Source organism: Cajanus cajan, chromosome 3 (assembly GCF_000230855.2).
Source record: "Cajanus cajan strain Asha chromosome 3, NIPB_CcT2T_4, whole genome shotgun sequence".
In the NCBI taxonomy this organism is placed as follows: Eukaryota; Viridiplantae; Streptophyta; class Magnoliopsida; order Fabales; family Fabaceae; genus Cajanus; species Cajanus cajan.
Window position 1 is genome coordinate 81,237,475 of NC_138519.1, and position 72,089 is coordinate 81,309,563.

Below are 72,089 nucleotides of genomic sequence, written 5' to 3' on the forward strand. Positions count from 1 at the left end.
ATCATGAGTCCCAAAAAGAAAAAGAAAATTAAGGAGGGGCCCTATCGTGGCTTGCCCTTCTCTCTACTCCTGCTTTGGCAGAGGGTTCTTGCTCACGTCGGGCGATGTCGAATCGAAAGTGACCCACCCAGCATCAATAAGGCTTTGGACCTTGTGTTTGAGAGCTAGGCAGTTCTCTGTTGAATGCCCTGGTGCCCCCGAATGGTATAAACATTTGTCTTGTGGCTTGTACCAATCGGGGTAAGGTGGGTCGATCTTCCTTGGTGGAACATAAGCTAGAAGTTTGGCTTCTACTAGCTTCGGCAGGAGATCGCTATAAGTGGTCGGAAGTTTATCAAACTTCTTCACAGGAGTGAATTGCGATCTACCCGACTTCGAAGTGGAAGTAGCCGAGGGTATGGTTATAGCATTGACTCCTCCCTCTTTCTTCTTCCCGAAGGCCTTCTTAGCTTCATATGATTGGGAAGGCTTAGCCAGCTTCCCACTTTTAAGTCCTTGTTCCACTCTCTCCCCAATGGTGATGATGTCCGAGAAGAGTGTCGTTGTGTTCCCTATCATTTTATCGTAATAGGGACCAGTCAACGAGTTGATGAATAAGGACACCGTCTCCTTATCCGACAGCGGGGGCTCTATCTGTGCCGCCAACTCCCTCCATCGTTGGGCGTACGCCTTGAAAGATTCATCATTTTTCTTACTCAAGGCTTGAAGATCTGACCTATCGGGTGTTAGGTCGATGTTGTATTTATAGCGCTTGAGAAAGGCGTCGGCCAACTGCCTCCATGTATGTATTAGATTTCCATCTAGCTGCATATACCAATTGAGCACAGTATCGGCTAAGCTCTCTTGGAAGCAATGGATCAAGAGCTTTTCATTTGTGGCATATGCAGCCATTTTGCGACAGTACATGGTGAGATGACTCTTAGGGCAAGTCGATCCCACGTACTTTGGGAAATCCGACACTTTAAATTTAGGAGGGAATTGGATGTCCCTCACTAAACACATGTCGGCGGCATCTTTAATATCGAAGTCATGCCCCTCCATAGCCCTTAGCCGATCCTCTAGGGCGTGGAATTGTTCCTTTGAAACCTCGGGCTCTTTAATCATGATCCCCGCCCCAAGGGGTACAGCTCGTGGAGGTTCTTCCTCGTGCTCCTCCTCCTCATGATGATGGGACTCATGGTCACTGTGGTGAGACCCATGTACATTATGATGACGCATGAGCTCCATCATTTGCGCCATTTGTTCTTTGAGCTGCGAGAGCTCGGCTGTAAGCTTCTTATTTTGGTCCTCCAGCGCTTCCATCTTCTTGATTTTCTGCGCGCGTGTGAGGACAGAGAGATGACCAGCCACTTTCTAAAATGAATGTTTAATTAGTTTATTTATGGGATGAATACGCTCTTGACATGAGCTTGATAACCCTCCATTTTTAAGGCGCTGCCTTTTTAAAACGGAGTGTTACCACCCTTCTTGACTTATGATCCCTCCCCAACGGAGAATCTCGATAATTATGGGTCTCTTTTACTCATGTCAAGAGGTATTGGTGAACCTAAAATGCATGGTTTATGAGGATGCATGATGTCTTATTGGTAATGATGTACATGCTCCTCACTTTTATTATATTTTCACACATGGTCTTTCCTCTCATGTCATGGTATTTTCATGCATGGGGATTATTCTTTAGACCTTATCACGAGGTTTATTATTAATGCACAAACAATATCACATAAACCTATACACAAACAATTCACTCATCCATGAACAGTCACGAGCGAATCACGAGGTAGGGGTATCCTGCAGAAAAGTGCATATTCAAGGTGGATCTAACTGTTCTCACCGGTCTGAGGCCCCCAAGGTGCCCCCATTATAGGGACCCAATTCCTCTCGTCGTAAGTCGATGGAAAGCTCCAACGCACTGTCGGACTTGAGTTCATGGTTATCACCTTGAGTGATGCTTTCCGACAACGGTCTACGGGCACCTATAGACCCATTCGACAACCGGCCGTACTAACATCCACTCCCTATGGCTTACCACTCATGCCCCCGGGTATAGAGGGAACTGTTGTGTGCAAAGGTTCGTGTGCAGTTTGTATTTCAAACAATTGCGAGAATTTTAAAAATACAACAGTTATTAAAGCCAAATAGATAAAGCATGTTATCATACAAGTAAGGGGTAATAAAGTAATTTTAAACTATTATTTTGAAAAGAATCCATCACTAAATGGGATTGACTCTCGAGGCTTCCCCAATGGAGTCGCCATCTGTCGCCACCCGCCGAAACGGACCTTGGCAATCGCGACGATGGTTGGACTCTTTTTAAAGTTTTGAAAAGTGGTGGATTGATAGAACGACTTATTCTCAAACTGAGACCTTGTCGAGCTACCAATTTTATTAAATGATTCACCAATCCATATTAATCCCAAGCGGGACCCTCTATGGATTAGTGGTTTTCGCAAAAATTAGGGTTCTTGGAGTCGCCACCAATATTTTACTCAAAACATTGGAAAAAGATTTAAGGCAATTGATTTTATAAATCAACTTTGGCCATTACAACCAGAGTTGGGTAAGGGAGTCGGTTACGTGTGGGGAAGGTGTTAGCACCCCCACAGCGCCCCATTAGGGTTCCCTATGACGGATTATTTATTAAATAATAGCGCAAAATTACTAAATTACCCCTATTTATTATAAGCGATTGTAAATTAAATATCTACATGATGATAAATTTAAATATGCAACAATCAGAAAGCGGTAAAAGAAGGGATTTTTAGAAAAGAAACCTCTTGAAGCGTGCTTTTTATATATCAATGAAGTCTAGGAGGCTTTTTGGCACTCCCTCCCTCTACAAGCTCGCTCGCTCCTTCCTAAAAATAATTTTTGACTATGGAAATCCAAAAGATTTCCCTTCGACTAAGTTCGAATCTCCAAGCTAAATGCTCGGAATTCCAGAACTTCGTCGGATCGACTCCTAGAGAGATTTCTAGGGCAGAACACTGCTCAAAAACCCCAGAATACTCAAGGAGGGAGTCAAAACTGTGTGGAAAAGTGTGGAATGACGTCCAAATGACGTCCTATTTATAGGGATGAGGCGCAGTACGGCCCCTGGGTTCAATACGGCCCGTATTGAGTTTTTGTACTTCAATACGGCCGTATTGAATTCAGTACGGCCGTATTGAAATACAGAAACTTCAATACGGCCGTATTGGTTTCAGTACGGCCGTATTGTAGTACAAAATGTGCAGTACGGCCGTACTGAACTCCAAGGAGGCAGTATTGAGCTCCAAACCTCCCACTTTCTTATTTTTGGCTACTCTAAGACCTCTAAACCTACAGATAGTCATCCTATGGTCTTCTGGGAGTCCTTCTGGCTGACTTTCCTTTGATCTTTGAGAGTCTTCGAGTCTTATTTCCGACCCGGACAATTTTAGGGGTCTACATGCACCTATATTTTTTACCCTGACTATAAACTCAGGTTACCATTTTCATAACTCCTTCATACTGTATTAAATATTTACAACTTCATTTTTTTGTTTTATTTTAGTTAATTTTGTTATTTTTTTTAGTGAAGTACTCATAAAAATGAATTACACAAAGGTTACAAGACAACAATTACAATGTTTAAGTCCTGGAAATAAAATCAAACGTCAGGTATACGTCACAATTATGTATTTCATAATGTTTATTCATGTACAACAATACTCATTACCCTTTCTGCTCTCTAACCTCATTAGGTTGTTACTTGGATGTCAATGAAGATCACTGATATGCAAGACAAGATTACTGACCAAACCATTTGGTCTCTGCCTCCAGAATTTGCGGTAACCTTACATTATTTTTATTTTTCTAACATTTCTTTTTTTTTTTTCAACTCCACAACCCACTACACTTTACTTTTGTTTTGTGACTAATAATTTTCCCATTTTGTAAATATTGTCATATAACTTTTACAGTAAAATACTGTAATTTTACTTTTAATTTTTTTAAAATGTACAATTATAAAGTTCAAATAACATCTATTATCAACATTTTGATGATTAGTTATTCTTCTTTACTACACCTAATAACATGTATCAAAATTGTCATATTTGCAGAGAGCTATCATTGAAGGAGAAACAATTGAAGACCTATTGGAAACATATGCCAAACACTGGATGAAACCATATAAAAAATTAAAATATGTATACTCCATTCCATATTTCTTTCACATCAAATATTAAACTATTTATTTAACTACATTTGTTTTACACATTTAATACAATATATTCCTTCTGACAGATATATGTGCCAATTGAGGAATATAGCGGACACTGGTATTTAATGGTTCTTAGCTTAGAAGACAATGTAATATACCATTTGGATTCTTATCTGAAGGAGGAAAGATTTGGTAGTAGACGTGACAACATGATGCGAATTGTATGTCACAATTAACTCCAAATAAATCAACCATGCTAACTTCACTATCAATTTCATACATACTTTTTTTCTCTTTCAGTCCAATGTCATAATACAAATGATGGAATCAAGTTTTTATCCTTAACATTTTGTTAAAGAATTAGTACATGGAGAAAGCTGGGATATTTTGCAAGGAAGGGCAGTTCCAAATTGTGGCCATAGGTAACCAATACTAATTTTCTTTACATTTCTTTTTCATAATCATTTTTACATTCATAATTTCTCTTTTCCAATGCATAACAGTAACAACTCTATTATTTGGGTTTTGCAATGGATGGATATGGAACATGCATTCCAACCAAACTTAATCAAAGTGGTGAGCAAATAATGCAATACAATTCAAATTACATTTTATTTTACTTATGCATATTAATTTATGTCAAACAATGTCACATTTTCAGAGTCTTGATGAAGAAACTGTTCGAATGAAAATTGTGTTAGATTTGGTATCCGGTGATCATAATGAATGTAAACGCACCATCCACATCAGAGCTGCAGAATTCTGTCAAAATATTGGACTTTCATAAATTCAATGCAGACAAACAACTTCACAAATCAACCTACACCTTTACCATCTGTGCTGGGCATTTTTTGATGCTTATTCTGGATGCAAAAATTACTATCATTTGGCCCAATTAATTTTTGCTTCTTTTTTTTGAGTATATATTTTGTAAGACATCCAGTATAATTGTACCTTTCTTCCCAAGTTTCCAACACTCACCCAAACAATCACATATCATATTTTGTCATTTATTAAATGCAATGAATCCAATATAATTGTACTTTTAATGTAGTATTTAAACTTGTTTTTTAATTATATTCTACATCCAAAAACACGAATCCATTTTTTATCACATGCTTTTTATTATTTTAATGCTTCAGAGTAAAATAACTATTCATTACTGACATTATTAAATCACTTTTTCTACCATTAACAACTTCCAATCAATACTTAATGACCAATTTCATCTGCTACGAACATGCACGAATCCATACCCCATTAACAACTATGAAAATTTAACAAACCAATATCGTAAATATCTTAATTTACAACGACATAATGCAACTTCAAACCGCTTCCCACATTGTAACTTAAACCACACTTTACGACACAACTCACCATAACTATAACCTATCTATCATATTTCACATAACCAACCCAAAAAATATATACTTGCCACACCAAATTCATACTAACCAATCTCTTCAATTTCACGTTTCAACAAATTAACATGCAATATCACCTGACAAATACCTTCATTTCATCAAACTGCTATATAACATTTATAATTTCTAATCAACCATTGTTTAACCAGACGAATATAATCAACCTCACTTTTAAACACCACTCTCCTTCAACCATCAAATACTTTTCCCACAACTCTTGTAATTATTAATAACACACCTAAAAATAACGTATTCTGCTGCACAACTAATTCATCACAGACTTCCAAACCTATCACAAAATTTGTATTTTGCTAACAAACCCAACATTGTACAAAATTCACAACATTAAGGGTTACAGAAACACCTAACCATGACGACCAGCTGCTCATAAAGTCACACAACTTATTCGACGTTCTTTAACCTGCACCTTTATCTCTGCATTCTCTGCTTCAACTAACGAAATTTTGCGTTTAACAATCTATGGGAGGACAAACAACATTACAAACGTATACACACAAAATGATGGATCAACTTCATAAACTTCGTAAAACAATAAGGTACCTAAACTTCCTCAAATGTCCCACAAACATCATCTCTGTAAAATACAACCTCAGACTGCATTCACTCAATCTGACTTCGCCTTAATTGTATACCACGCTGCACTGTGTTACCATTCATCTGAAACTAAATTTCATATAATCAAATATAACAAACATCAAATTTGTCAATAACATTTTTAGATAAACGGACGAAATGGAGTAACCAACAATACCATTACCCTAAACCCAATTTTCAACAAAACCTAACTCTAAACCTACATTCAACAACCTCTAAAGCACCACATATGTTAAACTTAAAATTACAAAAAAAATAGGTAAAAAAACCAAACATAAATGGAAACAAACAACAAAACCAAAAATTCATCCATCAACGATGTTCACCCGGCGACAATCTTCTTCTTCTTCTGCTCAATGCCCTCAACAAACGCATCAACAATCACCTCTTCCAACTCCAAAATCCACAAACCCTTTACCTCATATCTCAGCCTCACGGAAACTAAAATACCCACCAATAATGCTTAATGTCAAAACAATTTGAAAAAATGTCAAACCAATTTCAAAAAATGTGAAACGAATTTGAAAAAGGCTTTGTTGTTTAAAACAAATTTCTTTACCTGTACAAAATTTTGTTTACGGATTTTCAGACGCCTTGCAGACTGCGACAAACAAAACAGGACGCCCGTCCGTCGTCGCCTGTGCGCCGCCAGACTTCACCAACGCTTCCCAACACCGAACAAAGACAATGACAACACCCCCACCTGCTACCACCTCACTTACCTCATAAACGGAACCCTACACGATACGGAAAAATAACAAACTTCCAAGGACTATTCTGCAATTCAAAAATCTTACTCATTAAATTTGAATCACAACCGTTATTTTTTTTAATGTTATATCTACGGTCAATAATCATTCACTATTCATTGAGCACCCATGGACCACTTGTGAAAGTAGTCTTTCAGAGAATTTACCCACTTTCCAATGCAGGAATAAAAGCAACTTTGCCATCAGTACGGAAAGAGAAACACTTGTCATTTTCTATTTATTACTCTAAACTCTAAACTCTAAACTATCTTTTACCATAACATGTTTAAAACTTTAAATACAAAGAGGATCCTCCTGCTAGGCCCAGGCCCCATACTCATCTAAATATTTACTTCATGTTACACTTGAATAAACCTATTATATTATCCATTATTTATTATATTATAAATATAAAATCAACTTTTACTGTGTAAATCAGTATTAGGTGATATCATCATATCATATTTGTTATTTTTTTCTCAATTTTTCATTTTTTTTTCACTCCACGCGTAACACCCTAAATTTTATAAATATAATAATATATTTTTTAATTAATAAAATGTGTTTTATAAATAATATGGTAACTTTTAAAATAATTAAATGTGTTTTTATTTAATTAAGAAGGGGTTTATAAAATTATATAATATTAGGTAAGTTATTTAGAGAGATATGTGTTTTAATTATATTTATTTTAATTAAAATAAGATAAAGATCGATTTTAAAAATGGATTAGAGTTATAAATTCTAAATTCTTTTACACTTCTTTTATCTCTTTTTTCTCTCAAATGTGGAAGTTCTTGAGGAGAACATAGAAGTTCTCAGAGATTCTCATTCTTTGTTTAACATCTATTGAGGTGATGAGGGAGTAATCTTGTTTTGAAATGTGGGATATCTATTGAGTAGTAGAATTGATTCTCAATCTCGATGTATTATTTTTCAATCTTTGTGAAAGAAATCCTTATTCGATATGTACAATGAGAATTGGTACTTCATATAATTCGTGCGTGCTTTATAATTAATCTTTATGTTATGTATAACATGAATTGTGTAACGATCCGTCATGATCTTATACTTAATAGAATCAACGACTAGTAGTGAAAAATATACACACTTACCTAAAGTTAACACATGTGATTCCTAAATAAGCGAGTGACAATATATACATATATGTGCACAATTGAAATATACAAGCATATATATATATGAGGAGGGTTCAAACGACACCGGTGTAACTTTTACTAAGTGTTACACCGCTCAATAACTTTATATTAAATGTAAATTTTGAAAATTCAATCGTTAGATTGAAAGTTCATATCTCTTAGATCATATATGTCAAATTTTGTTAAAATTGAACAACAACTTGAAGGTAATCAAAGTGTTCATATTTTAGTATATTTTGAAATGTATATATTACGTCAATTTTGTTTTATAAGAATGAAGTATCAAATCATCTTAGATTAATATAAAATTTGATATATATGATCTAAGAAATATGAAGTTTCAATCTAACGGTTGGATTTTCAAAATTCACATTTAATATAAAGTTATTGAGCGGTGTAACACTTAGTAAAAGTTACACCGGTGTCGTTTGAACCCTCCTCTATATATATATATATATATATATATATATATATATATATATATATATATATATAAGTAGGTTCAAACGACATTGGTATAACTTTTACTAAGTATTACACCGTTCAATAATTTTATATTAAATGTGAATTTTGTAAATTCAATCGTTGAATTATAACTTCATATCACTTTATATGTTTATATCAAATTTCGCTAAAATTGAACAATAATTTAAAGGTAATCAAAGTATTCATATTTTATTATATTTTGAAATGTATATATTACATCAATTTTGTTTTATAAGAATGAAATATCAAATCATCTTTGATTAATATAATATTTTGTATATATATCTAAGAGTAAAGAACTTTCAATCTAATGGTTGGGTTTATAAAATTTACATTTAATATAAAAGTTATTGAGCGGCATAATACTTAGTAAAAATTACAGTAGTGTCATTTTAACCCTCCTATATATATATATACACACACACACACACACACACACACACACATATATATATATATATATATATATATATGTGTGTGTGTGTGTGTGTGTGTGTGTGTGTGTGTGTGTGTATGTGTCTCTGTATGTATGTATATTTTGTCACACCTCAACAATTCAACAATATCATCATTTATATATATCATCCCAAATCAATATACACAAAACAAATATCGCTTACCAACACACAACATGCAATAGACTCATCTAATTTATCCATGTTCACTATATCATCAATTTAAACCAAAAAATTACAAAGCATATCACGCTTAGCATTATCCACCTTGTACTTAGTGCCATCAAGATAGGGAACACTATCTCGCCCACGCCCACTACCATTCAACACGCACCCGGTGTGGATAAGGTAGGGAACCCTTGACCCCTCACGCTTGGCATGGCAAAACTCATGTTTGACCTTTCTTCCAGGCAAATACGATTCTTTCTTTTCATACTCGACGTCACTCCATTGACATTAAATGTCAATTCAGGCAGAGATAGTTCTTTCATCTCACTTCTAATGCCATTCAAACCACATCTAACATGATCAAGTCAAAGGTTTTTCTCTCTTCTCATGCCCGACGCCACAAAGCATACACCCAATGCAAGTAAGACAAAGGCCCACGCCCAACGCTATGATGAGTTCTACACCTAGTAGATCCTCGAATTGGCTCAAACCACCTAAAATCTATAAAATACCAAGCATGCAATGCAATATCTCATTCATATATATCACCAATAACTCATATCCAACAAGATATTCAACATGCAATCAAAGATCAACCAAAGTCATCTAGATTCACCTCTATAAGCTCAAACACCCAAAACTCAACAAACAACAATATACACCTTAGATTTGTCTATATAGCCATGAATTCCACGAATTTTAGGCATAACAAGTCGACAAAACAACATGGATTACAATTCTAGCTTCCCTTACCTCAAGATTGGGGTGAACCGAGGAAGAAAAAGAGAAGAGCAAGCACCAAGCAACCCAAAGCACTCCACCATGGTCCTCACAACACGACCGTAGGTTCTCCAACATCGTGAATCCAAAAACAACTAATCAGCTACACTTTGAGAAGGCTAAAAGAAGAAGAAGTCTTAGAGAATTCATAGTTCCTCTCTCTAACCTATCTCTCTTAGAATCTTTAGAGTGAGTTAATGAAGCTCAATTATCAAAAGAAACCTTATATATCTTTCTCTCGAAGTCAAACTAGACATGTGTTAAGAGAAATTCTCTAAACACCTAAAAACTCTTCAAAAGTTCCTTAACTCCGATAGTCTCCAAACAACATACCTCAAAACACCACAACATATAATTACCAATAAGAACACAATAATTAACAAAAAGTACAATGTTACAAATTGTGTTTGGATTAGATTAAGTGTGAATCTTTGACACAACCTAGTTCCCATAAGAAACCCTTGATTTATAGAACAGGTTGAAGATTGATGTTAATTGATGATCTTTGTGAAATCAATGTTGGATTTAAATAATTGATGGTATAATAGAGCAAATTTAGGCATTAATTGTGATTTCTACTGGTTGAATTGGAGTTTTTGAATTTTGGTGTGAGTTGTGATTATTATATGAAATTTTTGTATGATTATATCTTAGTGTTTTAGTAATTTCTCTCTATGTAATTAACAAAATAGTGTTTCCTTTGTTGGGTTGGAAAGTAAACATTTGGGTCATAGTTTAGATTTAAGAATCATAAAAAATGTTAAGAAATGATCAAGTTATGTGAGTTAAAAAATGAGTCTCACATTTTATGCGTGAAATGTAACTTGCGTATGTTGTAAGCATTGCAATGAGAGTTAAATAGTCAAATTATGTTTTGCGATCTTTATAAAATTTGTAGCCTTTGTTGTTAACTTTCCGATGGTGGTGGAATCACCTTAAAAGAAAGTTTAGAACTCAATATATGACAAAGTTATTAGATTTAGACTTAGACCTTGCAGTTTTGTATTTTTTTTTAAATAATGGATGTTAAAACTAACCCTTGATGTAAACATAAAAATTGTAGATAATGATATAGTCTTTAAAATAAAATTGATATTAACTTGGTATCGTAAGCATAGCTCTAGATATCACAATTACACCCTCATAATTTCATAAAAAAATTAAGGTAAGAAGAGATAATTTCTGAGTTATAATGGTGAGTATTAGAAATCATGAGCAAACTAAGAAAGACTTAGTTTTATGACTTGTTGTGTGAAAGTTTAAAGAGTAATTATAATGTGTATGTGAGAAGTGTAAAGGGTTAAAGCTATATGTTCATTACATTAAGTGCATGAGTTGTGAATGTTTATGAATCGAGTGATATGTTATTGTTATTACCTATAAATATGTTGTGTTATTAACATTCTTAATATAATTTTTGTACGTTGTATGACTTGTGAGTGCGAATGAATGTGCTTCATATGCGAGTGAGTTACTATTTAAACTATTATGATTATCATTATGAAATTGATATTTTTTTTTGTTGAGAATGAAATTGATATTATATCTCTTAGTATGTGTTTTTGTGTATGGTTACTCAACCTTATCTCACAACGACAACAAAAGTGAGACATATCTCACTCCATTGTTTTGTTTTGGTTGTTTTTGTTATGTGTTTTGTAGGTGAAAGTCATGATAATGTCAGTGATGAGGCATGATACCTTGGCTATGGTTGGGATACGCGATGATATAGGATGTGAGGAATTTGGAATTTATGATTTATGTTTTGTTTCTTTTTGAAATTTTGTTATAACTCATTTATGTTGACTAGGAACCTTTTGTTAGTTCTTTTGGAGTTTTGTATAGTCTTCGATGTTCCTTGGGTTTTTTTGTTATTTTTTAAGAGGAGGGTTCAAACGATACTGATGTAACTTTTACTAAGTGTTACACCACTCAATAACTTTATATTAAATGTAAATTTTGAAAATCCAACCGTTAGATTGAAAGTTCATATCTCTTAGATCATATATATCAAATTTTATATTAATCTAAGATGATTTGATACTTCATTCTCATAAAACAAAATTGACGTAATATATACATTTCAAAATATACTAAAATATGAACACTTTGATTGCTTTTAAGTTGTTGTTCAATTTTAACAAAATTTGATATATATGATCTAAGTGATATGAACTTTCAATCTAACGGTTGAATTTTCAAAATTCACATTTAATATAAAGTTATTGAGCGGTGTAACACTAAGTAAAAGTTACACCGATGTCATTTGAACCCTCCTCATTTTTTAATGTTATCTTTTCTAAAAGTTTAACTTAAAACTTAATTTAGTGTTACAAAACAAATGTGAGTCATCTACTTAAGGAGATATTTTGTGAACTCTTTCCATTTTACAATTAAAGATTTTATTCAAACTTTCTATTGTTTACTATAAATACAAGGATGTAAGATAAAGGATATCACAACAAATGAAGAAAAGCTGATTTTTTAGGCCAAATTATACTTTTGTTTCCCTTATAATATTAAATCTGTAATTTTTGACTTGTTTATTTTTAATTTTGCAATTTTAGTCTTCTAATTTTATAAATTTTGCAATTTTGCTCTTCTCGTCTAATGTTCGTCTATTGATCATCAAAATTATAACATGATCCAACATTAAGTACATGACACAATTATTGATATTTAATGATATTAAGATTAAATTACACTTTTAATTATCATTTTTAGCTTATTTTATTACATTTATGAGATAAAAATGATAATCAAATTAAAATTAATTCTAAATATTATTAAATTTTGTTTATTATCATGTTATTTACTTAATATTATATCATATCTAATGTTAAAATTTTAACTATCAATTGATATGCATATTTAAAAAGAAGATTAATTTACAGATTTTATAAATATGAGAGACTAAAATTATAAAATTAAAAGTAAAAAAATCAAAATTACGGATTTCATATTATAGGATAATAAAAATTACAATATAATTTTTTTAAAAGTAAAAAATCATGTTTGCAAGCAATCTATTCATAGGAAAGAAAATTACTAACAATGAAAATTTTAAAATAATTTGAATTAAGTTTTTATATATTTTAACCAATATTCGGATTCTTTAAAACTAATTTTTTACTGAGCAAGATCTGCAGGTGGCGTGAATTTGCTTGTAGAAAATACACTTTAACCAGTCCATTTAAGTGATATGGAAAAATAGCATTTAAATAGAAATAAATAAATAAATGATTTAATATTATTATTAACATAAAATAAAATAAACAATGGCATTTAATATTGTTATTCAAATAATTTTATTTGATAACGTTATTAAAATAAAATAAACACTGTTATTTCATAATGTTATTAAAATAAATTTATTATATGATATTGTTTAAATAAAATAATATAATGTTATTTACTAACATTATTAAAATGAATTTATTTTTTCTTTATTTTAATTATATATTTATTAATTTAATCAGTTAAGAATTAATTTAAATTAAATAACATTTTTCATTTCACAATTAAACATTTAGACATTAATAAATATCAAATTAATAATAAAATCAAAATATCGCATTTTTAAAAATAAAAAGACCATAATCATTGATTAGTCAAAACAAAATAACTAAAAATATAACTTAATAAAAAATGTTATGATAATAATATTCATTATAAATTTAGTTGTAAGTTTTTGGAGTTACCGTATTATAAAAGAGAAACATTGCATGTAAGTGATGTACTCATACAATTCATATAACAATATTATGTTGGATATAATTTTGTGTATATCTCTTTATCATTATAAAACGTAATAAAAAATATATAAAAATAATATTGTATAAAGTTATTGGGTGAATTATGTCAAGTATCATTTACTTATTATAATATAAAATATTTATGATTTAAATATGTTTTTAAGTATTTAGAAATATATCTCTATCTCATTTTAGTCTTTATAAAAAAACTTGTCAATTTTAGATTTCTTTTAATTCCTTCTAACATTGACTCTACTTTTTTTTTTTTAAAATATAACACCACTAACTCTAATTAGTTTAGGGTTAATATAATTAAATAAATAAATCATATTAAAACAATTAAGTTAATAAATAATATTTTGAATTAATATAATTAGATTATTTTTACATGCATATTTTAATTAAGTAATATATATATATATATATATATTATTTTATATACATAAATTAATTGTAATTTGCTTTTATAATATTTTTAATAATAAATATATTACAAATCCTGATTTTATTAATTTTAATATTGTAACATTTAAAAAATATAATATTTATTTAGATACTTATAATTTACTATATATTATTTTTTAGAGACAAAATCAATGTTCTTAATATATTAAAATTAAGATTATATTACAATTATTCAAAGTTAATAATTGTAAAAAAAAAACAACCGAAATGTAATAACATTAAAAAGTAAATTATAAGTGTCCAAGTAAATTATAATATTGGTGTAAAAAAATTAAATTATAATATTAAAAAAAGTAAAATATTAAATTAATTAATAAATTAAAGAGTATGAGTAATATTTAAAAATTATAAAATAAATATATTCATAATATATTAAAAATTAAAAGCAAATTGCATGTAATTACTTTATTTTTGTAAAATAATAAATACATTATTTAATTAAATTATTTACCTACAAAATAATATATTTATCTTAATTTAAAATATTTTTATCTTAATTATTTTAATATTTATTATTTTATTTTATTTTACTAAAATAATTATAATTAATAGTAAGAAGTAAGAACATAAAATAAAAAAAAACCACTAAAAAATTGTCAAAATCTAAAAACGACATTTTTAACTATGATAAAAACAAAATAAGACAAAGTTATATTTATATAAATTTAAAGTATATTTAAACCACTATTTATTAATTTTGTCAGTGTTTACGTTAAATTTGACCGACCGCTCAAAGTAAAACCTCTTTTCCCGCAACTTAAAGGCGTGAGTTATTAATATTAAGTCAATAATTTTTTATATGAAATTAAAATAACCTTATTATAAGTTTTAAAATAATAAGGATTTAACTTAAAATTTTGTTAAAAGAAAAAATAGATTATGCATCATGAGTGTAAAATAACTAATATCATAAAATTAAACAATATCAAAACTAATAAAAATAGTTAAAATAGTTAATTTTTATTAATAATATCATATAATTAAATTTTATTTCAAAAAGACTACTAAAATTGATTTACTCCATCTTTTTTTTATTATAAGAAAAAATGATTTTATATATATATTAAGAAAATTAGTTATTTGTATTAAATATTACTAGTCTCATAATATTCTTCTTAAATTGTCCATATTATAAATGTTTTAAAAAAAAATAATGCAACTAAAAACTTGTGTGTTAAAGGAGAGACATTTTAGAAAAAATATCAATAAATGAGATAAAAATAGTTAAAATTTACTTATATTTAAGAACAAAAAATATTTTTTTATTTTCATAATATAAAACAAAAGAAGTATTTAAATAATAATTGCATTAAATGACACGTAACCTATTTTGAGTAGAGATTTTTCAAAACATAGAGATTTTATTTTGAAATATAAATTTTTTGTGTCTTTTTAGTAGAATTTACACATATTTCACCCATCTAAAAATCTCACAAAAATTTTGAGATTTTGGATAACTTTTTTTTTCTTGTTTATTTCTTCTTTTTTGACCTTTTTTTTCTCTCTATTTCCTCTCTCACTCTCTTTCTCTCTCATCTTCTCTTCTATGTCTCTTCCTTAATTTTTTTTTCTCCCTCTTTTTCTCCTCTCTCTTATGTGTATGAAAATCTTAATTTAGGTGTAGACAAAATACGCAAGCCTCATTAAATTTTAGTGACGGTGTGCATCTATATAAACTCTTGACCTTCACCACATTTTTGACTCAGTTAGACTTTGTTCCGAGAGAAAGACTTGCCAAAGCAGCATGACTAAATTTGTGTGCGCAATTCTTCTCATCTTTGCAATGGCTTTTGTGAGTCAAGTTGCCTATGTGAGTGATGTTTCTCTCCCTCTATTCTCCCATAAATAAATATATAAATGGAAAATTCACATATGTAACGTATTATTTGTTTTCTTCTTGGATTCTGATTTAGTTATTTATTTTCCTTTCTCTAAAATATCGTTAACAGGGTGGTGGCGAAGGATCGCTTACACCGTCGCGTAAGTACTGATTCTAATTTCTAGTCATATTTTTTTTAATTAATTTGACATGTTGATGATGTTGACAATTGAAACATTGGTTACATTAATTCAGAATGTCCAAGCGCATGCGATTATCGTTGTTCAAAGACTCAGTACAAGAAGGCGTGTGTTTTCTTCTGTAACTATTGTTGTTTGAAATGTTTGTGTGTCCCTTCGGGAACCTATGGTAACAAGGAAGAGTGTCCATGCTACAACAACATGAAAACCAAGAGAGGAACACCCAAGTGTCCTTGATTCAACTTCTCTCATGTTGTTTTTCCTCTGTTTCTCATTAATAATTAAAATTTGTATTGTTGTCAAGTACACTAATATGTGTTATCTTATGTGGTTCAACAAATAAAAATCAGTGCTTCTCTCATTTTCACCGTTTATCTTATTTATCACCAATCCTATAGTTTCTATTCGAGAATTCCATTCACGAAAACACAAAATATAAACTAAATAATAACAAATTAATACTTCATTCATCTTAAATATTTAGTCTTTAAAATTAACGTACATAAATTAAAAAATATTTAATGGATGTAAATTTAGACTTAAAAAATTCTGATGTCCTTATTTAATATAATATTATCTCATTTATACAAAATGTAAGTTAACGGTTGATGAAAAATACGTTTATTAAATAAGAGCATAATCAAGAAAATATATTAATTAGACTTTAAAGTTTTCTTTTTCTTTGACTGGGGACTTTAAAGTCCTAAAAAGTCAATTATTTTGGGAAAAAATGCTAAAGAAGATCAGAGATTCGGGAACATATAAATATTAATAAATCGATAAATAATTGTTGTTTTGCAAAGTTGCACAATATGAAATTATGAACGGAACCGATGACTTAAAACATTAGATGCTTATTAGTCTTTTAGTTTTTTTTTTTTTTCAAAATAATTGACATTTTAAAATTTTAAAATTAATTAATATATTTTTCTAATTATACCCACTAGTACAAAATAGTAAATTTACGTCGGTTATTTTTAGGGATTTTACGTCAGAAAAACCTCTGATGTAGAAGCGAGAGACGTAAATTTACGTCGGCCGTAAGAAACCGACGTAAATTTACGTCGGACATGATAAGTCCGACGTAAAAATTGCAAAAAAATTTAAAAAAAAGAAAAACGACTGCAAGCAGAACGGGCCGTTCTGCTTGGAGAACGACCCGTTCTTCAAGCCGGCCCGTTCTTCAAGCAGAACGGCCCGTTCTGCAACCCGGACTTGGCTTTTCTTCTAGTTTTTCCTCTGGCTTCTCTTCTCTTCTCTTCTGGTTGTTCCTACTCAAAATATAAAAAGGAACACATATAATAAGTACAAAATACACATTTAGGATAACACTATCAGCAAGAAAAAAAGTTTTACTAGGAAATCACAATGTCAACATAAAGTTTTGCTTCCTCACCCATTTGCCGTATGAAATGGAGACTGAAATGTCAGAAAAATTATAAGGAAGGAAGAACCGAAGGAGTAGGAGGCGGGGAGATTTACACAACGCGCAGGAGAAGGAAGGTTTTGAAATCTTCAAATCCCCTCCAGCATGTGTGAAGCTTCTTTTAAGTGCGGTGATGTGAATTATTTACGTCGGACCTCCTTGGGTCCGACGTAAATTTTAACATCTACGTCGGACACAATGGATAGCCGACGTAGATGTTAAAATTTACGTCGGACCTTAGGGGTCCGACGTAAATAATTTAACTAAAATTATCAACCATGCCACCGCGTTTTTATTACGTCGGGTGTTCGTATGTCCAACGTAAAATGGGTGATATAGTATCCTAATTTTCCACTAGTGACCCCTATTAGACACTTTCTTTATCGACTAATCACTTGATTTTAGAAAAATTAAACGAGATAATGAAGTTGAGATGGTTAAATATTAAATAAAAACTTAATTTTTAGTCCAAATTTACATCTATTAGTTATTTCTTGATCTATGTACATCAACTTAAAGGACTAAAAATTTGTATAACACACACCACAATATATATGTTCTTAAGTTAGTTCATACCTTAAAATAAAAGCTTGTAACAAGTAAATAATTAGGCTCAAACTTAGGAATTATATTGTAAGTTAGATTCAAATTCATTCAAATTCACCCATAATTATGTCTATTATTATTATTATTAAAATTATTATAATTAGTACTCATTTATTATTATTAATGAAATTAGAATATATATATATATATATATATATATATATATATATATATATATCCACCGATAATGTAAAGTTTGTCCACACTATATCATATAATGCATTTACAAATAAAGTACTATCATGCATGATAAATTTGTTAATTTTGATAAGAATCATTCTAAAAGTCTCACTAAAATTGAATTTTAAATATTAGTTAGCAATGTAAAATTTTATATTAGCTCTGTATATCTCTTGAACTATATTAAAAAAAATTATTAATACTTTTTTAATTTAGTATTATTTTAAAGAATAATATTGTTCTTGTTATTATTTTTTTATGTTTTTTTTTTATCACTATTGCCTATATAATTTTAGCTTGGTAGGAAGTTAAAAGAAATCGTGAAAAAAAATGTTGTTGTTAAGAACATAAAAAAAAAAAAAAAAAGATTGATGGTATGCTTTTTAAAACTAAAAAAAAAACTAAAGTTTAAAACTGAAAATTGATTTTGTTTTTTTAATAAACTAAAAACCACCCCCCGACAAGACCTATTTAATGATTTGTAACTTGCACAAAATGAACTGAACTCATTACTACGTAAAGCTTTAAATGCTCATCAATGAGAAACTATTTAATGCACAAAATGTGTCATTAAATTGCTGAGTTCAATTTAAAGGGAAAATGAATTTCAATTCAGTTTCACCTTAAATCTAAAACAAGTCAATTCTTAGGCTTTCTTTAGTACTCCTTGCGTTTTTTTCATTGTTTTTAAGGTTATGCACAAAAATTAAGATAATGATTAATATTTTAATTTTTTAAAGTATTTATTATATATTTTCCTGTTATACTTTTTAGGTAGTTGGAGAAGAAATACGTATATTAGAAAATGAATAAACACATTATTCAGTAAACATGCATTAATTATCAAAGATAAAAATGAAAAAGAAATTAATAAGTCATTAATTTTAGAAAAGTGATAATGAAAAAAAATAACAAAATCTGACAAAACGATTATGAAAAAAACGGAGAGAGTATAGAAGAAAGAAATAAAGTGAGAAAAATAGAAGAGAATTATGAGAAGTATAAAAAGATAAGTCAGAAATGGAGAAAAAATTAAGATTGTTTAGTAATAATAAAGAGAAAATAGATGAGAAATACACTTCTTATAATTTACCCAAATTTTATTCCATTAATATATATATGGCTTAATTTTGTTTTTTATCTCTCAAGTATTGTAATTGTGCAATTTTGATCCTCAAAGTTTTAATTGAGTAATTTTAGTTCTTAAAAGATTGTAATTGTGTGACTTTAGTCCCTTAATTTTTAATTGAACAGTTTTAGTCCTTCAACTATTATAATTATGCGATTTTAGTCTTTTCGATTAAAAATTTAGTAATTTTAGAATTTATATAATATATATATATGTATAATATTTTAAAATTATACAATTATTTGTTTATTTAAGTTAACGTATATTATAATTTTTGTTAATATATCAAATGATATATATTTATTATTACTAAATAAATTAAATTTATGTATTATTAGTATTTCAATAATATTTTTAGTATATTTATAGATAAACTAATAATTTGATAAATATGACTTAGTATATATTAATATATTTTTACAAAAATATAAATATATAAGAAAAGATATGTATATTTCTAATTAATATACTTATATTTTTGTAAAAATATATTAATATATAATAAATTATATTTATCAAATTATTAATTTATCTATAAATATCCTAATAATATCCTAATAATATTATTGATATTAATTTATCAATAATATTATAAAAATAATAATATATAAATTTTATTTACTTATTAAAAAGAAATATATATCTTTGATACATTGAAGAAAATTATAATATGCGTTAACTTGAGTAGACAAATAATTGTATAATTTTAAAATATTATATATATATATATTAAAATTATTAAATTTTTAATGGGAGAGACTAAAATTGTATAATTATGATATTTGGGATACTAAAATTATTCAATTAAAAATTAAAGGACCAAAATCGTATAATTACAATCCTTTAGGGACTAAAATTATTTAATTAAAAATTTTGAAGATCAAAGTTGCACAATTAAAGGATCAAAAACGCAATTAAAAGACTACAATACTAAAAATAAAAATTACACACTTCTTATAATTTTTTTTACATATATGTTAAGCAAATTTCAACTCGATCTCAATTAAATTTAATATTTTTTTTTATCTATTAGAATTTGATATCAAAATATTTACAACAACTCATCTACCATGTTCAACAAACTAAAAACTTCTTTGATAAATTTTTATATTCGTTTACAGGCAACTAGATTAGATTTTATCTTAATGCTACTTATATTGTTTTACATATAGTGAAAAAAAAAATTATAACTCATTTTAATGTTAATAGTATAAAAAGCATCACCCCTGTAAATTACATAAAATAAATACAATTATAATATTATTATTTACTTAAGGAAAGATTGATCGTAAAATTATACTATATTTACCATAAATGAGAAAAAAAATATTTATTATTAAAATAAAAGAGAATGTTTAGCGAATATTTTAAAGAGTAATTAAAACATAAAATAATATATTTTTTCAGATAATAATGTTATTGATACAAAATATCTACCAACTTTATCAATGATTAATCTACACCAAGAAATTTGGTACGACGCATGGTAATTAATGAATCACTATACTATGAGTATTCATTATCTCAACTATCACAAGTTGAATGTTTTATCGGATTCAATTAAGATCTTATAATCACACATAGGTACCTTATTCTCAACATGTTGATAAAGAGATCCCAACTATTAAATATCCCAAGGTTATGACAAATGATTTCATAGGCCTCTCTAATTGAATTCCATCACAAAACCTCTAACAAACTTATGCATGGTATGCATGATTCACACGCATTTGCAAATCACATTACAATTCACAATTTATCACATACATATGCTTGCCAATTCCTAAACTTGGTCTTAAACTCGTGTTAAGTCTCAAACTTAGTCTTTATCACCACATATTTACTAAGTCCAAAACTTAGTCTTATTAGATGGATAAACTTAGTTTTTAGAGAGTTTTCACTCATCTTGTCTCATCCCACCTCATTTTACCTTATCTCATCTAATCTTATCAAATGCTTCTATAACCCTTGTGAGGTGTAAACATAATATCTTGAATTATACTTATGTTATCTAGTTGATTTTTATTTCATTGAAAGTTATGATAATTACTTACAACTCCTATATTGGCCTCAAGTCTTATTTTACCATTTACTATACCAAAAATTACAAAAATTGCATAATTTTTTTAATTTAAATTTGATAACTTGTCATTTACTCACTAATTTGATAATATTTTAAGCTCAAGACATTTCTTTTGAGTGATTCCAAGGGCATTAATTATCTAAAATCCAAAGCTACAATTTTTATTGAAGATGACACAATTTAATTTTGTTATATATCACACTTGACGAGATGGAGAGATATTTCTCACACCCATCTCTATGTTTCTACATTCAATATAATCATAGAATTTATATTTGTACAGAAATGTGATTTTCTTGAATTGGAGGTTTCTAATGACCTCCAATTACTAAAAAAATTTCATTCAACACTAAAAGGCATACTAAAAAGTTATTAACAATTACAAACATCAAACTCATGTAAAATAGTTTCTTTTTCTAAGGGGTGTACAATAGCTTCTAAACCATACAAATTTTATAAAATTATCAATTTAACTCATCAACTCTAAATTACTAAAAAATTGTATAAACTCAAATTAATACAATAAATCAATCAATAAATGTAATTACACAAATAAACATGTAAAATGTTATCAACACCCCCTTTGATGTGTTCATAATCTCTCCATTTGCATAAATTTAAAAGCTAAAATCCTTAAAAATTATCTCACTACTTTCAATTCCAAAATATACACATACAACAAGATTTTCACACTCCCTCCAATAGTAATATATATATTTTTATGTTATATATAAAGAATTTAATTTCTAAACATTATTAATGTGATTTTTTTTATATTTTTAGTGAATTTTTTAATTTTTGGTAGAGGTATTGTTAGTGAATTAAAAAGGTTCATTATTATGGCTTTTTTTTTAATAATTATTATAAAAATTAATAAATTTATTATATATAATAATTTATAATTAAATAACAATATAACACTATAAATCACATTACTTGTGCATATAATATTATATATATATATATATATATATATATATATATATATATATATATTATGGTATGTAATAATGTATGGATGTATAAAATCATGTTACATTTATTTTATTTTTAGTTAATCAATAAAACGTAAAATGATATTCCGTAATAATGGGAAAAGTATAGTTTGGTGTTTGGCACAGTAGATATAAGGTTAGTAGGTTACGGTAGTGGCAGTAGAGAGGAACGACCAAGCAGAGGGTTTTGCAATTGTTTCGATTTTCCTTTGAAAGCGTTTGAAAATAACAGACAAATGAAAGGAATGAGTTATGATGCGATTGCGAGTGTCAGAGCCAATTCAATTCCGATTTCAGATTCATCGATAGCTTAAACACACAGGTTCGCTTTCATTTTTCAGTTCCTGTTTGTGTATATTGCTCTCTTTCTTACACTAAATTTTCATCCTTCGTTTTATCTGCTCCTCTATTCACCTGTTCGTTCCAATTTATACTGCAATTTGCATTCTCATACGCCCTTTTTATTCTTCAATTTATGTAATTGCTAAAGACGAGCGCCAAATTACAGTTTCTGGTTGTTCTTAAATGCCGGAGGAATCTAGTTCTACAGCTGCATAAGGGTAACTGAATTCACAAAAATGAAGTGTCTGACAAACATCTTCAGACTATCCAGAAAAAAAATACCTTACTAAAGAAATGCCTTGAGATTAAGAAATGATGCTAAAGTGCTAAACAATTTCTGCAACAATTTCATATAAAAATATTTAGCAACAAACTACTCTCACTAAGAATCTAATTATTAAAAAACAAATATCTCCTTATTATCATCATATCATATTCTACGTAATGGAGTTATGTGCGCATCTGACTGTATCGCAATGTGTTATGTGCAGATTGACCCTACTGTTGCCTTGACATCTGACTGTGTCACGTTTGCCTTCCATGTGCAAAATGACTTGATAAGAGAATGAGTGCAGAGATTGATTCAACTTCTGCTCCTGAACCTCACAAAATGTCTGGACCTTCATCTGCAGCAACTACTAGTGGCCAGAAGCTCTCTATATTTGCTGCCAAATCTGGATTTGTCATCCCTAAAAACAAGTTGTCAGGGTCACTGGTCCCTATTTTCCGAGGGGCTAAAAAGCACAGGGTCACTGGAGCCATCAATGAAGAAAGTTCAAAACAAAGTGAGAGGAGATCAAAATGGGGACCTGATCTGACACAAGATGCAACCGTCAGGAGGGGAAAAGTTTTAGCTTTGCAGGTGTTTTCTCGAATCCTTTCAAACAATACTCCATTAACATTTTACTGATATGTAATTTTTTTCTTCTTATTATTCCATCGCCATTTCTGTGAAAGTATTCAATTATAAGGTTAAGATTATATTTCTTTGCAAGTTTTGATTAAAATGTTTGTGTTACTATTCCTTTTTTTTTTTTTAGTTTGCTCTTGGCACCATCCCAACTAATGCTTCCTTGCTAGCTTAAAGCCTTAAACCCACAATACTGCATATTGTGAGATACGCACTTTTTTGTTTTTTTTACGTACATGTCAACATGAGATTGACATTGGTAAAGAAATATTTTTACTAGACTTTAGTATGGAATGACATTTATAGCTAGAAGATAAAAAAATTCCTTAACAAGTTGAATGCTATACCATGTGCTTCCGCTCATTTTTGCATTGGTTCTTGTTTCTAAGGTGTCAATAACTGATATTGTTGTTGCACACATTCTGTAGATTCGAGTGGATCAAATTACAAGGCAGTTGGAATCAGAAAAGCTTGAAGCTGGGGACACCCAGAACTTGGCACTGATGGCTGAGAATCCAGATAACAGCAAATCTGGCCCTCAAATTGACAGCAAGGTTAATGACAATTGACACTGTTCCTTTTAAAATTTGTTACTTTTTTAAATGTCATACATTTACTCTTAAATAAACTTCTGTTGTTGATTTATGGATCTAAGAAGTCAGAAATTCTCGAACTTGAAAAGCGAGAGGCAATAGGTTTGTTTTCCTTGAAGTATATCTTTCCTTTTTGTTCCTCCCGTTTTATTCATACGGGCCGTTTATTCCATTCTAATCTTGATCTTAATCATATCCAGGTGAAATACTAAAATTAGATCCCAGTTACAAGCCTCCATATGGTTTTAAACCATTGTTAAAAGAAGCGAACATTCCTTTGCCTGTAAGTATTGATTCTAAAATTCTGCTAGATGTTATTCAATACTAATTAAATTCCATTGTTAACTTGTTATAGTTATGAAAAATAGACATACATTTCCTGGATTTAGAGTTCAACATTTTTCAGTGCATCCATGCTGCCATACGGGTGTCATTTGGATGGCTTGGATAAGTTAGTTTGATTATAATGGATAGATAAAAAATAATAAAAAATAATTTATTAATCTATTTATGGTCCTTACAAATGGATTAAAAATATTCAACTCATCCACAATCCATTTAATTATAGCATCCAATTCATCCATTAATCATTTTTTATTGGATGGATATCCGACCGATCTGTTTAAAAAGTATGTTATATTTTAAAAATTCATTTTCAATAATTGGAATAGTATTGTCAATGGATTGAATAGTGATGGAGAAGCTGCAGGAAAAAGAAAAATGGCTTTCAATAGCAATATGAAGAAAAACCACTTGATCCATTTTCAATAATTTAATAATCCAATGGATGAATCATTACCCAACCAATAATCACAATAACCCAATCTATTCAATCCATTTACTTAAAATGAATTGATTGTATTGGATTTAATTTTGGTTGGATTATGGATATATGGATTATTTTGCGAACCTGTATGCATTCCAGCATATTTTGTAAAATTCTTCCCCCTGCTCTATCGATGGAAATTGATAAAGAAAAGGGTGATACAGTGCATGAGTCTCTTTCCTAGTAGGGTTTGGCCATGTAGATGTATGCCGTCCTATCCCTAGAAGCAGCAGGGCTGTTTCTAGGATTTGAACCCATGTCTTGTAGGTCACAAGGTAGCAACCTTATCATTGTTTGGACATTGATTAATATTGATATATTTAATGATTTCATGCTTTGTCAAAACTATAGTATTTAAAGTTCTGTTATCAATATTCGTCATTAAGGGTGTGGATGAGGTTTTGTGGGCCTTTTAATCTTTATTTATTTATGTTGTGAGGTGGTGAGGCCTTGTATTATTTCTTTGAGTTTGACTTGAAGGTCCCTGGTAGACTTGAGCATGTGGCAAGGGTTAATTAACTGACCAGAAAGAGATAACTAATTTCGAAACTTGTTCTTTTCCATAAATGATCATCCCATCCTTTTTCCTTATTTGCTTTCCTGATGGTTGATGTTGATTGAGAATCTCACTCATATTCTTAGAGAAAGTTGAAAACTAACTTGTAGTATAAGATGTATCATTGAATTGAACTTAAGAATTGAGGCACACTAACAACCAACCTAGATTACAATATATTACTAGGATACTGATTGCTCAGCAGAGTAAGAACTCAAAATGACTCAACCTCCTTTGCTTCTCTTATGTTAATGCTAAGGTTTGGCATTCCTTGGTTCTGATGAAAACTCTCATATATGTAATACCGTCTTTACAGGTCCAAGAATATCCATGGTACAATTTTGTTGGTCTAATATATGGTCCTGAAGGTGATAACCAAAAACGACTAGAAAAGGTAAGATCATTGTGTTGATATCTAATCTTCATCAAGTGATCAGCTGTCAGCAGTTTGCATCTGCTGATTGAGATCATGAAATTAAATTTCTTCAGTTTTTCAATTGATCTTTGATATATGTGTATATCAGGAAACTGGTGCCAAGATAAAAATGCATGGAACCAAAGCAGACACCGGAGAGAAAGTAAGTTCCTTGATAATAATCATAATATAATATGGCTTTTATCTGCACAAATGACTATTGAAACATTTTAACTTAGTTTTGTGAGGAAAGAGCTGTAATTGTTTGCATTTGCTTTCTATTTTCTATTCATCTAACTGTTACATTTTCAGGGTGAAATTAAACCTGGAACTGATATCCAGTGCAGTTACAAAGAGATGCATGTCAACATATCAGCTGATAGTTTTGATAAAGTGGACGCAACAATGTCAATCATTGAGCTGCTAATTACCTCTGTAACTGTGAGTCTTGTCATTTCACATGATATGAGGAGTTTTTATGATTTATGGTTATGCTATATACTTTTTCTTGTCTGTAATTTTTTATGTTTAAAGTTTTTGCACACCTTTAAATAAATATTTAGCACTAGTATATTAAGTCCAAAATACTCTCATTTAATATCTTTAATAAGAGAAATTGTGGAGTAGGAATAACAACTGTTAAGTAGGGGTATATGTTGAAAAAATTAATTAATATTACTTGGAATGTATAAAACATCAAAATTTTTGGAACAAAAGAGAAAGGTTAAAACATAAAAAATTATGGACCAGAGGTAGTAACACTTTATATTACTATTTTCATAATGATTCCATTCCTTCTGTAATTTTGACTGTTCTTGTAATTATTGCGTCTTTAATTCAGGGGAATTTAGCTGCTGGTTCTACAACCCCTACATCAGTTTCTAGGGACAGCACTAATGTTCTGAGTCAAAGGCAAGAAGGCCCCCCTTCTCATGCAGATTCTCTAACTCTCGAAAATCAGGCTGTGTTGCAACCTGTAGCTGTTACACAAATGCATGGAGATAACTTCCAATACTCTGGTCCATGGTTTTCAGCGGTTCCATCTCATAGGCCTGTGTTTGCTTCGTCTGGCAGTGTAGCCCCCCAAAATCCACCAGGTCTTGCTAGAACTCCCCATTTTCCATCACAAACTTCAAACATGGCTTCGACTTTTGGTGCCCAACCTGTACCTGTTGCTGGATTTCAGCAGATTATTCCAAATCAAAATGTTTCTGTGCAAGCACCACCACCAAGACATATTTTACAGTATCCGCATATGACTCAGGCACGTCCTTTGGGTAACCTTGGCCCCCCAAGAAATCCTTCTATAATATCTGTACAGAATATGTCAACTCCAACAAATGCTTCACTTTCATTTCCTGTTACTTTAAGCCAATCAACGGCAATAGGACAACATCAGACATCAGTGTCATCAATGCATCTACCTATATCTGGTATATCACCATCACCGATACCTAACCAGCCATTGACCTATCTTGGGGTCTCTTCTGGCCATAATGAAGCCCCTGTCACTGTTAAAATGTCTGTAGGTCCCAGCAATATGGGGCCAATGGCTCCACCAGTGGTTCCACCTGCAAGACCTGTTTCTCTACATCAACAACCGGATGTTGCATTCAAGCCTCCACTGTCAAACATGTCAATGATGCCACAATCTGCCACCTTTCCTCCACATCAAGTAGGAATTTCCTCTGGACCACCATCATCTTCTTTGAGACCCATGCCTGTACCAATAGCTGCACCTACACATTCATCTGTAAACCATTTATCGGGACCTGTTTCATTTCCTTCACCTGGAATATCCCCTTCACTTCCATTACCTCAGCAAGCAGGAATACCTAATTCTGCTTCTGGAGCTTCTCCTTATCACGCCCATGTAAAACCACCGGTCTCGGTGACATCAAAATCTGGAAATTTTACTTTTCGATCACATCCACCCAATGCAGACTACAGCCAAGTGGTTTCTGGACCAAACAATCAAGCAGGTCCCATGCAAGAGCCACCTTCTGGTCCACGACCTCCACCATTTGGGTTTGTTGTGCCTGATCGGCCTCTTCAAATCTTTCCTAGGACACAATTCCCCGATCAAGTGGATAAAACAATCCCCTTTGGAGGGATTTCAGGTTCCATCTCGAACTCAATTCCACCACCCAGACATGCTGCATTTCCATATGCTGGTCAACCTGCACCTAGATCTTCAGTCCCACAAATGGGTATGAAGAACTTCATTTCTGCGCCTCAAATGCCAAATTTGAACAGTGCTGGTGCCGAAAGAGGCATGCCTATTCGACAAAGCTATCCTGTTCATATGACACGGCCAGATATCCCAATGCCTCTGAATCACAAGTTTGCCAACAATCCCCCCATGACTTCTGGTAAGCTACCTTCTGACCAAATTTATGATCCCTTTTCACCCACTTCTGCACCTCCACAACAGAAAGGTAATCCTGGAAAATGAGGGCATTTGATGTGGCTACAGATAGGTGATACTGACAAAGTGAAAAGTTGATTTAGGAGTTAGGACTGCAGTTTTAGGCAAACAGACGCGATACTATTTGCATAGATTAATAATGGGCATCATTACATAATCTTATATGATTTCTTACCATAGTTTGAGTTGAGGACTTGTATTACTTGTTTTTTGGGCCTTTCTTTTCTGAATGCCCGTTACCAATGGTTGATTAGGATTTGAGTTCAACAATGTTTGCTGATGGGGGACCTATATTATAGTGAGAATGGATAAATGCATTCTTTCACTTTAATTAAATAATTAGTATATGTTAAAAAATATATTTTATTTTGCACCCTTAATTTTATATATTGAATCTATTGATGATTGTTTTTGATATTTATGTTTAGTTCTTTGTATATATATGATGATAATTATTAGTTTTTATTTTTTAAGAAAAAAATTGCTTCCACTAACTTGGGATCTTGGATCTGTCACTAAGAATGGTCATTTTTTCACAATGCAATGTAAACCACATAATTTCATTTGGATTCTTTACTTCGGCTTAGGTCGCATTTAAGTTTGGTTTCAATTATTTATTAGTACTTTTAAAGTATCTGTCGTGTACACATTTGACATCTTTTATCAACAATTTTAACTACAATTAATACCGATAGTTTAATTTTAAGTACTACAAGTTTTTGAGATTTTCATCTTCTCAATCAATTAAAAATCTTATTAGTTGTGACTTTTGATATTTTTTTAAGACTAAATCAAGTAGTTTTGGAATCGAAAAAATACTGTTTAGAGACGTGTGAATAATACTCACCGTAAATGTGCAAAGCTTGTACACAAATTTCTTTACGGAGGAAGCAATACAATACAATGTTGATAACTATTTAATGCAAGTTGGGTAATGAGTAGGTTTTAGGATTTGATTGGATTAACTTTTATGAGAATACTTTTATAAAGAAAAGATAGGAAGGAAAAATGAAATTTTTTTTATAAGTTAAAACTAGCTTATATATAAGTTAATTTGTAAAAATTCTTGTATAAATTTTCTTAAAAAATGTTATAAATTAGTTTGTGTATAAGTTAATTTTAGGTTATAAAAAAGTTTATTTTAATTTTTTCTTTCATAATAAGTGTTTCCGAAAAATTGCATTGAACAAGCTTTTAATTATTTTTAGGTCTATTTTTAGTAAAAAGAGTTGGAAGTACTTTGAAAGAAATGCACAAAATTAAATATAAGTAGCTCGAGGGGGAGAAATCCCAAACGTAGTGGATAATATGTATTGAGCTAAAAATGATGTACTCGTTAAAGTGTTTCCGACTACTAACTACAAATGCAAAGTCAAAGAATAAATGAATTTGTTGATCTTAACTGTGGAGTCACTACCAAATTCAGAAGTGCTTTCTTATGCACCCTTACAGACAGTTTTTCTGTGGGTCCAACATAACCATAATCAAATGATATAGCTAATCACGGATAGATCCAACAACATAATCACGGGTTAGTCGAATTTTTTTATATCTATATTGATTTGTCACGGGTTCATGTAAAGTATCTTCAAATAAAATAAAATTAAAACTATGAGTTTCTTTTTCTTTTTTTTTTGTTATCGAATTGTTATGTTATATATCAAAAAAAGCAGATCGATTCCCATATTTAGCCAACCTATCTTGCATCATCCCCAACAAAAAGGTGCTGATGAATGTACGTCTAGATATAAGGAGCGTAACATCCTCAAGAGAGAAACTTGCACAGATTCCATTGTCTAACTTGTAAAATGATTTATCTATTTTAGTGAAGGACCTGCTTTTAGTAAAAAAAAAAAGAAAAAAAAAGAGTAGTATATACACTCCCTTAAATATAAATTTTTCTCCCATTTGACTCTGTAAATTTGGTATCATCCTTGAGGTGTCTTGTGCTGTGCCAGAACTCTGCTTTCACTCCCTCGTGTTTTGAAATCTCTTAGGAGAATGAAAATATTAGAACCTAACAATGTCGCCAAGAGAGAAGCTGTAATAAACCATATTTGGGTGACTAATGACATAAACAGAGAACATAGTATACGACAGTAAGTATGATACGAGAAAAGTAAAGGATTAAATTGTGATAATTTAGTTTTTAGGTTTGCTAAAATATTTTATTGAAATGTGTAAATAGAATCATGGGACATAAGCGGATAGAGACAAAAATTGGTTCACATGTGATAGATAGGTAGAGAAGGGCCCACATGACTATACATGTTGAAAAGTGATTGAGAAGCAAAGCATAAGTGATAGTTAGCATAGCATTGTGTGAGATTCTCTTTATCGATCCAATGGTTTGGAAAAGCAAAAGCCTCTCCTCCATGTTACTACTGCTGCTACTAGTGTTGGTTGGTTTTGCAAACTCAGATTTAAGCAAAGACAGAGAAGAGTGTGCAGACAAACTAATTGGTCTAGCTAGTTGTGTTCCTTACGTGGGTGGGGAAGCCAAAACCCCCACCATAGATTGCTGCAGTGGCCTCAAAGTGGTCCTTGATGAGAGCAAGAAATGCATCTGCATCCTCATCAAGGATCGCAATGACCCCAATCTTGGCATCAAGATCAATGCCACACTCGCTGTTCATCTCCCAAGTGCTTGCCACGCACCTGCTAATATATCTCAGTGCGTAGGTAATTAACTACTCATATCATATCATATAATGTCATGTCACACTTTTCTTAATTAGCTTTACATTTCAATTTCAATGCCTTCAGATCTTTTGCATTTGGCACCCAACTCTCCTGATGCTAAGCTGTTTGAGGGGTTCGAAAAATCAGCCAAAACAAACACTTCCTCCACCCCAGTTTCCAGTGGTAATTATTATTACTTAACATTTGATATAATATATTACTCTTACTCTTGTGCACGTGTTCTAATTGTGATCCATCCTATGCTAAGGTGGTGCTACTGCTACTGCTGAGAAGGGATCAAGTCAAAGTGCTGAGGAAAAGAGTGATGCTGTGTCCATAAAGAGGTGTCTGCTGCTTTGCTCTATCTTACCATTTCTCTTCCTCTTTGTTTGATCCACCTTCATGTGTCTATTTCTCATAGTTTTTTAATGCTTTCCTACTTTTGTGAGCAAAACTAAAACAAAATCTATCTATCTATTACTAGTTTTTGGAAGTAATTATCAATTCTTGTTGTTGGGTCTAGTCTTTTTCTTGTTATACTTCATACCTTTACCTGTACGTATACCACTTTCTCTTCACTAGAGGAAAGGAATTAATGGTTGATGCTCCTTTTTTATTTTCCACCATATTTCTGTCATGTATTATTACATTATAAAATTCACATTAACATCTACATCGATTTCAAGATGGGATTAAAGCCTGTAGTAAACTTTTAGCTCCTTTAAAGTTTAACCGCCGTGTGTGTTGTCGAAACGCTAAAAAACATACCGCGTTTTGGGCATAATGTTACAGCCCTTTTTGATTTCCTATTTTGGGTTTTGTTTCATTGCTTAACCCCAACTCATCACGAATTTTCACTTAACTAAGTCCATTATTTGAATATCCATAATAATTAAAATAAATGATAATGTAAATTTTTTTATATTGAGTTCCAACTTAAGATCTATATATATTATCTTAAGGTCGACTTTATTCTACATGCTATTGGGTAAAATTTTAACTTGCATAGCTAATAATTAATGAATATATAATGTTGACTATTAAATCATGTTATATTATCTTAATGATAATAATTATCAAATTTTTAATAAATTAAATATTTATAGATATGTAACTTTTTTAAAAAAATTTATTATATTTTAGAAAGTATTTTTAACATTAAAATAAAGTTAATTGATGAAGTTTTAAATAATATAAAAAATTATATGAAACTAATATTTTAACTTGTATAACACATAGACTAAATGTTTATTATATGTAACTAAAATTTATTATAAATTATATATACAAATAAATATTGTGTTTAAATATATAAATTGTATTTAAAATTTATGTAAATAGATATTTTGAAACATATAAATTATATTTTAGATTTATAATAAATAATTTATATTTATGTTCAAATTACTTTTTATTTATTGATAATTCATTTTATAATATTAATATATAATTCATAAATAATTATTATAAATAAAAATCGAATTAGATAAGAAATTAAAAAAATCTATACAAACCTTTTCAAAGAAAAATTCCTAAAAATACTCATACACAACATAATAATTCATATTTAAAATGTAATAATTGATTTTGTAAAGTTGATTTATTCACAAACATCATGTATATTTGGATACCCGTTTAAAATTATGTTCAATAAAATAATAAAAAGCTCGTGACTATAGTTTTTTATTAAATCACAAAGTTCAACTTAAATGATTTCCAAATACACCCATAATGGTGAATATGCTAAATTTTTTTTACGTTGCGTCTAAAATAGCCAAATCTTCCAAAATAATGGAAAAAAGATGATGAAGCAGATAAGAAATAAGAATGGTGGAAAGAAGAGAGAAAAATAGAAAGAAAGAATGGCATCTTTTGCCAGCTTCTCCGTAAAAACTCAAGCTTATTTGAGCCATGCAACTACAGCTTATATATATATATATATATATATATATATGTATATATATATATATATATGTATATATATATATATATGTATATATATATATATATGAGAAATGATCCATTTACTTTAAGAGTAAGTCTACTTAGACTTATTCCGTTCAATAACTTATATTCTACATCAAATTTTAACGATCTAATCGTTGAATTTAAATTCTTAATTCATAGATCAAATTTGTAAATTTTTTAAAATTTGAAAACCATTTGATACTTCATTTCATAATTCAAATTGATAGATAATCATAAAATCATTTTATACATTGATTTGAATTAATGAAATAAAGTATCAAATAATTTTCAAATTTTCTAAAAATTTGTAGACTTGATCTATACATTAAGAACTTTAAGTTCAACGGTTCAATCGTTGAAATTTAATGTAGAATATGAGTTATTAAGAGAGATCCGTTTATTGTAGGAGTAAGTCTACCTAGACTTACTCTATTCAATAACTCATGTTTTACATCAAATTTCAATGATTCAACCGGTGAATTTAAAGTTCTTAATGCATAGATCAAGTCTGCAAATTTTTAGAAAATTTGAAAATCATTTAATACTTCATTTCATTAATTCAAATTGATGGATAATCATAAAATTATTTTATATATTGATTTGAATTAATGAAATAAAGTATCAAATAATTTTCAAAATTTTAAAATATTTGCAAATTTGATCTATGCATTAAGAACTTTAAATTCAACGGTTGGATCGTTAAAATTTGATGTAGAATGAGTTATTGAACACAGTAAATTTAGGTAGATTTACTCTTGGAGTAAACGAATCCCTCCTCGTATATATAAACACAAAGGTCAGTATCAGAGTAATAATTTAGACTCCAAAGATTCCTAATTTAAATAATTGTAAATTGTCCACGTACGGTTAAATTTAGAATAGGAACAATGTTTCACCAGATCATCACTCGTCGCGATATTAGTTTATGAAGGCTACCATAATCATTCAGATGTAGCCATGCAAATATTTTACTATGAAGACAAAGTAATCCTCAATAAACAAGCATAGCAAGGTGTCACTGCCAAACCTAAGTTTTCTTTTCTTAGTTTTTCCCAACCCTTAATGCATGCTTGTACTATTTTATGCTGAGATTGTGTATACATATATATTTAGTGATCTTTGTGGAATATCTCGAGCAAAATCTCTATCTCTGCGGCTTACAAGTATTGGCTGTTCAGATCGGGCTGATTGTCAAATCTAATAACATTCAAAGACCAAAATGGTTCAATTAAAATTGAAGAAACCAAAATTAAGATGAAAACTTCACTTACGCTTTTTTTCTTTAAAAAAATGACAATTTAGAGTGATAGGTACAATAAACTGTAGTGCTGATGTGTTTTAAAACCACTAAGTTAAAATACAATGATTATCCACTTGCCCATTTTCGTTCAACCAAGCATACCCTAAATACATAAGAAACACTATGAACAAATATAATACTTTTCATTCATTTCAGTCACGACTCAAATATTACAAAATTTTAGCCCATCAAAATGGGGAAAGTCAATGACAAAATATATTGGATATAAACATGATCAAGAGATAAATAGATACGACTGTAAAGAAAAGCCCCACCTCTCCTATCGCATTTTATACAACCCTTTCTCCCACCAAAATGAAAGTACATAAAGTTGTTAAAAAGAACTCCTAATTTGTCGGTAATCGCCGTTGCCAACACCTATTGATATGGCACGACCTCTACTGATGTGGTAATGATACCATATCTCCCTTAGCGATTATCATTGTAAACTGTACAAAATGACGTTGGCTTGAAACACAAGGAGGGTAAAAGTAAATTAAAGACCATAAACTTGGAACAGAAGACAAAAAGGGGGAAAATCCCCCTATAGGTGGTATGTCTGCACCTAATACCCAAGTATATAATGCTATCAGACATTGAAAATCAGTCCCATGCACTGGTTACCCCAGGACCGTATCCTCCAGCATACCCACTTGGAGCGCCATATCCACCATTGTTTCCTGCACTGTAGTAATCAGAACCACCTCTACTAAAAGAACCTTCCTTTCGAATGTCACGAGCACCAAAACGACCTCCTGATCGCCGATTTCGTCCACCACCAAAGGTAGAGCGAGCAGCATATCGTGAGAGCCAATCAGGTACTTCTTGATTTGATTCTTGCATCAGATCTGCTAAAGCCCTTGCTAGGGATGCATTGTTGTCATTAAAGAACGCAGTTGCAAGGCCTTTCTTTCCTGCTCGCCCTGTCCTTCCAATACGGTGTACATAATCATCGATATCATTAGGAAGGTCGAAGTTAACCACATGGGCAACATGAGGAATATCAAGACCACGTGCAGCCACATCAGTTGCAACCAGTATGGGGGTGTTACCACTTTTAAATGACCTCAATGCCAATTCTCTTTCCTGCAGCCATTGTACAAATGATAAGCCCAAATACACATGGACAAACAACATAAAAACTAGTAAATAATATAATGTAAAAACCTTTCAAAAAATTATAATTTTAACTACATTTAACCTGAACAAATGATATTTGTGAGCTTCCGCTTCAAACAAATAGTAAACTCAAAGACTAGGATTTTGGTCTATCCATTAACTTGACCTCCAATGTTTAACAGAAGTATTAACGTGGTACTCTGCAGCACATCCACGCCATCACTTTTGTTAAATGTTGGATGTAAAATTCACAGTTGAACCAAAATTCCACAATTAAAACAATGTACATGCCAAATTTGCAGGGAAAAAAAATGGTGGAGACAGATTGGATAAATGACAAGAGCAAGGGGACTAAATATTACAATACAAAATAAGTAATTTATACTACACATGAATAGTGGCCCATTAACTATTTTAATTGTACAATTTTGGTCCATTTGTTAACTTGACATTTAATCCACTCCAATATATTAAATAAGATCACAAGAACGTTTTTGGGGACTTCTCTTTAATGAGAGCGTTTTTAAACGTTTTTCTTTTGTGAGAAAATTTTTAGGATTCTTTTAACTTCTTAGCTATTTCAATTTTTATTTATTTAATTTATTTGTAAATTAAATTTTAATATTTTTAAAAAAATTATCAATAATTAAAAATAATCCGGTATCACAATATAAATTATTTATCATAAATTTAAAATATAATTTTTATATAGTATTTATTTGTATATATAATAATTATTATAAATTTGTTATATATAATAAACATTTTAACATGTGCGATACACATACTAAAATACTAGTACAAAGTAATTAGTCTACATCTTCACACAAATACAAAGGCAAATATAGTTATACAACAAACCTAACCTGCTGTGTCCTGTCACCATGAATAGTAGTTGCTGGAAAATTATTACGACACAACCAGTGCTCTAGAGCATCAGCTCCCTTCTTTGTCTCCACAAAAACTAAAGTCAAGGCTTGCTGCAGAATACAAAGTTATGCATGAAATTCGCTTAGGTAATTTAGCAATAGCATTTGATTTCAGAGAGAAAGAACATATCCATACAATGAGAAAATAGAAATTCATACAATAAATTTACCCCACACACACATATGCAACTATCAAGAAGAAACACTTGACAGTTGACACAACTAAAACAGATGGAAAATGAGTAGAAATGCCAAGAGGTTTTAAGGCAACATAATACATGTTATCTTGTATTGGCCTAAATATGGTCATGCAAGACAATTATATTGGGTTGATCAGTGTAATCCAGAAAAAAAAAAAAAAAAAAAAACCCAAATTAGGTCCAAACAGTTTCAGGGACAGTACTAATATTAGGTATACTTTAAATGCTTTCGGTTTGCCAAAATACTGTTACAGGAGTCACAAATTAGTAAAGAAAAAGAAACTTGTAATCATAATCAATCAACTTAGGGAAATTATGCATCATTGGCTTCATTGCATAATCCTCATTTCAATTGACCTGGAAGTTGGAACATTTTCCCATGATCAATGCATGTCGGGATCAGTGTTCAGCAACTGATTCAAGCCAACAACTTGAATAAGCCCTTGGAAATGTGCATTTCTTTATATTCAATTGCTAAAAACATAAATATTAAGTTTTACACAAGTAAAATACGCTTTCTGTGAACTCACAATACCTTTCCTTGTACACCATTTGCCCTCTGAGCATGAAGAAGATCCATTAGGTGACTTCTCTTGTCAGACTCTTGAACATACTCAACTCTTTGGACAATTAAGTCGGTACTTGAGCCAACTCTTCCAACAGTCAGAAAAACATAATTTGAAAGGAAATCAGAGGCTAGTCTCTACATATAAATCACAACAAAATTAAAAGATGAAATGAGGAAGCTATATATCCAACAAATAATATTCACGTGCATTAATTAGACTTCTCAAGCCACTTATCACCCCAATTGAAATTAGAAATAGCCATGATTTAATTCTAATAGTGTTAATCTTTCTAAGAATAAAGGTGGAAGGAGTATTTAAGAGGAACATGCATCTCATAATTAATTAATAATTACAAGTAACATGGTAAGGTGAGGCACCTCCCGCTAACATAGAGAATATCAAACCTGTATCTCTTTTGGAAATGTGGCACTGAACAACATAGTCTGTCTGGCACCTGGTGGAGGCATGTCCATTTGTTCCACAATCTTCCTTATTTGTGGCTCAAAACCCATATCCAGCATTCTATCTGCCTCATCCAAGGCCAGATATCTAATCATCTGCAATGAAACTCTAGCTCTCTCCAGCAAATCTACCAATCTACCTGGAGTTGCTACAAGAATATCCACCCCTCTCTCGAGATCCCGTAGCTGGAAAATGATTTTAGTTAGAATATATAGCAAAAGGCATCTATCATAGTTAGTTGTAATAAAATAAATCAAAAGGAAAGAGCAAGGAAAGAAAACCTGCTGGTTTATTGGAGCTCCACCATAGGCAACAACAACCCTAACCCCTGTCTGGTACGCAAATTTCCTAGTCTCTTCATGTATCTGAAACAAAATGAAATATTAACTTGCATGGATAATAGTAATAAAGAGCGAATATTATATAAGAAGGTACTAACTTGCATGGATAACTCTCTGGTTGGAGAGAGAACAAGGGCAAGAGGATAAACTGTTCGAACCCCACGAGGAGGCCTTTGCTGCAAGGGTTGGCCTCTCATAATCCCACTGATAATTGGGAAACAAAATGCAGCAGTCTTTCCAGACCCAGTCTGCGCACAAGCCATCAAATCACGACCCGAAAGGGATATGGGTATGGCATGTCGCTGAATAGGCGTCGGCTTCACATATTTGCACCGTCTAATGTTCTTATTAAGCGCTTCGCCCAAGTCAATCTCCGCAAAAGTATTCACGGGCGGTGCCACGTTTTCACCGCTCGTCTCCACCGGAATGTCTTCGTACGCATCGAAATTGATTCCCGTATTTTCCTGCTCGCCAAACGCCTCCTCTGCTTTTTCCTCCTGGTCTCCGAAGGGGTTCGCTTCGCGGCGGTCCCAACCAACGCTTGTGTTCCCCCAACCGTTAGCGTGCGGCGGAGCACTCCACCGTGGCCCTGCATTATTATTATTATTATTATTGGCAATCACATTGGACGGTGCAGGTGCAGGTGCAGGTGCAGGTGCATGGGATTCTGCTGCTGGTGCACGGTTCCTAAGATGCGGAGGCACATAAACAGGGCGCGAAGGAGCTGTGGAGTTGGATGTTCCTCCATTTTCAGCTGCGGAATTCACAGCTAAATCAGCCCATGAAGTTCGCATGCTTGTCACCCTGATCATGCAATTCAAACACTTTCAAGTTCAAAAGCTAAGGCGCGAATGATGACGCGGAAGAGAGAAGAGAACCTGTATTGGGATTGGGAATACTAAAACCCTGACTGAATTGGAGACGATTATTGACGAAGATTGAGAAACCCTAAACGCCTTCAAACTTGGATTCAATGGGATGGATACAAAAATATCTTTCTGCCTTAGGATGCGCCTCCTTTCTCTCTCTCTTTTATTTTTATAAATGGCCCTTTCTCTTTCTGTTTCTGCTTCAAAATCAAAATCAAAATCAAATCCAATCCAATTTAAGATGCGCTGTATCTAACTGTTGTAGCTGCCGTAAAAAATCAACTCATATTCCATTCTTAGTTCCCAACCATTCTTAGCTCCCCAACCCCAATATTACACTAAATCCATTATTACCTAAATCTCCGTAATCCCAAACTTTCTCCGCCTTCACTTAATTTCGCCTCAATTTTTCTATTTCAAACTTCTACCTACTACTTTCTTTCAAACTTAGTATATACTACCTTATAAATAAAGTTTCTTATTTCTTTTTTAGCCAATTTAGTGATTAAAATTAAACATTTTTAAAAATTACAAAAACTTGTTGAGTAACTAGGATAATAAATATTTAATCACATAAATTATTATATCTTATTTTTTTTTATCATACTATAACATTATGTTGTAGTTTATTATATATTTTATTTTATTAATTAATTGATATATGTTGATGCGTTGTTTTAATGTTCTAAAACTTTAAAAATTAAATTTTTTTATAAGTTTAATTGTTTAGATATTGTCTTAGGCTAATGTTAGAGTTGACGAAGTTTATGAAAAAGTATATATAACTTAAGACTTGAATTTTGTAAGTACATATTTTTAAGCATTTCATAAAGAAGTTTAGAGAAAAAGACTCTAGAGCCAAAAGAGATCTCTCATCCTTCTAACTTCATAGGAGAGCTTTGATCCTTCCTTGAAACTTAAATTGAGTTACTGAGTTGTGATTCGAAACCAAGAGCTAAGAATCAGATACTTGTAGTTGTATGATAGGAACCCAAGAGGTCGTGTTCTCCATTGTTCTTCCTCCTCTTCTTCTTTTCTAAGAGATTCGAGATAAGAGAAGCTTCTAGATTACTCTTTATGATGTTACATGTGTTGATTCTTTTGTTGATTTGTCCATTGGTGGCTTTGAGGGCTGAATTTTTAAAATAAAGATTGGTATTCTTGGTATTTTGTTGTTATCAATAGAATGAAAAAGAAATTGTTAATCTTACTTCCTTGAGTGGTTGCATGTTGCTTTAATTGATGAATCTGAGTTGACTAATATGTATGTATGTATGTTGAATTTTGGGTTTTTTTTGGTGAATTATGGGTGAATAGAGGTTTGTGAGATCCCAAATTGCAATTCTTCAAAGTGTAAAAATCACCATCGCCCCAAGTGCAGCATCATGGCACCACGCATAAGTGATTTAGGGACTCATTGTCTTAATTATGTCGAGCACAAGATGAGTGATGTTGGACATGAATGACTCGAAGACTCTCTACATGATTTTTTGTCGGGTGTGAGTGAATCAAAGGTTTTTTGTCTCATTTTCAATGGGTGTGGGACAAGAGGCATCAGACGTGAATGAGCCAAAGGCTATTTTGGCCAGGTGTGGGATAAGTGGTGTTGGGCGTGAGTGAGTCAGAGGCTCTCTACTGCATTTACGCCAGACATAAGATTAGTGACATTGGACATGAGTGTCTTAGAGATTGTCTATCTTAATTATTTGATGTCAAATGCAAGCTTGATCATGTTGGGCATGAGTGTGCTGAATGAATATGATGATTATGAGCAATTATATAAGAATGATCAAGTTGCTTTAATGTTGAAAGCATGTTGTTGTGTTGAGTTGTATGTGATATGCATGAAGTATGTTGTTGGGTTGAGTTGTATGTGATATGCATGAGACATGTTGTTGTACTATGTTGTGAACATAGGATTAGAGGAAAGGTGTTGCTTTAAAAGTTGAAATATTCTATTGTGTGGATATGTGTTGTGGTGCTCTGTGAGTCTAATTATTGAAAAACCTTCTTGAGTATTATTGTCTCTTGAAGTGAAGTATTGAGTCTCCCTATGTTCTTAATTGATATTGTATGCGGGCTAGGTCGAACCATACTAGTTTAAAAGCAGCCAATTTGAGTAAGGTATGAGTCGAGGCACAAAATCTTTAACTAATTACTGGAAAGGTGTGCAATATATGGAGAGTAGTCAGTAAGTTAATTCCATATAGGCTTAGTTGATGCACATTAATGTCGTTGTAGATCCATACCCAAGTTGTTTTATTTTGACAAAGATGTTGACCAAGCTCAAGATGAAAACTTAGTTTATGTTTATATTTTGATGATTACAAAGAGTCTCTCATGTATTAAGAGTGCAAATTGTATTGATGTGTGTTTATGTTTTTTAGACATGTTTGCTTTGGGCATTATGAGTAACTTAGTCAAATATTTCTTGTTATATGTTGTTTGATGATGAAAATATTTTCAAATTGGTTTTAAACTTGAAAAATTGAGAATCGAGTTTGTCACTCAAAATAATCGATTATCCACTTGAAATAATTGATTATTTACACTATGTTTTCTCATTCTGAGAAACTCATTGTAATAATTGATTCACTGTGCAATAATCAATTATTTTAGAGATAGCTCTCTGTAATAAACAATTATTCTAGCAAATAATTGATTATAGTGTTCTAGATTGGTTTCGAAATTCACCAAGAACAAAATAATTGATTATCCATGAACATAACCAATTATTTCAGTCAAAGAATTCTATAAATATCAATTTTTAAACTTAGAACTTATCGATATGAAAAAACTTGTAACTTTGTTAAATCTCTTATTTAAAAAAGGCTTTTTGAACTTCTTTGTTTTTTGTTCGAAAGAATTCTTTGATCTCTTGTGGGTAATTTCAATCTGATTCACCTCTTTAATTGATTGTGTATCTATGTGAATTCGTTCTATAACTCTTTTTTATCATTGTTCTTGAGTAGGTTTCTCAAGATTAAAGGTTTTTTAGTGGGTGACTACAAGAAACATTTCTTGAAGTTCAATACATGGGTTTATATTTAGGATTCTAGGAGTTTATTGCATGTGTGTGTAATTGTAATACTCTAAATCTAAAGATAGTAAAAAATCTCAATCAGGTTATTGGGGATTGGATGTAGGTCATAGTGGTGGTGACCGAACCAATATAAATCCTTGCATATCAAATAGGATTCAACATATATTTTACTCTTAAATTTAGAAATCAATCTCAACATTACCTCTTATACCATCTAAATTAATAGATTTCTTTGGAAAGATTTTATAAAAGTTTTTGAAAATTAAAGATCATAAAAATAAATTTTTAAATATCCAATTCACCCTGTCCTAGATAAAGCCATATTTTCTAATACGAGATACTAGACTTTCCTAATTTGAGTGGCAAAATCCAAGAAATTGTGTTGTCAATTGATATCTAAATTTGTTGTTGATCTAACAAGCCAAAAAAATTATATTATTAAGTTGGTTTAGTGGGGTTAAGTTACTTATACTGCTTACTTGTGTCATAAGAGATCTCTTAGTCGAAATGCATGATGACACATAATGTTATTGTGTTGCTTAATTGTTGTCTTGCTAAGATCGTTGTGTTGTTAACAATGTTGCGTTGTTAAGTTGTGTGTTGTTCATATGCTAAGAGATATAATGATGGATTGCATAATTATGTTGTAAGCCGAAAAATTGTTAAGTTCAAAAGTTATGTTGTATGTTGATTGACGCCAAACTGGGCCTTGGGCCGGTGTTGTGTTTGTGATGATGAAGTTGTTTTATATATAGTTATCTTATTTGCTTTCTATATTATGTTGTTTTTAGTTTATGAGCTTACCCTTACATTCCTTACTGTTGAACTATGATGATCATATTATTATAGGAGTAAGATAAGATTAGGTCGAAGCTAGGGATGACAAATAAACTTGTACCCGTGGGTAATACTTGAACTCGTCCCGACTTTGACGGGGAATACCCAATTTGACCAAGTACGGGTACGAGTACGGGTAAAACCCAGTATATTAAATCAACTACGGGTATATACTTACCCGTCCTCGTCCCCATCCTTGGTTTAATACTCACCCTCGATATAATTATGTTAAAGAATTTTAATATTTTATTATGTGTGATTATTTATCATAATGTGAAACATTTATAGTTATTTAATTATTAGGAAGTCTATTGATTAAAATATGAGATAGAAAAACAACCTGATTATAATTGTAATATAATATATATAAAAAATTAAAATATCGTGTATTTTTTTACAATTTTTTTTTTGACTGGTACGGGTACAAGTACGAGTAGGATACGGATACGAGTATACCTGATACTCAATGGGAACGGGGATGAGGACAAAAATAATATACTCGACGGGTACATGTACGAGTACGGGGATGAGTTTGAGTTGTAGGGACGGAGACGGGTATCATGAAACCCGTACCCGACCCGCCCCATTGTCATCCCTAGTCGAAGGGTGAGTAGGATTTTCAGGTGACATGTTGTAGACAGCGATGAATTTATCGATGTTGTTCTAAGACAACATATGTATTGTAATTGTTTGACTTGCAACTTAGGATTTTATGTTTTACAATTGGATAATTGTGTGTGTATATTTATGTATGTATGTACAAGATTTTGATGTAATCCCACCAAGAGATTTTTATTTATGTTTTCAACTATTTATTTCTACACACACACACATATATTGTTGTATGTATATCCAATAAGTGTTGCATGTTAATTCTAAGTATTTAGATTTATGTTTTATACTACTTAGTTGTTGAACTGTAAAATGTAGTGACATGTTAGGTCGTTACACATATCATATCTTATTTTTATAACAAAAGATAAGATTTTATTTTATTTTGATTTATTATTAATTCTATTACTATTTACTATTTATAAGATCCAACTTAAAATAATTGTGTATTTTTTTATATAAGACCCGATTCATGTTGTCTCATATATTAATTATTTTTAAATTAAAGTATCCCTAATTAAAGTTTGTAATAAGCTTGGCAGCCGCAGGAATAATCCCCACCTCTTGAAAGAGTTTGCATATATATATACGCATAAGAGTAACCTAATTACAGCAAAATTACAGCGTAATTATAGTAGCAAGAATCTCTAACAGATTTCCTAAAATTGGCTCCTACTTAAATGACTAGATAGCCTGTGATTGAGTTGAACAAATCAACGCATAATCTGCTATGCTAAATGTAACGTGATCAAATCAGTTAGGATCTCATATGTTTGCAACATATCTCATTACCCCCCCCCCCTCAAGTTGGAGTATGGAGGTTTTGAATACCCAACTTGCTCAACAAAGAGTGAAAATGAGACCGACCAAGAGCTTTAGTGAATATATCGGCTAGTTGGACATGTGTAGAAACGTAAGAAGGTCGAATGATCCCATTCAGAATTGCATTACGGATAAAGTGACAGTCTACCTCAATATGTTTAGTACGTTCATGGAAGACAGGATTCTTCGCAATGTGTAGGGCAGCTTGGCTATCACAGTACAACATGATAGGTTGGGAATGGGAAAGTCCAAGACAGTACAACAAGCTTTTCACCCATTTGAGTTCACAGGTTGTGGTGGCCATAGAGCGGTATTCAACTTCAGTAGAGGAGCGGGAGACTGTGTGTTGTTTCTTGGTCTTCCAAGAAATGGGTGAGTTACCCAACAACACAAACCATCCTGTGAGGGATCTCCGGGTCAAGGGACAAGTAGCCCAGTCAGAGTCACACCACCCATAAAGAGTCAAGTCACTATCCTTACGTAACACTATGCCTTGGCCTGGGTTCCCTTTCAAATAACGAACCACCCGAAGTGCAACATTCCAATGGTCTTGTTGTGGATTTTGCATGAATTGGGACAAAATGTGAACACAATATGATAACTCAGGTCTAGTGAAACAAAGATAGATGAGGCGACCAACAAGACGTCGATATTGCTCAGGATTTGAAAGAGGCTGCCCCGTAGCAAGAGCTAAATGATGATTTTGCTCCAAAGGTGTAGGAGCTGGTCTGGCGCCTAAGAGACTAGCTTCATTGATAATGTCCAAGGCATATTTTCTTTGGCACAAGAAAATCCCTGTAGCAGATCTGGCCACCTCGACCCCAAGGAAGTATTTGAGTGGCCCCAAGTCTTTCATATGAAAACAGGAATGCAAATATGTTTTGAACTGACCAATAGCAGCATGGTCATTTCCAGCAACAATAAGGTCGTCCACATAAATCAGGACCACAATGTGAATAACATCTCTATGCAAAACAAACAATGAGTAATCAGATAAGGATTGAGTGAAACCATAAGTCTTAAGTGCATGACACAGCTTGGCAAACCAACATCTAGGAGCTTGCTTGAGTCCGTATAGGGATTTGTTCAGCTTACAAACCATCCCAGGCTGAGAGACAGTGAAACTCGGTGGCAGTTTCATAAAGACCTCTTCTTGTAAATCTCCATGTAAGAAGGCATTGTGAACATCCATTTGATGCAGCTCCCAGTTCTTTGATGCAGCTACAGCTAACACTACTCTCACTGTCACCATTTTGGCCACCGGAGCAAAAGTCTCGGAATAATCAATCCCTTCCACCTGATGATTGCCAAGAACAACCAACCGTGCTTTGAACCTTTCCACTGTGCATCGGCTTTCCGCTTAATTTTGTAAACCCACTTGCTCCCAAGAGCCTTTTTTTCTGCAGGCAAAGGCATGATTGTCCATGTTTGATTGGTTTCCAGAGCACGCACTTCAGTGTCCATAGCCTCTCGCCAACGTTGATTTTGCACAGCTTCACCATAGGTCATGGGTTCCTTATCCTATTCTAGAGCTGCAAGGTAGGCACGATGTGCCAAAGAAAAATTATCACAGTTTACATAGTTTGTAATGGGATAAAGGGCACCTGAAGATGAAGACTGTGCAGGCAAACAAACAGATGGACTTAAACTTTGAACAGTGTTAGTGACATAATCACGTAGACGCGAAGATGGCTGTTTATTTCGGTAACCACGTCCCATCGGTTCTGTGTCTTGATCAGCACTGGTTATTGCTGTGCTTTCCGTTGTAGTGGGCTGTGGAGTTTCAGCATGTACTTCAGAGTCAGTATTTGAACCCCCCCTGTCGATTGTAGTAGAAAGCTCTCGAGGGTTTATTGTGTCAACCTCATCTACTCCAGCTGGAACATTTGTCTCATTGTTGTTGCAGGGTGTTGGTTCTTCCTGTAGGGGCCTATTCATTTGACCAAATGGGTATTCATGTTCAGCAAATATAACATCCCTAGAAACAAAATAATCTTGTGTCTCTAAATCAAACAATTTCCACCCCTTTTTACCGTAAGGGTATCCAACAAAAACACACCTTCTACTTCGACTAGCAAATTTGTCCCCTTTGTTTCTTTGATTATGAGCATAACAAAGGCAACCAAAAATTCGCAAACGCTGTAGTAAAGGAGGTTCCCCATAGAGCAACTCATAAGGAGATTTCCCATTAAGAACTGCAGATGGTGTGCGGTTAATCAAATATCCAGCTGTGAGCACACATTCACCCCAAAAATTTATTGGAAGGTTTGCTTGAAATCGAAGAGCACGAGCAACGTTTAGGATATGTCGATGTTTTCGTTCAACCCTCCCATTCTGTTGAGGTGAGCCAACACAGGATGTTTGAAAAATTATCCCATGTTCAAAAAAATAATTTTTCATACATGTGAATTCAGTTCCATTGTCACTCCTAAATATTTTTATATGTTTATCAAATTGTGTCTTGATTAAAGAAAAAAAATTTAGGAGCATTTGAAACACTTCCCTTTTATCAGCCAGCAAATAAATCCACACATTACGGGAGTAATCATCTACAATTGTCATAAAATAGAAGGCACCACAAGAAGATGGACTTTTATACGGACCCCATAAATCACAATGGATTAAGTCGAAAATATTGTTTGCTTTATGTTCACTCAAAGGAAACATATCTCTTGACTGCTTTGCTCGAAAACAAATATCACAATTTTTGTTTAACAAATCTTTGCACTTATTCTCACTGAGTTCCGGAATTAACTTAGAAATCTTGAATGACGGATGTCCCAGCCGCTTGTGCCATAAATCCACATGATTCACGCCATCAGTTTTGAAGGCCTGCACCATACGTACTCCTCGAAAGTAATATAGCCCATCTATTCGTTTACCCGCTCCAATCAGCGTCTTCGAAATGCGGTCCTGCATCACACACAATTTATTAGTAAACTGGACAACATAATTTGAATCATCTAGCAATTGTGATACTGATATCAAACTGCAACGCAGCTTGGACACATAAAGCACATTTTTGAGCTTTAGCCCCCCTTCCAGGATGATTGTTCCTTCCTCAGTGGCATTTTTTTGCTCTCCATTTGGCAATCCTACTGGGCATGCTGTAATATTGTGTACTTCACTCATTTCCTTAAGATTCCCTGTCATATGATTTGAGGCCCCGGTATCAATGATCCATGAGGCTAGGCTATATTTACCTGTCATCTTTTCATCACTATCAGTTTTATTCAGCAAGTCCACCAACTTTTGCCATTGATCAGCAGTTAATCCAGCAAGACCAGCTTTGTCAGCATCTTTGATGGGTGCAGAACCTATGCCATTCATACCTGCTTGTGCTGCATTTGCTCGCAAGGTTATTCCTTTCCCGCGTCCTCCACCCACACGTGGTTGTGACTTCCCTCTTCCTATGGCTTTCCCTTCATTTTTTGGTCTGTCTCCCCACCAGTCAGGATATCCTATCAACTGGAAACAACTTTCTGTGTCATGTCCTTGTTTATTACAATAAGTGCAGATCTGTGACTTATCTTTTGCATCTGCTCGACCTTTTCCTTTAACTTGTGCTGTGAGACCCACAACTTTAGTTCTTTCATCCTTCATTCTAGTGATTGTTCTAACGTGTTCTTCTTGCACCATTGCCGAATACACCCTGTTCAACGAGGGCAAAGGATCGCAAGCCAACAGGTTGGAGCGGACAATACCATACGTGGCATCATCTAAGCCCATGAGAAACTGATGCACCTTCTCTTCTTCTATGCGCCTTTCTAACTTAGACGCAACATCACAAGTGCAGCCTCTACATCCGCATCTGGGTATTTGCTCATGGTTTGCCAATTCATCCCACAGTGTCTTCAATCTACCATAGTATGCAACTACTGTCGATCCTCCTTGCTTGCAATCAGCCAACTCTGACTTCAGTTGGTGTATCCACGGTCCATTGGTGATGGAGAACCTTTCTCTAATGTATTCCGATAGATCTCGTGCATTCTCCATATAAGAGATTGTGGAGCGCAAATTGGGCTCTATGGTGTTCAAAATCCATGACACCAACGTGGACTGGACTGGACTGTCCACCAATCCTCCATTTCTATTGTTCCTTCCTTTGGTTGTTTGATAGCACCATCAATAAATCCCCACTTGCGTCTAGCACGTAGGGAGGTCCGCATGGCTCGAGCCCATTCATCGTAGTTCTCACCACGAAGTTGCACTTGGGTGATAACATTCCCAGGGCCGTCATTTGAATTGAGGTCATATGGGGAGCGAAGAGGTTTCCCTTGCTCCTTAGTTTCTTCTCGTATTTCTGCCATAATGTGTTTATTTTTCTGCATATCAGATATTTGGCTCTAATACCATAATAAGCTTGGCAGCCGCAGGAATAATCCCCACCTCTTGAAAGAGTTTGCATACATATATATATACGCATAAGAGTAACCTAATTACAGCAAAATTACAGCGTAATTACAGTAGCAAGAATCTCTAACAGATTTCCTAAAATTGGCTCCTACTTAAATGACTAGATAGCCTGTGATTGAGTTGAACAAATCAGCGCATAATCTGCTATGCTAAATGTAACATGATCAAATCAGTTAGGATCTCATATGTTTGCAACATATCTCATTAGTGTGTTTTCTTAATTTAATAAAGTGCACTAATTATAAACTCTTTAAATACTCTAATTGATTAGGAAAAATATGGAGAGAGAAATAATATAATTCATATACTCTAATTGGTTAGAATATATATGAGTATCATTTAGCTTTTATTTCGTAAAGAGGAAAGAAATGGTGGGGAAAAAAAGAAGAAAAGTGCAAAAAATCTTAGGCGATAGGTAAGAAATAGAGTAAAAATTAAGGTTGTTTGGTAAAGGGAAAATAGATGAGAAATATGGTAAAGATTTATTTTTATTAATAATTTTTTTAAAATAATAAATAAAATTATTTTATTATTATTGAATTTATTGTAATATTAGAAGTTTAAATTTTTGTAAATAATTTTATTCAAAATTATAAATACAAATTATTTTTGTTATTATTATTATAATATTTATTATTATTATTAAGATTTTAATTTATATATATATATATTTATTTATTTGAAAGTATATAATTATTTTCATTATAATAAACACACACATACACAAATACACACACACATACACAAAGGAGGGATCCACTTACTCCACTTACTCCACTTAATTCAATAACTCATGTTCTATATCAAATTAAAAATATTTTTATGATTATCTATTAATTTGAATAAATGAAATGAAGTATCAAATAGTTTTCAATTTTTTAAAAAAAATTATAAACTTAATCTATGCATTAAGAATTTTAAATTCAATAGTTGAATTATTAAAATTTTATGTAGAATATGAATTATTAAGTAAAGTAAGTCTAAGTATATTTACTATCGGAGTAAGTGAATTTCACATCTCTCTCCCTCTCTTCCTCTTCCTCTCTCTCTCTCTCTATATATATATATATATACATATATATAAATTACAACTCCTCCCTCCTTTTGTTTTTATAAAAAGTAAATTTCTCCTCATTTTAGATGGGAAGCTTTCTCACATGTATTTCACTCATTTTAACACAATTTCTTACTCCCCCCTCTTTTGAAACATACTCAATATTTTAACTTTAACACAATTACAACTCCTCCCTCCTTTTGTTTTTATAAAAAGTAAACTTCTCCTCATTTTAGATGGGAAGCTTTCTCACATGGATTTCACTCATTTTAACACAATTTCTTACTCCTCCCTCTTTTGAAACATACTCAATATTTTAACACAATTTATAAATACACATATATAAATTACAACTCCTCCCTCCTTTTGTTTTTATAAAAAGTAAATTTCTCCTCATTTTAGATGGGAAGCTTTCTCACATGGATTTCACTCATTTTAACACAATTTCTTACTCTTCTCTCTTTTGAAACATACTCAATATTTTAACTTTCCCTTACTTCTTCACTCTTTCATTCCTTTCTCATCAATTTTCCCTTTCCCAAACTTAATGTTAGAGCACCTCCAGCGGGAGGTGCTTGTTCCGTGTCTTAGTTGTAAGCAACGGTGCTTACAAGAAATCCCCGTTGGAGTAAATCTACGTGGCAGCGTTCGTTCTTAAATTTTTCTCTTTGTTGCTTGCAGAAGCAACGGTTCTTATCCCTGACAAATTGAAAATGAAGAGATTTGATTGGATGAGGGTCATCCACGCTGGAACGGTTTTGCAAAAAAAAAAAAACTGATAAAACCTCCCTCACCTGTTATTGTTCTTGGTCGACTCCCTCCGTTGGCCATGTTCTCAGAGTGCATGCATGTCTGGAAAACTCCGCCGCGCGAAACCCCCTGACCGGAACCCCTCTGCCGTGCGGAAACCCCCCACCGAACCCCCTCAGTTGTGCGCGCAACCCCTGACCGACCCCGTCAGCCGCGAGCAAAACCTCCGACTGGACCCCTTAGCGGCGCACGGAACCCCCTGACCGACCGGACCTCCCAACAGCGTGCGCGAAACCCCGACCAGACCCCTCAGCCGCGCAACCCCCGACCAGAAACCCCAGCCGCGCGCGCGGAAACCCCCAACCGAACCCCTCAGTCGCGCGTGCGTTCCCCCGATCAGCCCCCAGCCACCAGCCACGGCCAACACCCACCAGCCACCAGCCACCAACCACAAGAGAGAATGAGAGACGAGAGAGAGATTGAGAGAGAAAAAAGAGAGCTGAAAGAGAAAGAGGGAACGAGAGACGTTTATTTTTTATTTTTATATCTTATTTTCTGTTTTTATTTTTTACATTTTATTTTCTATTTTTATTTTTTATATTTTATAATAAAAAAATACATTTCATAAAATTTTATTAAAAAATAATTAAATCAAACACATTTTCAGTATTTTTATTTTCTAAATAGAAAACAAGAACTCAAACTAAACTAGTTTTCTAAATCTAAAAATTTAAAAATAAAAATTATTTTTAAAGATAAAAATAAAAAATATTTTCTCAAATAAAATAGTTTTTTAATTTTTTATTGTAGGATATACTAAGCTATTTCTTTTTATTATTATAATTTTTTTATTATATAATTTTTTATTTGTTATTTATATATATATATATATATATATATATATATATTATTCATAATAATTAATTTTTAAAAAATTTATAATAAAGTATAATGTGAAGTGTCAAAAAGTGTAGTATGAGTTGTAAAAAAGTAGGGGTGCTTATAAGAAACTTCTATTGGAGTAAAAATTGTAAAAATATAGTATGAGTTGCTTAAAAGTGACGTGGCACAGTGGGACCTATTTAAAATGGTTGGGAGTTGCTTATAAGCAACTCCCATTGTAGATGCTCTTAGGAAAGAGAAGAATATATAAGTAATTTAAAAAAAACATATAAATAAGACAAATTTATTATTATCAACTAAATTAACTATTTTTTTAATAGTGGTGAATTAAAAAATTAGATCTTATATATAAGAACGAAAGTAATATTTAATAAGGATAAACTTATTCAATTATCATATCTTATTCAACTCATTAATAATTCGAAATTTATCCTTACCCAAAAAAACTTACCAAATTCTTACAAATTTAAGCTGAATTTTTTTTAAAAAAATAAATACTTTAATGTCAAAGATCAGTGGGTTGCACCATTATCAACTATAAAAATTATAGTCAGAGAATATATTATTAAGGATTATAGTCATCAAAGTGCATTATTGCAATTTAATTCTAATTCTTATTCATATAGAAATAATAACCATATTATAAAGCTGCTAATAAATAAACAAATAAAACTGGAATATAGGTGGTAAGCAAGAATGTTAAAATGGTTTAGCATCACGTATAAGCATGTACATTGAACCCTCCTCATATATATATATATATATATATATATATATATATATATATATATATATATATAACACGGTGAAAAGAGAAAATAGTTCATTGAGCGGGAAATAGAACTGTAATGATTAATTATCCGGAAGCAGTTATTCAGAATATGCGTCGTTTCTCAATATCGTATATACAGCATGACACTTAGTTGGGAATATGAGAGGTGAATACACTATTTATGGATTACAAGAGCTAAAAGAATGCTCATCAACGAGTTACTCAGGGAAAAGCAGATGCACACTACTGCTAAGCATGATCATGACTTCTGTTTGCTTTCTGACTCATCCTATTCATGATTCGGGAAGCATCATTAAGTCTATCTGCTCTCTCGTAGATGCTAGCAACAACAAGATGCAATTCCTTCTTGTTTATGTTAGGATTAGAATCCAGCTTCTCAAACAAAGAGTCTACCATCATGAAATCCTTTCTTGCACCATATAGACTCAGCATCTGGAAATGAACTTCATCCGGAAAAACACACCCTTCTTCATGCATCTGTCTATATAAAGCATCTGCCTTATCAAATTCACGCAGCTTTCCAAAAGCATTCAGCACGAGAGCAATAACATCAGAATCAGGAAAATATCCCGCCTCACTCATTTTCTCAAACACTTCAACCACATTTCCATACTTTTTGTTCCTAGAGAAAAGATTAATCATGCACCCAAACACAGATATATTTTTTACCTCTCCAGCATCAAAAGCCTGGCGGAAAACCCAGGTAGCCTCTTCAATTCTACCAGCTCTGGCGAGAATTGCAATTGCAGTCTCCCTGGGAATGTTGTCCGGTCGCTTGAGCTCATGAAGTAGACGCTTTGCATGAGCAACTAAACCCGCCCTCTCATATGCTACAATCATTGTCTGGTAAAGAACCTCATCAATTCGAACGCCTGAACTCCTTAATTTTTGAAACAAGATGGCAGCCCGGTCCAGCTTCCCAGCCTTTTCCCATATAGATATTATGGTGGAATAAGTGATTGCATTGGGTTCGATACCCCTTTTCTTCATTTCTTGAATGAGATTGGTAGCCTTCTCGTGCTCAAGAGTCTTGCCATAGATATTAATCATGGTGTTGTAGGTGACGACATCTTGCTGTACATCCTTACTTTGCATCAATCGAAACAGATGGATGGCTTCCCCAAACAACTCAGCCTCTCCATAAACCCTCAAGAGAGTGTTATAGCTAACCACATTGGGTTGAATCCCCATTTTCCTCATGCTCCAGAAGAGGCGGTCGGCTTCCTTGGCCATGTGAAGCTGGCCATAAACATCAATCATGATGTTACATGTGGTGAGGTCAAGGGGGCATTTGGCTTCATTCATTTCAGAGAACAGAGAGAGGGCCTCAACAAACTTTTGGTTGTCAACGTAGATGGCAAGAAGCGTGGAATAGCTGACGGTGTCGGGATGAACGCCATTGTCTCTCATCTCACGGAGAAGAAGGGTGGCCTCGCGGAAGAGCTTGGCTTTTCCAAAGACATTGATCATGGAGTTATAGGCAATGAGGTCGGGGGTAATGGTGGAGGCTTTCAAGCGGGTGAAAATGGAAATGGCCTTGGAATAATCGCACAACTTGCGGGCAAGCTCAATGAGATTACTGTAGAGGACAAGGTCGCCGGGAACGTTGTCTTGCTCCATCTGCTGGAGCCAAAAGAGAGAAGAATCAAACAAGCCGTGTTTGCCGAAAGAAGTAATGAGGGTGGAGTAAGTGTACCTATCGGGGGAAAGGCCCTTGTGGCGCATTTCGTCGAACAGGCCGTGTGCGAGGTGCCACTGCTTGGCACGAAGGACGTTGCGGAGAACGACGTTGTAGGCGAAGAGGGAGGGAGAATAATGGGCCTTGTCGTTGATCCAATCGAGGAGGGCAAGAGCCCGTTGCCAATCGGGCTCGCGTGAGAGAAGGGAAACCATGAAACGAATGGAAAGCTGCCTGGCGCTGTAGGGGGACATTACCGCATACAGTTCATCCTCGTTCTGGGTCTGCCCAATTGCAGCCAGTAGCTCCTCCATGTCCACGCTGCGGTCCAGGTACCTGTTCGTGTTCGTGCTCGTGTTGGACGATGATGTCCGGCTCCACACATCTTTGCCTGTGGCTGCTACTGCTACGGAAATAGCACGAGTGCCGTTGCCAACTCTCGTTTTGGGATAACAACATATCCCAGGCCACCTCACAAGGATTGAACTTGACACTGTGTACATCTTCAATCAACTCTATCAATATGGATATGGTTATAGCTATGGATCAGACTGGCTACTGGCTATTGCTGCGAATTTTTTTCTAAAATAATTTAAAATATATATATATATATATTTACACAGATGGACCCTTACCCAAAATATTTACCAAATTAATACTCTTCATTGTTTTACCATTTCAGTTCTCGAGAAATAGAATTCTGAATGGTGACTTTGCTATAATGAGATGCGGTGGCTATTGAAATTCAGTTTCCGAGAAACCGGACTCCGGGCAGTCGTGATTTTTTTTAAATTGATTTTTTTTTAAATTAAAGTTTTTAAACAATTGAAAAAATATGTAATATTTAAATAATATTTGTTTAATAATATTTTAAAAAAATTAAGTTAAGTTTTAAATTTAATAAATTAAAAATATAATAAGTTATAATGTTAATAAATAAAATTTTTAATAAGTTATATTTATAATAAATTACAATTTAATAAATAATAATTGTAATAAGTTATTTTTATAATAAATTAAAATTTTAATAATGTATAATTTTAATAAGTTAGAATTTTAATAATGTATAATTTTAATAATGTATAATTTTAATAATGTTTAATGTTAGTAATTTATAATTTAATAATTGATAATTTAATAAATTATAATATAATAATTGATAATTTAATAAATTATAATTAAATAATTTATAATAAATAATTTATAATTTAATAATTATCAAATTAATAACTTAACATTGATAAAGAGAGAGTGCATTAAAAGTAAAAATTCATAACATTAAGATACAATGAATTATATAAGGTTTTTAATCTCCGTAATGGTATCTAGTTCCACAACGAGGGCGATGTCTGTTGCGGCCTAGGTTACGCCGTGGAGGTTGTTGCTCATTAGGATTTGGATCATCATCAAGGACTGGTTGTTGGAATGCAGCTGAAGAACTACCGGGTTCATTATAAAATTCGGTTGGTAAAGAGATTGCATATATGATTGTGCTGAAGATGGAATTCTAAAATCTACTCCAAATAAATTTGTAAAAAAATCCTCTTAAGTTGTTGCAAACGAATGTCTTCTATTAATTATGTTTTCTTGTGGCGTGATGTCGTGTGGAGGATTTGATACATGCTGATGAGTCTTTTTATACGACGGCATGGAAGTTGCACCAGTTTCAAATGTCGTGGAAGTCCTTCGTTGTTGATGGGTCCTTGGATTTTGTAGTAGTCGTGGCACAGATAGAAAATAAATGGAATTGGTCATGTACCATTCCATGTATTCTCGTGTGTGAAACAATAGGTCTTGCATTGGATGACCCATTAATGTGTGCTCACGTCTATTATTCCACATGTCGATCCATTGAGCATGTTTTGTAACCCAATTTTTATCTTGTTTTCTCCTCATGTCAATTTTGTGTAGGTTATCCAAATTATTGGGTGGAGAATGGATATTCTGGAAAAGACGAAATTGTAATTTTACTCTATCCGATTGGTGCCATTCAACAATTGCAAAATAAATGATGGGGGTACATGAAGTCCACAATTGGGCATCTTTATATGCTTGCATGGGTATTGATGTTTGCAAGCCTTGATATGGAGCCCATAAAAATTACAAATAAATTAAACTTTGTTACTTTAGATAATATGCTAAACAAAAGAAAATAAGAAACAAATAAAACTTTGTTATGAAGATTTACCTGATCAGCTTGAATGTGATCAAACCTTGATCTATATCTGACAACATCATTATGAGGTACATTTCGAAAGTTTAGTACTCTACTCCCGCTCCATTTGAAGACTAATGGGAATGTTGGTGGTATTATGGAAATTGGCAAATATATGGCATGCAATGCCATGCCCAGGACTATAACAATGATGCACAACCACTCATTGTACTGCTCATAACATTTGTGGCTTTACACATAACTATATCGTCGTGTTCTTCTAAGACATTAATAAAAATAAATATATAAGATGTACCTTATTGCCTATTTTGTTAGACATCAAAACACCTTCTATTAAACCTAATATATATACCCTACAATGTGCATGAAGTTCTTCTTGAGATGGTTCGTCTGGTAATTCCAACATATTGTCTCTTAACCACTTTAGCTTTATCATAGAGCCAATTAGTGACTCTCCTTTAACAGACACAATGCTGAGATATGTGGAACACATATCCTCCCAATCATATAATGTTAGGCCAATGACTGGTAAACCATCAACTCTTAGGTGGAGTTGAAGTGCAACATCCTCCAGTGTTATCGTGCACTCCCTTGTTGGAAAATGGAAGGTGTGAGTTTCAGGTCTCCATCTTTCGACCAAAGTTGTCACCAAAGCGTGATCCACCTTGAGATGCCTGAGGTTTGCAACCCTAGAAAAACCAATTTCCTCTAGTCTAGGAACAATTATAGGGTGGGGTTCTGGCATTGAATGACAGTAAGAGAAAATAATATTTTCAGTCTCCTGCAATAATTAACAAAATTAGTACCATTATGTGTAAGAGGTTAATTGAAATTTTAAGCAAATAACGATGGTGTTCAACTTACCGTTCACGATTCTAATCAACTCTAATTAGGTATTGAATTATATGCTACCTTTACTACAATTGAATCACATCCACCACAATTTTCACCTTCACCTTCACCTTACGAAATTTACCAAACTTACCAAAACACAAACCCATCTAGTCTTTCTTATGATATTCCCTCTGATTACGACATTGAGTCATACACACAACTTTTAATTGGTCCATTCATGGACCTTAATCAATTACCTTCTCAGCCATTTGACCAAGCTACACCCTCTCCCTCTCAACCAAATGTTCAAACCAACATTGAAGAACATCTTCTTGTTGGTCTCCCAGTTGAAAATGTCTTTGATCCCTTTAGCGAGGACGAAGATAAAATCCTCTCTCAACATTTAGATGATGATGAAGAAGAAACCCTCTCAGTTCCAATTAATCCACCAATAGAACCATTACCCATATACAACCCACTTCCACAATTTTTAGACTTCCTCACTGAAATCCAACAACATGACACTGAGTATAGCCATCTCTTGGAACTTGAAATGGTTGTCTATCCACGTAGAACACTATTTGTTGGCCAACGCTTCCAAACAAAAGAACAAGTGCAAGACGCCTGTCGCCACCGGCCCGAAACGGGCTTTCGGCATTCGCGAAGGATGGTTGGACTCTTTTATTTGTTTAAAAATATGGATTGCTAGAATGACTTATTCTCAAACTGAGACCTCGTCAAACGAGCAATTTTATTAAAAGGCTCACCAATCCATGTTAATCCCAAGCGGGACCCTCCATGGATTAGTGGTTTTCATAAAAAGGAAGGGTTCATGGAGTCGCCACTAATGTTTTACTCAAAACATTGGAAAAAGAGGTTTAAGGCAATCGATTCAAAAATCGACTTCGACCATTACAACCAGAGTCGGGTAAGGGAGTCGGTTACGCGTGGGGAAGGTGTTAGCACCCCACAGCGCCCCTTTCGGGTTCCCTATGACAGATTATTTAAAAATAATAGTGCGAAATTACTAAATTACCCCTATTTATTCTAAGCAATTATAAATTAACTATCTACATGATGACAGTTTAAATATGTACACACAGAAAGCGGTAAAAGAAGGGACTTTAAAGAGATAAACCTTTGAAGCGTGCTTTCTTATATATCTTGACAGAAATTGGGAAGCGTTTTGGCGTTCCCTCCCTCTACAAGACCGCTCGCTCCCTCCTATAAAATTTTAACTATGGAAATCCGGAGGATTTCCCTTCGACTAGGTTCGAGACTCAAGCAAATGGCTCGTGACTCAAAAACTTCGTCGGATCAACTCTCCGAGTGATTTCTAGGCAGAGCACTGCTCAAAAAAACCCAGAATACTCAAGAAGAGGGTTAAAACTCAGTCCAAAAGTGTCCCATGACGTCCAATTGACGTCATATTTATAGGGATGAGGCGCAATACGGCCTCTGGGGGTCAATACGGTCCGTATTGAAGTTTTGAACTACAATACGGCCGTATTGAATTCAATACGGCCGTATTGAAGTTCAAAAAACCTCAATACGGCCGTATTGAAGTTCAGTGCAGCCGTATTGAAGTTCAGTGCAGCCGTATTGAATTCAATGCAGCCGTATTGAAGTTCAGTGCAGCCGTATTGAATTCAATGCAGCCGTATTGAAGTTCAGAAACTTCAATACGGCCGTATTGAGTTCAGTGCGGCCGTATTGTAGTTTAAAATGTTCAATACGGCCGTACTGAACTTCTGGGAGGCCGTATTGGGCTTCATTCCCTCCACTTTCTTATTTTTTGCTACTCTAAGACCTCTAAACCTACAGATTGTCGTCCTAGGGTCTTCCAGGGTCTTCCAGGAGTCCTTCCGGCTGACTTTCCTTCAGTCTTCAAGAGTCTTCAAGCTTTATTTCCGACCCGGACAATTTTAGGGGTCTACAGCTGCCCCCCCCTTTACTTAGTCAAACGGCCTTTTGGTGTACCGTTTGATAAGTAAAGGAGTTGACCCAATTGTCCGGGGAATAAGCCATCCTTCCGACTTGTAGTGTCTTCAGGTGGGAAAATTGTTGAGTAGCCTCTCCAGGTTGAGTTTGCCCTCTCCAGGGTGAGTATTAGTCGTCGCCTCTCCAGGCTCATTGCATACCTCGGTGCTCTGGACATCTGGGTAGCTGAGTATTGCCTCTCCAGGCTTGTGCATACCTCGGTGCTCTGGACATCTGGGTAGCTGAGTATTGCCTCTCCAGGCTTGTGCATACCTCGGTGCTCTGGACATCTGGGTAGCTGAGTATTGCCTCTCCAGGCTTGTGCATACCTCGGTGCTCTGGACATCTGGGTAGCTGAGTATTGCCTCTCCAGGTTTGTGCATACCTCGGTGCTCTGGACATCTGGGTAGCTGAGTATTGCCTCTCCAGGCTTGTGCATACCTCGGTGCTCTGGACATCTGGGTAGCTGAGTATTGCCTCTCCAGGCTTGTGCATACCTCGGTGCTCTGGACATCTGGGTAGCTGAGTATTGCCTCTCCAGGCTTTGTGCATACCTCGGTGCTCTGGACATCTGGGTAGCGTGAGTTTGCCCTCTCCAGGGATTTGTGATAGTTTTGTCTCCACAGTCCACGATGCTGCTTCGACGACTGTTTTTTGATTTTGGTGCCGCTGAGGGCTGGATAACGCAGGGATCCGTCTAGGGGATGTGCAGTTACTCATAGGTTCTTGTGTCCCAATTTTGCATTGCGTAATTGGTGCCCATTGAGGAATTTCTGTTTCCTTGGGGTGTAGACACAAAGATGCTCTTTCTGAGATGAGCGGTGCCTTATGGTTGGCTGACGTCCTTTTGACGGTGGTGGAGTATCCCGATTATCCTTATTCGGGCGACTCTTTTTGTTTTTCTGGTTTTGTTGCCTCTGTGTAGGCTGTTATTCGCTGGGGATTTTGTCATTGATTTTGTCTCCACAGTCCACGATGCTGCTTCGACGGTTGTTTTTTTATTTTGATGCCGCTGAGGGCTAGATAACGCAGGGATCCGTCTAGGGGATGTGCAGTTACTCATAGGTTCCTGTGTCCCAACTTTCCATTGCGTAGTTGGTACCCATTGGGGAATTTCTGATTCCTTAGGGTGCAGACACAAAGATGCTCTTTCTGATGTGAGCGATGCCTTATGATTGGCTGACGTCCTTTCGACGTTGGTGGAGTATCCCGGTTATCCTTATTCGGGAATCTCTTTTTGGATTTTCTGATTTTTGTTGCCTCTGTGTAGGCTGTTATCCGCTGGGGATTCTGGATGTTGATTTTGATTAGCCTCTTCTGTTAGGCATATCATCTTGATGTTCAATGATTGGCTGAAAAGCCAAATTCCGCTTGGGGAATTGTTATTGATCTTTTGGATTTTTTTCTTTTTTTGAAAGAGTGCCTCTGAGTAGGCGAATTATCTTGATGTTTGGTGTTCGGCTGAGTGCCAGATTCCGCTTGGGGAATGATTATTTGTCTTTTGTGATTTTTCTTGAGGGGGTGCCTCTGAGTAGGCGAGTGGGGATTTAAAGTTTATATATCCCAGAGTATTATTTAGAAAGCCTCTTCAGGCTTAGCTTCACTCATCGCTTGAGTTGGAAAGCTACCTTCCACTGAGGAAGTTTAAGTCCTTTCGACTTGGATATTCTGTTTAGATGATCAAGCCTCCCTTGGGGAATTTTTGCTGATCTTGGTTTGATAGCTCTCGCTGGGGATTTGTTCCATGAGCTTAAGCTGAGGTTTCTCTGGGGAGTATTATTTCTGCGAGCCTCTCCAGGCTCAGTTATTCTGAGAGAGTATTATTTCGGCGAGCCTCTCCAGGCTCAATTATTCTGTGGGAGTATTATTTCGGCGAGCCTCTCCAGGCTCAATTATTCTGAAGGAGTATTATTTCGGCAAGCCTCTCCAGGCTCAGTTATTCTGTATGAAGAAGGAGTATTATTTCGGCAAGCCTCTCCAGGCTCAGTTATTTCTGAGAGAGTATTATTTCGGCAAGCCTCTCCAGGCTCGGTTATTCTGTATGGTGAGAGAGTATTGTTTCTGCAAGCCTCTCCAGGCTTAATTATTCTGAGGAAGTATTTTTTCAGCAAGCCTCTCCAGGCTCAATTATTCTGTACAAACTGAGGAGTATTGTTTGTATCCTTGCCTTTTTTCGTTTTCGGCTTTTGTTGACTGCTGTCATACACAAGCAATTTTCTATTTTTTCTATTTTATGCAATTGCCTCATGATAAGGTCTTTGAATGTGCAACTAATGTGTGTGTGATGCACAAAAATGCAAGTTAATTTTGTTGATTTTTTTTAGAAAATGAATGGCTCTCCCTATCCTCTTCTTCTTTGGAGGAGTTTCTGTCATAGACGCGAGGGAGGATTTTTGTGAGCCTTTTATGCAGGAGATTACGGATTTTATAGGAACCCCTCCAATTTTCTTTATTGACTGATTATTAAAGGAATTTCGTACAATTTTTATGAAATACCAATTTTAGAGGCATAATCACATGGTCAAGAGAGAAGAGAAAATGAATAGATATTTTATTGATATTCACAAGTGTTTTTACAGAAAGATATACAGAAGGAATTTCTGAAGAATGGCTGGCCAGGGTAGGCTATATACATTGGGCTTAACAATTATATCTGTAATTGTTGCTCTTTACATTCCCCTAGTTGCTTCGGGTGAGATGCCTGAGCCAGGAGTGTAGATGCTGCAAGACGCTTGCTTCTAGAAGATAATCACTTGAACCGCCTTTCGGTTTTCGATTCAAGTGACCGTTGCTTGCTTTGCTTTTACATCTTATTCTTTTGCCCCTAACTTTTGCCTAGGACGTATCCTAGCGGGGATAATTTTGCCTTTATTTTGCCTAGTACCCTTGTACTGGCGGGCTTTTTGTTTTGCCCTAACTTTTGCCTAGGATGCCCTTTTTCGGGTTTTCATCCTAGCGGGCTTATGCAAGCAACGTCTTCAAGCATAGTACTTCTTTACCTCGTCAGCGTTGACTGGGTATCGAAGTTCTTTTCCATCCATGTCTGTGAGGATCAATGCTCCTCCTGAGAAGGCTCGTTTTTCCACATATGGTCCTCCGTGATTTGGGGCATACTTTCCGATTTTGTCCTTTTGAGTTGGTAGCAATTTCTTCATTACCAACTCTCCCTCATGGTAGACTCGAGGGTGGACTTTCTTGTCAAAAGCCTTTTTTGATCTTCCTCTGATAGGCTTGACCATGGCATATGGCGTTCAGCCGTTTTTTTTTCAATGAGGTTCAACTGGTCATACCGGCTTTGAACCCATTCTGCTTCGGAAAGTTTTGCTTCCATGATTACCCTTAGGGAAGGTATTTCGACTTCGACGGGTATCACTGCCTCCATCCCATAGACGAGGGAGAATGGAGTAGCTCTTGTAGATGTGCGTACAGAAGTCCTATAACCATGGAAAGCGAAGGGTAACATCTCGTGCCAGTCCTTAAATGAGACAACCATCTTTTGCACTATTTTCTTGATGCTCTTATTGGTTGCCTCGACTGCCCCATTCATCTTTGGCCGATATGGGGAAGAGTTATGGTGTTGGATCTTGAATTCTTGGCACAGTTCTTCCACCATTTTGTTGTTCAGATTAGATCCATTATCAGTGATGATTTATTTCTCCGTGCTTCCACTAGATTATCCTAAAATCTTTTGGGACAAGAGAGAAAAGAAAAGAAAGATATTTTTGTTCTGAAGTTTGTGTTTTAGAGGGGATTTATTTTTCAAAAATGGTTTTTATAAGAATGGATGGCCAAGGTAGGCTTATGTGTTTAGGCTTTGTTTGATTAAACACTTATGAAGTTAAGAAAATCTTTGTTTATTGACGTTGTGATTTGACAACTTAGATAACTTCCCTTGAACCTTTCTTTTTGAATTCGGTTCATGGTACCATCATGGATTTATTTTTGTTTTTTGATTGTCCTTATTTTTGCCTAAAACACCCTTTTGTGGCGTTTTAGCGGACCTTTGTTTTTGTTTATTTTTGTAACCCTAACTTTTGCCTAGGTCACCCTTTCGTGGGATTCCTAGCGGGTCTTTTGCTCTTATTTTTGCGCAGTCCCCTTTTTGAGTTTCCTGCCGAGCTTCTTTTATTTTGAAAGATTTCTTTTTACCCATGATGGCACTTGTCAAGGCCAAGGGAAGGTGCTCCAAGTTGTCACACACACCTCCACATAAAAATGATGTGGGTTTATTATTATTAAGATGATTTTAACCTCATTCATGTTTATTCAAACAGGGTTAAAAATAATGTGGTTTAGAATTTTATTATAAGCAAGAAAAGAAGCAATGAAGAATGATTTTATTATAATCATAGCGGAAACATGTGTCCTTATTTCATCACTGATATGGGTCCCAATGTTGACCTCTTATATCTCTCGGCCATGCCCCAAATTCACAGTCTCCAATTTCTCTTGACGAGCTTCTTGATCTAGCAATCTTTGCAGATCCGGAGAAATGGTCTCCTCATCACTGTCCAACTCAACCCATTTATCCTCAACTTTCGGATCCCGGTCAGAGTAGACCCCTAAAATTGTCCGGGTCGGAAATAAAGTTTGAAGACTCTCGAAGACTGAAGGAAGATCAGCCAGAAGGACTTCCAGAAGGCCCAAGGAGGGTTCTCTATAGGTCTAGAGGTCTTAGGATAACTAAAATAAGAAAAGTGGGAGGAATGAAGCCCAATACGGCCTCCCAGAGGTTCAGTACGGCCGTATTGAACATTTTGAACTTCAATACGGCCGCACTGAACTCAATACGGCCGTATTGAAGTTTCTGAACTTCAATACGGCTGCATTGAATTCAATACGGCTGCACTGAACTTCAATACGGCTGCACTGAACTTCAATACGGCCGTATTGAGGTTTTTTGAACTTCAATACGGCCGTATTGTAGTTCAAAACTTCAATACGGACCGTATTGACCCCCAGAGGCCGTATTGCGCCTCATCCCTATAAATATGACGTCAATTGGACGTCATTCTACACTTTTGGACTGAGTTTTAACCCTCTTCTTGAGTATTCTGGGTTTTTTTGAGCAGTGCTCTGCCTAGAAATCACTCGGAGAGTTGATCCGACGAAGTTCTTGAGTCACGAGCCATTTGCTTGAGTCTCGAACCTAGTCGAAGGGAAATCCTCCGGATTTCCATAGTTAAAATTTTATAGGAGGGAGCAAGCGGTCTTGTAGAGGGAGGGAACGCCAAAACGCTTCCCAATTTCTGTCAAGATATATAAGAAAGCACGCTTCAAAGGTTTATCTCTTTAAAGTCCCTTCTTTTACCGCTTTCTGTGTGTACATATTTAAACTGTCATCATATAGATAGTTAATTTATAATTGCTTAGAATAAATAGGGGTAATTTAGTAATTTCGCACTATTATTTTTAAATAATCTGTCATAGGGAACCCGAAAGGGGCGCTGTGGGGTGCTAACACCTTCCCCACGCGTAACCGACTCCCTTACCCGACTCTGGTTGTCATGGCCGAAGTCGATTTTTGAATCGATTGCTTTAAACTTCTTTTTCCAATGTTTTGAGTAAAACATTGGTGGCGACTCCATGAACCCTTCCTTTTATGAAAACCGCTAATCCATGGAGGGTCCCGCTTGGGATTAACATGAATTGGTGAGCCTTTTAATAAAATTGCTCATTTGACAAGGTCTCAGTTTGAGAATAAGTCATTCTAGCAATCCATATTTTCAAACAAATAAAAGAGTCCAACCATCCTTCGCGAATGCCGAAAGCCCGTTTCGGGCCGATGGCGACAGATGGCGACTCCACTGGGGAAGCCTAGAGAGTCAGTCCCATTTAGTGACAGATTATTTTTAACAAATAATAGTTAAAATTACTTCATTACCCCTCGCGTGTATGATAACATGCTTTATTTATTTGGCTTTAATAACTGTTGTTTGTTTAATTTTCGCAAATGTTTGAAATAAAAACTGCACACAAACCTTTGCACACAACAGTTCCCTCTATACCCGGGGGCATGAGTGGTAAGCCATAGGGAGTGGATGTTAGTACGGCCGGTTGTCGAATGGGTCTATAGGTGCCCGTAGACCGTTGTCGGAAAGCATCACTCAAGGTGATAACCATGAACTCGAGTCCGACAGTGCGTTGGAGCTTTCCATCGACTTACGACGAGAGGAATTGGGTCCCTATAATGGGGGCACCTTGGGGGCCTCAGACCGGTGAGAACAGTTAGAACCACCTTGAATATGCACCTTTCTGCAGGAAACCCCTACCTCGTGATTCGCTCGTGACTGTTCGTGGATGAGTGAAATTGTTTGTGTAAATGCTTATGTGCAATTGTTTGTTCATTAATAAATAACCTCGTGATAAGGTCTAAGAATAAATCCCCATGCATGAAAAAAACCATGACATGAGAGGAAAGACCATGTGCGAAAATATAATAAAAGTGAGGAGCATGTGCATCATTACCAATAAGACATCATGCATCCTCATAAACCATGCATTTTAGGTTCACCAATACCTCTTGACATGAGTAAAAGAGACCCATAATTATCGAGATTCTCCGTTGAGGAGAGATCATAAGTCAAGGAGGGTAGTAACACTCTGTTTTAAAAAGGCAGCGCCTTAAAAATGGAGGGTTATCAAGCTCATGTCAAGAGCGTATTCATTCCATAAATTAACTAATTAAACATTCATTTTAGAAAGTGGCTGGTCATCTCTCTGTCCTCACGCGCGCACAGAAAATCAAAAAGATGGACGCGTTGGAGGAACAATATAAGAAGCTTACAGCCGAGCTCTCACAGCTCAAGGAGCAAATGGCGCAAATGATGGAACTCATGCGTCACCACAACATACAAGGGGCTGAGCACAGTGACCATGAGTCCCATCATGTTGGAGGAAGAGTGGAACAAGAGCTGAAAAGTGGGAAGCTAGCTAAACCTTCCCAATCATTTAAAGCTAAGAAGACCTTTGGGAAGAAGAAGGAGGGAGGAGTCAGTACCATAACCATTTCCTCATCTTCCTCCACTTCGAAGTCAGGAAGATCGCAATTCACCCCTGTGAAGAAGTTTGATAAACTTCCGACCACCTACAGCGATCTCCTGCCGAAGCTAGTGGAAGCACGTCTTCTAGCTTACGTTCCACCAAAGAAGATGGATCCACCTTATCCCGAGTGGTACAAACCACAAGATAAATGCCTATACCACTCGGGGGCACCAGGGCATTCAACAGAGAACTGCCTAGCTCTCAAACACAAGGTCCAAAGCCTTATTGATGCCGAGTGGATCACTTTTGATTCGACAGCGCCCGACGTGAGCAAGAATCCTCGGCCAAAGCAGGATTAGAGAGAAGACCAAGCCACGATAGGGCCCCTCCTTAATTTTCCATATTCTTCTTTTAGGGACTCATGATCAGTACCCGAGATCATGAGAACCTTTTCATGTAAATAAGGGTTTTACAGTTTTTTAATACATATCAATAAAGAGGCATTTTTCACATTACTCTTTTTTTTGTTCTTTTCTCTCTTTCCTCATTAACATTAATAATTCTAAACCTAAACAGAACCAATAAAATAATTATGTCTGTAATTGTTCGCTTTGACCGGGATCCGAAAGTTGAGGATAAATGGGTTGAGTTGGACAGTGATGAGGAGACCATTTCTCCGGATCTGCAAAGACTGCTAGAACGAGAAGCTCGCCTACTCCAACTCGTCAAGAGAAATTGGAGACTGTGAATTTGGGGCATGGCCGAGAGATATAAGAGGTCAACATTGGGACCCATATCAGTGATGAAATAAGGACACAAGTTTCCGCTATGATTATAATAAAATCATTCTTCATTGCTTCTTTTCTTGCTTATAATAAAATTCTAAACCACATTATTTTTAACCCTGTTTGAATAAACATGAATGAGGTTAAAATCATCTTAATAATAATAAACCCACATCATTTTTATGTGGAGGTGTGTGTGACAACTTGGAGCACCTTCCCTTGGCCTTGACAAGTGCCATCATGGGTAAAAAGAAATCTTTCAAAATAAAAGAAGCTCGGCAGGAAACTCAAAAAGGGGACTGCGCAAAAATAAGAGCAAAAGACCCGCTAGGAATCCCACGAAAGGGTGACCTAGGCCAAAGTTAGGGTTACAAAAATAAACAAAAACAAAGGTCCGCTAAAACGCCACAAAAGGGTGTTTTAGGCAAAAATAAGGACAATCAAAAAACAAAAATAAATCCATGATGGTACCATGAACCGAATTCAAAAAGAAAGGTTTAAGGGAAGCTATCCAAGTTGTCGAATCACAACACGACTTTTTTAACTTCATAAGTGTTTAATCAAACAAGCCTAAACACATAAGCCTACCTTGGCCATCCATTCTTACAAAAACCATTTTTGAAAAATAAATCCCCTCTAAAACACAAACTTCAGAACAAAAATATCTTTCTTTTCTTTTCTCTCTTGTCCCAAAAGATTTTAGGATAATCTAGTGGAAGCACGGAGAAATAAATCATCACTGATAATGGATCTAATCTGAACAACAAAATGGTGGAAGAACTGTGCCAAGAATTCAAGATCCAACACCATAACTCTTCCCCATATCGGCCAAAGATGAATGGGGCAGTCGAGGCAACCAATAAGAACATCAAGAAAATAGTGCAAAAGATGGTTGTCTCATTTAAAGACTGGCACGAGATGCTACCCTTCGCTCTCCATGGTTATAGGACTTCTGTACGCACATCTACAGGAGCTACTCCATTCTCCCTCGTCTATGGGATGGAGGCAGTTCTACCCGTCGAAGTCGAAATACCTTCCCTAAGGGTAATCATGGAAGCAAAACTTTCCGAAGCAGAATGGGTTCAAAGCCGGTATGACCAGTTGAACCTCATTGAAGAAAAACGGCTGAACGCCATATGCCATGGTCAAGCCTATCAGAGGAAGATCAAAAAAGGCTTTTGACAAGAAAGTCCACCCTCGAGTCTACCATGAGGGAGAGTTGGTAATGAAGAAATTGCTACCAACTCAAAAGGACAAAATCGGAAAGTATGCCCCAAATCACGGAGGACCATACGTGGAAAAACGAGCCTTCTCAGGAGGAGCATTGATCCTCACAGACATGGATGGAAAAGAACTTCGATACCCAGTCAACTCTGACGAGGTAAAGAAGTACTATGCTTGAAGACGTTGCTTGCATAAGCCCGCTAGGATGAAAACCCGAAAAAGGGCATCCTAGGCAAGTTAGGGCAAAACAAAAAGCCCGCCAGTACAAGGGTACTAGGCAAAACAAAGGCAAAATTATCCCCGTTAGGATACGTCCTAGGCAAAAGTTAGGGGCAAAAGAATAAGATGTAAAAGCAAAGCAAGCAACGGTCACTTGAATCGAAAACCGAAAGGCGGTTCAAGTGATTATCTTCTAGAAGCAAGCGTCTTGCAGCATCTACACTCCTGGCTCAGGCATCTCACCCGAAGCAACTAGGGGAATGTAAAGAGCAACAATTACAGATATAATTGTTAAGCCCAATGTATATAGCCTACCCAGGCCAGCCATTCTTCAGAAAATCCTTCTGTATATCTTTCTGTAAAAACACTTGTGAATATCAATAAAATATCTATTCATTTTCTCTTCTCTCTTGACCATGTGATTATGCCTCTAAAATTGGTATTTCTAAAAAATTGTATGAAATTCCTTAATAATCGGTCAATAAAGAAAATTGGAGGGGTTCCTATAAAATCCATAATCTCCTGCATAAAAGGCTCACAAAAATCCTCCCTCGCGTCTATGACAGAAACTCCTCCAAAGAAGAAGAGGATAGGGAGAGCCATTCATTTTCTAAAATACATCAACAAAATTAACTTGCATTTTTGTGCATCACACACACATTAGTTGCACATTCAAAGACCTTATCATAAGGTAATTGCATAAAATAAAAAAAATTGCTTGTGTATGGCAGCGGTCAACAGAAAGGGCCGCAAATCAACAGAAAAGGCAAAAATACAGAAAAAGCCAAAAAATGACAAGAAAGGCAAAAAATACAGAAAAAGCCAAAAACGACAAAAAAAGGCAAAATACAGAAAATCCAGCAAAATTGTACAGAATAACTAAGCCTGGAGAGGCTTGCAGAAACAATACTCTCTCATCATACAGAATAACTGAGCCTTGAGAGGCTTGCTGAAAAAAATACCTCCTCAGAATAATTGAGCCTGGAGAGGCTCGCCGAAATAATACTCCCACAGAATAACTGAGCCTGGAGAGGCTCGCCGAAATAATACTCCCCAGAGATATCTCAGCTTTCACCCTTGGACCAAATTCCCCAGTGAAAGCTATCAAACCAAGATCAGCAAAATTCCCCAAGGGAGGCTTGATCATCTGAACAGAATATCCAAGTCGAAAGGACTTAAACTTCTTTAGTGGAAGATAGCTTTCCAACTCAAAACAAAGAGTGAAGCTAAGCCTGAAGAGGCTTTCTAAATAATACTCTGGGATACATAAGATCCCCAAATCCCCAGTCGCCTACTTAAGAGGCACCCTTACAAAAGGAGAAAAATAAAAAATAAATATTCCCCAAGCGGAATTCGGCATCTAGCCAGACCATTAAACATCAAAGATGATTTGCCTAACAGAAGAGGTCAATCAAAAATCAACATCCAGAATCCCTAGCGGATAACAGCCTACACAGAGGCAGCAAAAATCAGAAAATCAAAAAGAGTCACCCGAATAAGGATAACCGGGATACTCCACCACCGTCAAAAGGACGTCAGCCAATCGTAAGGCATCGCTCGCATTAGAAAGAGCATCTTCGTGTCTACACCCCAAGGAAACAGAAATTCCTCAATGGGTACCAACTACGCAATGGAAAGTTGGGACACAAGAACCTATGAGTAACTGCACATCCCCTAGACGGATCCCTGCGTTATCCAGCCCTCAGTGGCACAAAAATAAAAAAAAAATCGTCGAAACAGCATCGTGGACTGTGGAGACAAAATCATCACAAATCCCTGAAGAGGGAAAACTCACGCTACCCCGAGGTTGTCAAGAACACGGAGGTATGCAACTACCACGAGGTTGTCAAGAACACGTTGGTATACCCTGGAGAGGGAAAACTCACGCTATCCCGAGGTTGTCAAGAACACGGAGGTATGCAACTACCACGAGGTTGTCAAGAACACGTTGGTATACCCTGGAGAGGGAAAACTCACGCTACCCCCGAGGTTGTCAAGAACACGGAGGTATGCAACTACCACGAGGTTGTCAAGAACACGTTGGTATACCCTGGAGAGGGAAAACTCACGCTACCCCCGAGGTTGTCAAGAACACGGAGGTATGCAACTACCACGAGGTTGTCAAGAACACGTTGGTATAGCCTGGAGAGGCGGTACTCAGCTACCCCGAGGTTGTCAAGAACACGGAGGTATGCATGAGCCTGGAGAGGCGACGACTAATACTCACCCTGGAGAGGGCAAACTCAACCTGGAGAGGCTACTCAGCAATTTTCCACCGGAAGACACTACAAGTCGGAAGGATGGCCTTATTCCCCGGACAATTGGGTCAACTCCTTTACTTATCAACCGGTACACTAAAAGGCCGTTTGACTAAGTAAAGGGGGGGGCAGCTGTAGACCCCTAAAATTGTCCGGGTCGGAAATAAGACTCGAAGACTCTCGAAGATCAAAGGAAAGTCAGCCGGAAGGACTCCTGGAAGACCCTGGAAGACCCTAGGATGACAATCTGTAGGTTTAGAGGTTTTAGAGTAGCAAAAAATAAGAAAGTGGAGGGAATGAAGCCCAATACGGCCTCCCAAAAGTTCAGTACGGCCGTATTGAACATTTTAAACTACAATACGGCCGCACTGAACTCAATACGGCCGTATTGAAGTTTCTGAACTTCAATACGGCTGCATTGAATTCAATACGGCTGCACTGAACTTCAATACGGCTGCACTGAACTTCAATACGGCCGTATTGCGGTTTTTTGAACTTCAATACGGCCGTATTGAATTCAATACGGCCGTATTGAATTCAATACGGCCGTATTGTAGTTCAAAACTTCAATACGGACCGTATTGACCCCCAGAGGCCGTATTGCGCCTCATCCCTATAAATATGACGTCAATTGGACGTCATTCTACACTTTGACACTGAGTTTGAACCCTCTTCTTGAGTATTCTGGGTTTTTTTGAGCAGTGCTCTGCCTAGAAATCACTCGGAGAGTTGATCCGACAAAGTTCTCGAGTTCTGAGCTTTTTGCTTGAGTCTCGAACTGAGTCGAAGGGAAATCCTCCGGATTTCCATAGTTAAAATTTTATAGGAGGGAGCGAGCGGTCTTGTAGAGGGAGGGAACGCCAAAACACTTCCCAATTTCTGTCAAGATATATAAGAAAGCACGCTTCAAAGGTTTATATCTTTAAAGTCCCTTCTTTTACCGCTTTCTGTGTGTACATATTTAAACTGTCATCATGTAGATAGTTAATTTATAATTGCTTAGAATAAATAGGGGTAATTTAGTAATTTTGCACTATTATTTTTAAATAATCTGTCATAGGGAACCCGAAAGGGGCGCTGTGGGGTGCTAACACCTTCCCCACGCGTAACCGACTCCCTTACCCGACTCTGGTTGTCATGGCCGAAGTCGATTTTTGAATCGATTGCCTTAAACTTCTTTTTCCAATGTTTTGAGTAAAACATTGGTGGCGACTCCACGAACCCTTCCTTTTTATGAAAACCGCTAATCCATGGAGGGTCCCGCTTGGGATTAACATGGATTGGTGAGCCTTTTAATAAAATTGCTCGTTTGACAAGGTCTCAGTTTGAGAATAAGTCATTCTAGCAATCCATATTTTTAAACAAATAAAAGAGTCCAACCATCCTTCGCGAATGCCGAAAGCCCGTTTCGGGCCGGTGGCGACAGATGGCGACTCCACTGGGGAAGCTTCGAGAGTCAGTCCCATTTAGTGACAGATTATTTTTAACAAATAATAGTTAAAATTACTTCATTACCCCTTGCTTGTAT

At 34.5% G+C, this 72,089-nt stretch overlaps 5 protein-coding genes across 7 annotated transcripts; 3 read left to right on the forward strand and 2 right to left on the reverse strand.

The window, feature by feature from the left end:
* Window positions 1-15,961: 15,961 nt before the first annotated feature.
* Window positions 15,962-16,626, forward strand: LOC109809749 (gibberellin-regulated protein 12). The gene is made up of 3 exons (XM_083072159.1): window positions 15,962-16,056; window positions 16,196-16,226; window positions 16,321-16,626. The coding sequence occupies exons 1-3, from the start codon at window positions 15,991-15,993 to the stop codon at window positions 16,500-16,502; spliced, it is 279 nt and encodes a 92-aa protein (XP_082928285.1). The 5' UTR covers window positions 15,962-15,990; the 3' UTR covers window positions 16,503-16,626.
* Window positions 16,627-22,810: 6,184 nt separating this feature from the next.
* LOC109808489 (RNA-binding KH domain-containing protein) lies at window positions 22,811-29,175 on the forward strand. 2 transcript variants are annotated; one of them, XM_020371512.3, is made up of 9 exons: window positions 22,811-23,006; window positions 23,518-23,888; window positions 24,365-24,490; window positions 24,592-24,631; window positions 24,730-24,812; window positions 26,228-26,305; window positions 26,436-26,489; window positions 26,639-26,767; window positions 27,168-29,175. In XM_020371512.3, exons 2-9 carry the CDS (start codon window positions 23,592-23,594, stop codon window positions 28,779-28,781), a joined length of 2,421 nt encoding a protein of 806 aa, XP_020227101.1. In that variant the 5' UTR covers window positions 22,811-23,006; window positions 23,518-23,591; the 3' UTR covers window positions 28,782-29,175. The 2 variants fall into 2 exon arrangements, with proteins under 2 accessions (XP_020227101.1, XP_020227102.1); XM_020371513.3 differs by having other exon boundaries at window positions 24,595-24,631.
* A 1,862-nt stretch (window positions 29,176-31,037) lies between these two features.
* LOC109809300 (non-specific lipid transfer protein GPI-anchored 14) lies at window positions 31,038-32,059 on the forward strand. The gene is made up of 3 exons (XM_020372560.3): window positions 31,038-31,436; window positions 31,521-31,619; window positions 31,705-32,059. Exons 1-3 carry the CDS (start codon window positions 31,100-31,102, stop codon window positions 31,827-31,829), a joined length of 561 nt encoding a protein of 186 aa, XP_020228149.1. The 5' UTR covers window positions 31,038-31,099; the 3' UTR covers window positions 31,830-32,059.
* A 2,769-nt stretch (window positions 32,060-34,828) lies between these two features.
* LOC109808732 (DEAD-box ATP-dependent RNA helicase 37) lies at window positions 34,829-39,625 on the reverse strand. 2 transcript variants are annotated; one of them, XM_020371849.3, is made up of 7 exons: window positions 39,203-39,625; window positions 38,423-39,128; window positions 38,265-38,348; window positions 37,926-38,168; window positions 37,488-37,655; window positions 36,690-36,803; window positions 34,829-35,790 (listed from the first exon to the last, which is right to left on the reverse strand). In XM_020371849.3, exons 2-7 carry the CDS (start codon window positions 39,116-39,118, stop codon window positions 35,308-35,310), a joined length of 1,788 nt encoding a protein of 595 aa, XP_020227438.1. In that variant the 5' UTR covers window positions 39,119-39,128; window positions 39,203-39,625; the 3' UTR covers window positions 34,829-35,307. The 2 variants fall into 2 exon arrangements, with proteins under 2 accessions (XP_020227438.1, XP_020227436.1); XM_020371847.3 differs by having other exon boundaries at window positions 38,423-39,625.
* Window positions 39,626-52,456: 12,831 nt separating this feature from the next.
* On the reverse strand, window positions 52,457-54,820 carry LOC109808453 (Tetratricopeptide repeat (TPR)-like superfamily protein). Its single transcript, XM_020371464.3, has one exon. It carries the CDS (start codon window positions 54,602-54,604, stop codon window positions 52,652-52,654), a length of 1,953 nt encoding a protein of 650 aa, XP_020227053.1. The 5' UTR covers window positions 54,605-54,820; the 3' UTR covers window positions 52,457-52,651.
* Between the last annotated feature and the right edge of the window lie 17,269 nt (window positions 54,821-72,089).

Coding starts and splice junctions, on each gene's coding strand:
- LOC109808732 (XM_020371847.3), bottom strand. CDS start 39,136: ATGATCAGGGTGACAAGCATGCGAACTTCATGGGCTGATTTAGCTGTG. Junction 38,169..38,264: donor GAGCTCCAATAAACCAGCAG/GTTTTCTTTCCT, acceptor ATCATTTTCCAG/CTACGGGATCTCGAGAGAGG. Junction 36,804..37,487: donor CAAATGGTGTACAAGGAAAG/GTATTGTGAGTT, acceptor TGTATTCTGCAG/CAAGCCTTGACTTTAGTTTT.
- LOC109808453 (XM_020371464.3), bottom strand. CDS start 54,604: ATGTACACAGTGTCAAGTTCAATCCTTGTGAGGTGGCCTGGGATATGT.
- LOC109809749 (XM_083072159.1), top strand. CDS start 15,991: ATGACTAAATTTGTGTGCGCAATTCTTCTCATCTTTGCAATGGCTTTT. Junction 16,057..16,195: donor TTGTGAGTCAAGTTGCCTAT/GTGAGTGATGTT, acceptor TATCGTTAACAG/GGTGGTGGCGAAGGATCGCT. Junction 16,227..16,320: donor AGGATCGCTTACACCGTCGC/GTAAGTACTGAT, acceptor ACATTAATTCAG/AATGTCCAAGCGCATGCGAT.
- LOC109808489 (XM_020371512.3), top strand. CDS start 23,592: ATGAGTGCAGAGATTGATTCAACTTCTGCTCCTGAACCTCACAAAATG. Junction 23,889..24,364: donor GAAAAGTTTTAGCTTTGCAG/GTGTTTTCTCGA, acceptor CACATTCTGTAG/ATTCGAGTGGATCAAATTAC. Junction 26,306..26,435: donor ACCAAAAACGACTAGAAAAG/GTAAGATCATTG, acceptor TGTGTATATCAG/GAAACTGGTGCCAAGATAAA.
- LOC109809300 (XM_020372560.3), top strand. CDS start 31,100: ATGGTTTGGAAAAGCAAAAGCCTCTCCTCCATGTTACTACTGCTGCTA. Junction 31,437..31,520: donor TAATATATCTCAGTGCGTAG/GTAATTAACTAC, acceptor CAATGCCTTCAG/ATCTTTTGCATTTGGCACCC. Junction 31,620..31,704: donor CTCCACCCCAGTTTCCAGTG/GTAATTATTATT, acceptor TCCTATGCTAAG/GTGGTGCTACTGCTACTGCT.